Raw genomic sequence first — 72,089 nt, forward strand, 5'->3', positions numbered from 1 at the left:
GTGTGTTGTGTGCGTGTGCATTTGTTTTATCTGTGCGCGCGCATTTGTTTTGTGTGCTCTTGCGCATTTGTTTTGTGTGCGCGTGCGCATTTCTTTAATATGTGCGTGCGCGCATTTGTTTTATGTGTGCGTGCGCGCATTTGTTTTATGTGACGTGCGCGCATTTGTTTTATGTGTGCATGCGCGCATTTGCTTTATGTGTGCATGCGCGCATTTGTTTTATGTGTGCATGCGCGCATTTGTTTTATGTGTGCATGCGCGCATTTGTTTTATGTGTGCGTGCGCGCATTTGTTTCATGTGACATGCACACATAAAACACACGCACGCACGCACACATAAAACAAACGCGGACGCACACAAAACACACGCATGCACACACAGACATGCACTGACACACGCACACACACGGTGACATGCACACATAAAACACACACACGCACGCACACGCAGACACACACTGACACATGCGCACACACACCAATGACATGCACACAAACGCATAACTACACATCACAAACAAACCTATAAAACCCGCGTTTGTTTTATGTGTGCGTGCGTGCGTGTGTTTTATGTTTGCATGTCACCGTGTGTGTGTGCGTTTGTCAGTGCATGTCTGTGTATGCATGCGTGTGTTTTATGTGTGCGTGCGCGTTTGTTTTATGTGGGTGTGCGCATTTGTTTAATGTGTGCGTGCGTGTGTTGTGTGCGTGTGCATTTGTTTTATCTGTGCGCGCGCATTTGTTTTGTGTGCTCTTGCGCATTTGTTTTGTGTGCGCGTGCGCATTTCTTTAATATGTGCGTGCGCGCATTTGTTTTATGTGTGCGTGCGCGCATTTGTTTTATGTGACGTGCGCGCATTTGTTTTATGTGTGCATGCGCGCATTTGCTTTATGTGTGCATGCGCGCATTTGTTTTATGTGTGCATGCGCGCATTTGTTTTATGTGTGCATGCGCGCATTTGTTTTATGTGTGCGTGCGCGCATTTGTTTCATGTGACATGCACACATAAAACACACGCACGCACGCACACATAAAACAAACGCGGACGCACACAAAACACACGCATGCACACACAGACATGCACTGACACACGCACACACACGGTGACATGCACACATAAAACACACACACGCACGCACACGCAGACACACACTGACACATGCGCACACACACCAATGACATGCACACAAACGCATAACTACACATCACAAACAAACCTATAAAACCCGCGTTTGTTTTATGTGTGCGTGCGTGCGTGTGTTTTATGTTTGCATGTCACCGTGTGTGTGTGCGTTTGTCAGTGCATGTCTGTGTATGCATGCGTGTGTTTTATGTGTGCGTGCGCGTTTGTTTTATGTGGGTGTGCGCATTTGTTTAATGTGTGCGTGCGTGTGTTGTGTGCGTGTGCATTTGTTTTATCTGTGCGCGCGCATTTGTTTTGTGTGCTCTTGCGCATTTGTTTTGTGTGCGCGTGCGCATTTCTTTAATATGTGCGTGCGCGCATTTGTTTTATGTGTGCGTGCGCGCATTTGTTTTATGTGACGTGCGCGCATTTGTGTTATGTGTGCATGCGCGCATTTGCTTTATGTGTGCATGCGCGCATTTGTTTTATGTGTGCATGCGCGCATTTGTTTTATGTGTGCGTGCGCGCATTTGTTTCATGTGACATGCACACATAAAACACACGCACGCACGCACACATAAACCAAACGCGGACGCACACAAAACACACGCATGCACACACAGACATGCACTGACACACGCACACACACGGTGACATGCACACATAAAACACACACACGCACGCACACGCAGACACACACTGACACATGCGCACACACACCAATGACATGCACACAAACGCATAACTACACATCACAAACAGACTAAAATCCGCGTTTGTTTTATGTGTGCGTGCGTGCGTGTGTTTTATGTTTGCATGTCACCGTGTGTGTGTGCGTTTGTCAGTGCATGTCTGTGTATGCATGCGTGTGTTTTATGTGTGCGTGCGCGTTTGTTTAATGTGGGTGTGCGCATTTGTTTAATGTGTGCGTGCGTGTGTTGTGTGTTGACACGCGCAAGCATTGACGCACATTGACACACGCGCAAGCATTGACGCACATTGACACGCGCGCAAGCATTGACGCACATTGACACTCGCGCGCATATTGACGCACGCACACGCATTGACACGCACGGGCGCATTGACGCACATTGACACGCACGCGCGCATTGACGCACATTGACACGCGCGCAAGCATTGACGCACATTGACACGCGCGCAAGCATATTGACACACGCACACGCATTGACACGCACGCAAGCATTGACGCACATTGACACGCGCGCAAGCATTGACGCACATTGACACACGCGCGCGCATTGACACACATTGACACGCACATGACAATGGACGTGAGGTTCTGGTCTGCAGCCCACATCTGTGTATCGGATAGTCTGTCAAACATAAAAATGTAAACGGTTAGACTTTTATGATGCAATATACGAGGAACTAACTAAACATATACTGTACACACCTCCATGATGATTGCCTTTCTCAAGTGGCTTTGTATGTGCTGTTGGGTTTTGTCCATCTGTGCTGGTCTGAATTTGGTGACCTCACAAAAAGGGCAGTGAAAGAACAAGCAACACTGACGGCTGTGGAGTGAAGTACATCCTCAAACCTGGCTGATGTTTAACTGATCAGCCATTTATGAGATTAATGAAAGCTTTGACAGAAACTGTTTTCTATATCACAGACTAAGCTACACACACAGGCAAATGAAAACAGCCAGAAATATGTTATGTTCACTGAACACATCATTTATGAACACATTTTTCATGTTGTATAAAACTCAAACATTCTATTGAATGACTGAACAATCTACTTTAATATCCTCGTGTCCAATTAGTTCATATTCAACGTCTGCTATCTCTGGTCTGTTTATCTGGATTCTTGTCACGGGGGCAGCAGCTTCAGCAGAGAGGTCCATACTTTCTTCTCCCCAGTTACATCGTCCAGCTCTTTCTGGAGGACCCCCCTGTGTTTCCAGCCCAGTGGAGGAACATGCTTCTTCAGTGTGTTCTGGGTCTTCCCCGGGTTCTACCATCAGTGGAACATGTTCCACTTCATCGGACTTATTCTCAGATGAATAAATTGATCTAAGACAAGAAAAAAATAAGTCAGTTTAGATTAAAAAAAAAGCTCAAACTAATTGAAATTCTCACGGATGCTCCGTTGAATCCATACATTCATTCATTCCCACTGCCACCTCCTAATAAGAAATAATGATCGTTTCTCTGATGCACAAATACTGCAGTGCTGAAGATATTAAACCAAAATTGACATTCATTTTAATTGTACAAGTGATGACATTTGCAAAATTAATCAACATTACATTTAAACATTAAATCACTTTGATAAATGACTAAAAAACATTCTTACATACCTTCCTTCTTCTCTTGAACTCTTTTCCATCTGGTTAAGGAGAAAAATAATTCAAGGAAATGACTCCAGATAAACACAAATCAATATAATAATGTGATTTTTATGAATGCATTTGTTTTTTACCTCTTTTTCTTTTTTTATACCAATAAACTACAGAACATGTGATCAGTAGAACGATCACAGCAACAATAATTCCAGCCACTTCTCCTGGTGTCAAACCTTCTCGACATACAGAGTCAGAAGAAATAGTTCCTTCTCGTAGATATGTTGAACATCTACAAAGACAAGTGGAGACAGTTTAGAAGAAAACATCTGGAGCAAACATTTGTGAAGCTTCACTCACTGTTTGTGATCCTGACATGACGTGAACGTTCCATTTGAAAATGTTCCTTCACTGCAGGTTCCACACTCAGTGTCTGTGGAGGACGTTCCTGTGAAGAACATTGTGTGTGTCTTATAGTTTCTGCACTCTTGCATTTCACATGTTGGATGTGAAACTCGCCTGCTCTGATGATGAACTGTCCTGGTTCACATGTGGAGTGTTGCTGTGCTGCCACACATGTGTCCACTGAGCCGTCCACACAGAAAAAACCCTCCAGGTTCACACTTGGTGTTTGCTGTGAAGGTACAGGATCTGATCTCTCTCAGTCCTGTTAGTCAATAACAAATTCTACATCACATCTACATACTGACCAACTCATCATTCTAGTGAAGAACAAACTTTACCTTCAGTACAGACGAGACACTTGAAACCATGTTTCTCTCGGTTCAATTTGTCCATGTAAGTTCCATCATCACAGACAGTGCAGGACGGAGATGGAAATTCTGTGCAATGAACATTGACTCTGAATCCTGTGAGAGAAATAAATAAATGACACATTTGAGTGACGTTTTACATCAAGACTCCTGACAGTTACTCTTATAAGAAAAAAGGTCAACATTTAAAATAGGCAGAATACATTTGATAGAATCAACATACAAGTGTCATGCTTATGTTCTTTTGTTTTATTTTGAAGGTGGTTTTCCGTTTTCATGTGTCCTGTGTTTTGAGTGACAGACGCTGGCAGGTGCGCGGCTGGGGATGATGGAGTGGCGGGTTCTTCCCATTGATAAGGAGCGTCTCTACCCGGAAGAACTCGCCAGAGTATTGCGTTTCCAGACCAGGTTGGCTGTCCTTTCGATCTCGCTCCTCGCCTTTGAATCACAACTGGATAATCCTTTGGATACTCCTGACGTTGTCAGCACTTTTATTTACTCAAGTGAGTCCTTTTGTCTTTTTGTTTTAGTTGCTGTTGGGACCCCGATCTCCAGAAGTGCCCTGCCTTCGCCCCGAGTGCCTGTTTTGTTTTTTTGTTCCTATTACGGACCGCTCTGGATCTATATAAGGCTTTTTTTTCTGAATTTTTCCTCCGTGGATTATTTAGAAGATAGCTGGGAAGGGCGACAGGTCTTGATACCTTCACTTAAACTTAGCGTTACATTTACCGATGTCAATAAAATGAAAAGAGACTTTAATAAACCACAACATGTACCTGTGCTCCTTCCAGCTGGACACTCAACATCCTTATCCTTCAACAGTGGACACTGTGACGTCACTCCTTCAACATCCTTATCCTTGAGAGAAAAGATCATTTAATATCAGATGATTTTTGAGAATCTATCAGTGATAGTTTCGTAGATTCTTCCGCGTCTGACCGTTATAAACCTCCTTGTAGGTGGACAACGCATGCGCAAATGCGTGGTTGATTTCCAACCTCGTGTACTGTACTGACACTAATAGAATGTTTTTCCATCATATTTGTCCATCATGATGAGTGCCATGGATCATACATGAACACACATGTTTAATGATAAATATTTGTTACCAGAGAACAATTGTTTCAACTGTAATGAAGCATACATGTTTGATATTTACCAATTAGTGTTAAATATTAGCTATATTGATGTTTGAGATAAAATGGGGACCCTTGAAATAAAAAGAAAGACCCACACTGTTAAGTCTTTCTGTAGGTTTGTTTATTGGACATAATAAATCGTTTTAGCAACACTAGAGGGCAGCAGAGAGTACAAGTTGCTTTGCGTGCAGGTGGAGAGACAGGACGAGCTAATGAGATCACCTGTGCAGGTGAAGCTTCTGTCTACAGAGCATGACTACAGCCAAGGTAATGTTAAACTCTTCTGTTAAATTGTTCTCATTTGGAGAGAATATCTAAGGATTATGGACATAAACTTGCAGTGTGACTGCAGTTCACACTTTTAATGATGTCGTCGTTGTAAATCTAAAACGTCCCGAGAAAGTAGAATTCTAGTGTTTCTGATCCCATCATGCAGGGAATAGCAGGTTTGATATAAATGTACATGAATTGATTCATTAAAGATATTATTACATTTGTCTCTTTTAACATTAAGACTTCATCACAAAGTATCATTTCTGGAGATGATTTGACTTCAATGTTGACAACAGTTTATACTGAGTGGATCTAGTATAACACTGACAGACCCGGCTGCAGAAAAACATTTAAGGGGGGGCATTACATTTTTTCAGGGGGGCAAACTTTTCAACCTAAAAACGTATTGGCTTCAGGCTGAACAATGGCTCTGGGACGACTCGCACAGTGCAGAGAAATAATTCTCCCATTACTAAAAAGTGACGGTTGATCCCAAAATCTAAAAAAACAACTAACAACCAACAACAAAGTTTAGTGCTGTGTCCATGTATTAAACTAAAGCACCACAGCTTCACTTCTACTAAAACATAAGCACTGAAGTCAACCTGAACACTGGATTGAACATCAAATAAGTTTTCATCTCATTGAACAAAATCATGGTAGGTGTGATGTGTGATCTGTTTGATACTTGATGAAGCCCAGTTGCTGCACATTGGCGCACGCATTGACGCACATTCTTCTTCTGAGAGTTGTAACACAGCGTCTCTTAACTGTTGAGCATGGTCCCGTCGTCTCGCACCAACGTCCATCTCCTCACTTTCGCTCTTCACTTTCCCGTACATACCGGGGACGTTCGTTAGCAAAGTTCGTTGCTAATAACCGTTAGCTTCGCCTCAGGAGCAGGTCCGAAAAAGTCGCTTCTGACACCAATGTAACGTTTGGTCCTCCACACATGACCAGACGGTTGTCTTGCACAGATATTGTTTCTTTGTTCGCTGTACTCACAGAGAGGTTATTGTTTCGGCCACAACCAACGCCGCTCGTTCTTCACACCACTAGTTGAACGCGAAATCTCTCTAACAACAACTGCGCATGCGCACAGACTCACCTTCTTAAAGTGCCCGCAACATTAATGAACAGAACAAACAGGATCGTTACAATATATATACAGTATATACACACACACACACACACACACGTCTATACACATATACATATACACACACACGTCTATACACATACACACATATATATACACACACGTCTATACACATACACACATATACACACATATATATACACACACGTCTATACACATACACACATATACACACACACACGTCTATACACATACACACATATACACACATATATATACACACACACGTCTATACACATACACACATATATAAACACACACACGTATATATATATATACACACACACACACACGTCTATACACATACACACATATACACACACGTCTATACACATAGACACATATATATACACACACGTCTATACACACACATATATACACACACACGTCTATACACATACACACATATATATACACACACACGTCTATACACATACACACACATATATACACACACACGTCTATACACATACACACATATATGTACACACATATAAACACACGTCTATACGCATTGACACACCCGCACGCATTGACGCACATTGACACACACACACGTATTGACGCACATTGACGCACATTGACACACACGTATTGACGCACATTGACACGCGCGCACGCATTGACACGCACGGGTCACCCAGTATTATACAGAGCACCCCCCGACGTCGGATTCAAACGACCCGGGTTACATTTGACGCGTCGCCCATCTCTTCGTTGCCTTGGTAACGTGACGTGTCGCTGTTTCATTTGGCTACCGTAATTCTACAACTATGAAGCTCATTTGAAATGTTTAATGTCAACAGTGTGATTCTAATCCTGATTGTGCTTAACGACCTCAAACCACTTTAAGGAGGTACAGAGTGAATATAAATCGGTAAAAATGCTTAATTTTAATTTTTTGGAGCTTGGATTGTTTACGCATCGCGGAAGTCAAGAAGCTCTCGCGGATTAAAACATGCTTAAAAGGTCCTGTAAAAGTGACTATATTGTATATTTTTAGGTGTTTCAACTCCATAATGTTGACATTGTTTTATGAATGAGTAAAATAAAGTCTGTGCTATTTCGCTTGATCCTCTTTATAATCCGGTGCGCTTTTCTATGAAAATAGAAGCTTTCATTGAGATTGCGTTTATGGACATATGTTTTCTTTTTATTTAGCTGCGATTATGAGCGTCTACGTGACGTTTGTCAACATTAATCGCGAGTCTGCAGGGGTGACGTCACACATGCTAATCAACTGATCCTGCAGCGGTGACGTCACACCACAGGAATACAATGAGATATTGTGCTTGTTTGTTTAAAAGCGCCATGAATACAATAGTAGATGCGTGCTTGTATAAAGACCGAGTTAAGTTTAGTTTAAATTTAGCGTCAGCTAAAAAGTTTTCAAATTGCCGCATACGCAACTTCCGGATGATGACGTCACACTTGTTGACAAAGATCGATCGCATTTTATCCTCACGTTTGTGCATAACTTGACGGAATCAGGTGCGCGTCACTCGTCTATTGAGGTAAGATATCATTATTGCTTTAAGACTCAGAAATAATGTTTCATTGCGTGTAATGTAACTTTCTGTGGTGCGTTAACACGAGAGCTAGTTCGCTAAAACGTAGCTTTTTTAATTATAATGTAACTCACACACGTATTTTGTTTGTTATTTTGAAGGACGAAAATATATTTATATTCCAATAAAAAGTTTGCTATATTGGTGGGTCATGGTAGGCGATTTATTTTATTAATATTCAAGATTCTTAGCTACGGCACCTTCAACACATTCAACGCTTGTTAACCATACAACAGCACGAACGTTTAATCGGCGTGTTAAATAACAGATGCGGTGAACTCTGAGCCGCTGAAGCATCTGAACACCAAACGATAACAAAATATAAAGTGCAACTTACTTTCAAAACAAAGTGAAACAGTACAATATAAAATACTATCGAAAATATACACTTGAATAAAGTTATAAAACAATGCTTCAAGTTTCACACAAAAACTTAAATAGCTGCTTCGACACAACATTCATTTACACACAGCAATATAAACAATAATATAAACGTATTGTTTAGGCTCACCTAGGAGTGATAAGCGAGTGTATTCAGTAAAATTGCAGGAGCGTTGGCACACTTTACAGCTTAATGTGGACAAAACTGAAACTCTGGTGATTGCTCCTGATGATAAGATTCCATGGTTGAGTCAGTACTTGGGTGACTTAGGTCAGTCTGTCAAACTGAGCCTGAGAAACCTGGGTGTTGTATTTGATAAAGACATGTCTCTTGTTCAACACTGCAGAAAACTGACCAGAAACTGTTTCCTTCAACTGAGAAAAATCTCTAAACTTAGGAAAATGTTGTCACAACATGATCTGGAGCTTGTAATCCATGCGTTTGTTTCTTCTCGTCTGGACTATTGTAACGGTTTGTTTTCATGTCTTAACAAGAAGGAGCTGTCTCGTCTGCAGTTGATTCAGAACTCTGCAGCGAGAATTCTGACCCGCTCAAGTAGGAGAACTCACATTTCTCCGATCCTTAAAACTCTTCACTGGCTTCCAGTTTCTTTCAGGATCAACTTTAAAATTCTGGTTCTTACTTTCAGAGCTATTCATGGTCAGGCTCCTCCTTACATCACTGATCTGATCCAGCCTTACACCCCAGCTCGGTCTCTGAGGTCTGTGGATCAGAATCTACTGATGGTTCCACGCACACGGCTCAGGACCAGAGGAGAGAAATCTTTTCAGGCTGTTGCTCCTAAGCTTTGGAACAATCTTCCTCTCTCTTTGCGCTTGATGGAGTCTACTGACTCCTTTAAGAAACATCTTAAGACGTTTCTATTTGTTCAGGCTTTTCCTTGAATTTCTCGAACTTGTTGTTCTCGGTGTTGTCTTGATCTTTGAAGTATGTACTGTTTTGAGTATTGTTTTTGATTGTTAAAGCGCTTTGTGACCCTGGTCTCGAAAAGCGCTATATAAATAAATATTACTTACTTACTTACTTACTTACACGTGTCTCAGTCTCTGAGCCGCTGAAGCATCTGAACACCACGCGTCTCATCCGTGGAACGCAGGTAAAAAACAATGGCCGTCTTAAAGCGACAGTGTCTTGATGCGATACATGCATTGAAAAGTAATAAAACATAAAACACGAAAATAACAACTGGGTTTAATTATATACTTCCAGTGAAAATAATTGAAACATAAAACGACAAATAAACGGCTGGGTTACATTACTAAAAACTAAAGCCTGACAGAGGGGGAGTGGCGCGGGAATGAACTACCGTACTTACTGGCGCGCGCATGTACAGACAGCATATACATCTGTTGTTTTGAGCGAGCACCATAAACCGAATATACACAATAATCCATAGTGGTATTGGTTACAAGTGTCTACACGTGGTGTTCACTGCGCAGGTTAACTGTACCGCATTACAAGTAATAGAATGTAACTTAATGTTGGTGAACCACATAGCAATTCATCTACATTAGAAGTCTAAAAAGCGAATGGTAGTACAGTCACGGTGAATACAATTGTATAAATCGTTTAATTCATTTAAATATAAGTCAGCAGATGGAGAGACTTACCACAGTCTTTACCAATGGAAACATGGCGGTGGTCCATGAGGTCCAATTACTCTAGAAACTTCTGGATCATTTGAAATGGGCGGAGCATATTAAGATATTAACACTGAATATTGTTAAATTGACCCTTGACAGTGTTCATTCACTTTTTACACTGAATAAATAACACCTGGGTTTTAACTCTGGATATTGACAACAGCACTGCAGGGGGAGGAGCCACGTTTTACACCTGTTGTTGTTGTGTTACATCTGGAAGAGTTAAACCAGTCTATGAAATAGTTAAAATACATTAACACTTCCTTTTTGACACTTGGAAATTTACTGTGCACGAACGCACACATTAAACAAATGCGCACACCCACATAAAACAAACGCGCACGCACACATAAAACACACGCATGCGTACACGGACATGCACTGACAAACGCACACACACACGGTGACATGCACACATAAAACACACGCACGCACGCACACATAAAACAAACGCGGACGCACACATCAAAGAAACGCGCACGCACACCTAAAACACACGCATGCACACACAGACATGCACTGACACACGCCCACACACACGGTGACATGCACACATAAACACACGCACGCACGCACACATAAAACAAACGCGGACGCACACAAAACAAACGCGCACGCACACATTAAACACACGCATGCACACACAGACATGCACTGACACACGCACACACACACGGTGACATGCACACATAAAACACACACACGCACGCACACGCAGACACACACTGACACATGCGCACACACACCAGTGACATGCACACAAACGCATAACTACACATCACAAACAAACCTATATATATTTTTTTTAATCTGCGCTGTTGTGAAAGTGTGTTTCCCCTCTGGGGATGAATAAAGCTTTTCTATTCTATTCTATTCTAAAAAAAATCCGCGTTTGTTTTATGTGTTCGTGCGTGCGTGTGTTTTATGTTTGCATGTCACCGTGTGTGTGTGCGTTTGTCAGTGCATGTCTATGTATGCATGCGTGTGTTTTATGTGTGCGTGCGCGTTTGTTTTGTGTGCGTCCGCGTTTGTTTTATGTGTGCATGTCACCGTGTGTGTGTGCGTGTGTCAGTGCATGTCTGTGTGTGCATCCGTGTGTTTTGTGTGCGCGCGCGCATTTGTTTTATGTGTGCATGCGCGCATTTGTTTTATGTGTGCATGCGCGCATTTGTTTTATGTGTGCGTGCGCGCATTTGTTTCATGTGACATGCACACATAAAAACACACGCACGCACGCACACATAAAACAAACGCGGACGCACACAAAACACACGCATGCACACACAGACATGCACTGACACACGCACACACACGGTGACATGCACACATAAAACACACACACGCATGCACACACAGACATGCACTGACACACGCACACACACGGTGACATGCACACATAAAACACACACACGCACGCACACGCAGACACACACTGACACATGCGCACACACACCAATGACATGCACACAAACGCATAACTACACATCACAAACAAACCTATAAAACCCGCGTTTGTTTTATGTGTGCGTGCGTGCGTGTGTTTTATGTTTGCATGTCACCGTGTGTGTGTGCGTTTGTCAGTGCATGTCTGTGTATGCATGCGTGTGTTTTATGTGTGCGTGCGCGTTTGTTTTATGTGGGTGTGCGCATTTGTTTAATGTGTGCGTGCGTGTGTTGTGTGCGTGTGCATTTGTTTTATCTGTGCGCGCGCATTTGTTTTGTGTGCTCTTGCGCATTTGTTTTGTGTGCGCGTGCGCATTTCTTTAATATGTGCGTGCGCGCATTTGTTTTATGTGTGCGTGCGCGCATTTGTTTTATGTGACGTGCGCGCATTTGTGTTATGTGTGCATGCGCGCATTTGTGTTATGTGTGCATGCGCGCATTTGCTTTATGTGTGCATGCGCGCATTTGTTTTATGTGTGCATGCGCGCATTTGTTTTATGTGTGCGTGCGCGCATTTGTTTCATGTGACATGCACACATAAAACACACGCACGCACGCACACATAAAACAAACGCGGACGCACACAAAACACACGCATTATGTGTGCGTGCGTGCGTGTGTTTTATGTTTGCATGTCACCGTGTGTGTGTGCGTTTGTCAGTGCATGTCTGTGTATGCATGCGTGTGTTTTATGTGTGCGTGCGCGTTTGTTTAATGTGGGTGTGCGCATTTGTTTAATGTGTGCGTGCGTGTGTTGTGTGTTGACACGCGCAAGCATTGACGCACATTGTTTTGTGTGCGTCCGCGTTTGTTTTATGTGTGCATGTCACCGTGTGTGTGTGCGTGTGTCAGTGCATGTCTGTGTGTGCATCCGTGTGTTTTGTGTGCGCGCGCGCGCATTTGTTTTATGTGTGCATGCGCGCATTTGTTTTATGTGTGCATGCGCGCATTTGTTTTATGTGTGCGTGCGCGCATTTGTTTCATGTGACATGCACACATAAAACACACGCACGCACGCACACATAAAACAAACGCGGACGCACACAAAACACACGCATGCACACACAGAGATGCACTGACACACGCACACACACGGTGACATGCACACATAAAACACACACACGCATGCACACACAGACATGCACTGACACACGCACACACACGGTGACATGCACACATAAAACACAAACACGCACGCACACGCAGACACACACTGACACATGCGCACACACACCAATGACATGCACACAAACGCATAACTACAGATCACAAACAAACCTATAAAATCCGCGTTTGTTTTATGTGTGCGTGCGTGCGTGCGTGTGTTTTATGTTTGCATGTCACCGTGTGTGTGTGCGTTTGTCAGTGCATGTCTGTGTATGCATGCGTGTGTTTTATGTGTGCGTGCGCGTTTGTTTAATGTGGGTGTGCGCATTTGTTTAATGTGTGCGTGTGTGTGTTGTGTGCGTGTGCATTTGTTTTATCTGTGCGCGCGCATTTGTTTTGTGTGCTCTTGCGCATTTGTTTTGTGTGCGCGTGCGCATTTCTTTAATATGTGCGTGCGCGCATTTGTTTTATGTGTGCGTGCGCGCATTTGTTTTATGTGACGTGCGCGCATTTGTTTTATGTGTGCATGCGCGCATTTGCTTTATGTGTGCATGCGCGCATTTGTTTTATGTGTGCATGCGCGCATTTGTTTTATGTGTGCATGCGCGCATTTGTTTTATGTGTGCGTGCGCGCATTTGTTTCATGTGACATGCACACATAAAACACACGCACGCACGCACACATAAAACAAACGCGGACGCACACAAAACACACGCATGCACACACAGACATGCACTGACACACGCACACACACGGTGACATGCACACATAAAACACACACACGCACGCACACGCAGACACACACTGACACATGCGCACACACACCAATGACATGCACACAAACGCATAACTACACATCACAAACAAACCTATAAAACCCGCGTTTGTTTTATGTGTGCGTGCGTGCGTGTGTTTTATGTTTGCATGTCACCGTGTGTGTGTGCGTTTGTCAGTGCATGTCTGTGTATGCATGCGTGTGTTTTATGTGTGCGTGCGCGTTTGTTTAATGTGGGTGTGCGCATTTGTTTAATGTGTGCGTGCGTGTGTTGTGTGCGTGTGCATTTGTTTTATCTGTGCGCGCGCATTTGTTTTGTGTGCTCTTGCGCATTTGTTTTGTGTGCGCGTGCGCATTTCTTTAATATGTGCGTGCGCGCATTTGTTTTATGTGTGCGTGCGCGCATTTGTTTTATGTGACGTGCGCGCATTTGTTTTATGTGTGCATGCGCGCATTTGCTTTATGTGTGCATGCGCGCATTTGTTTTATGTGTGCATGCGCGCATTTGTTTTATGTGTGCGTGCGCGCATTTGTTTCATGTGTAATGCACACATAAAACACACGCACGCACGCACTCATAAAACAAACGCGGACGCACACAAAACACACGCATGCACACACAGACATGCACTGACACACTCACACACACGGTGACATGCACACATAAAACACACACACGCACGCACACGCAGACACACACTGACACATGCGCACACACACCAATGACATGCACACAAACGCATAACTACAGATCACAAACAAACCTATAAAATCCGCGTTTGTTTTATGTGTGCGTGCGTGCGTGTGTTTTATGTTTGCATGTCACCGTGTGTGTGTGCGTTTGTCAGTGCATGTCTGTGTATGCATGCGTGTGTTTTATGTGTGCGTGCGCGTTTGTTTAATGTGGGTGTGCGCATTTGTTTAATGTGTGCGTGCGTGTGTTGTGTGTTGACACGCGCAAGCATTGACGCACATTGACACACGCGCAAGCATTGACTCACATTGACACGCGCGCAAGCATTGACGCACATTGACACTCGCGCATATTGACGCACGCACACGCATTGACACGCACGGGCGCATTGACGCACATTGACACGCACGCGCGCATTGACGCACATTGACACGCGCGCAAGCATTGACGCACATTGACACGCGCGCAAGCATATTGACACACGCACACGCATTGACACGCACGCAAGCATTGACGCACATTGACACGCGCGCAAGCATTGACGCACATTGACACACGCGCGCATTGACACACATTGACACGCACATGACAATGGACGTGAGGTTCTGGTCTGCAGCCCACATCTGTGTATCGGATAGTCTGTCAAACATAAAAATGTAAACGGTTAGACTTTTATGATGCAATATACGAGGAACTAACTAAACATATACTGTACACACCTCCATGATGATTGCCTTTCTCAAGTGGCTTTGTATGTGCTGTTGGGTTTTGTCCATCTGTGCTGGTCTGAATTTGGTGACCTCACAAAAAGGGCAGTGAAAGAACAAGCAACACTGACGGCTGTGGAGTGAAGTACATCCTCAAACCTGGCTGATGTTTAACTGATCAGCCATTTATGAGATTAATGAAAGCTTTGACAGAAACTGTTTTCTATATCACAGACTAAGCTACACACACAGGCAAATGAAAACAGCCAGAAATATGTTATGTTCACTGAACACATCATTTATGAACACATTTTTCATGTTGTATAAAACTCAAACATTCTATTGAATGACTGAACAATCTACTTTAATATCCTCGTGTCCAATTAGTTCATATTCAACGTCTGCTATCTCTGGTCTGTTTATCTGGATTCTTGTCACGGGGGCAGCAGCTTCAGCAGAGAGGTCCATACTTTCTTCTCCCCAGTTACATCGTCCAGCTCTTTCTGGAGGACCCCCCTGTGTTTCCAGCCCAGTGGAGGAACATGCTTCTTCAGTGTGTTCTGGGTCTTCCCCGGGTTCTACCATCAGTGGAACATGTTCCACTTCATCGGACTTATTCTCAGATGAATAAATTGATCTAAGACAAGAAAAAAATAAGTCAGTTTAGATTAAAAAAAAAGCTCAAACTAATTGAAATTCTCACGGATGCTCCGTTGAATCCATACATTCATTCATTCCCACTGCCACCTCCTAATAAGAAATAATGATCGTTTCTCTGATGCACAAATACTGCAGTGCTGAAGATATTAAACCAAAATTGACATTCATTTTAATTGTACAAGTGATGACATTTGCAAAATTAATCAACATTACATTTAAACATTAAATCACTTTGATAAATGACTAAAAAACATTCTTACATACCTGCCTTCTTCTCTTGAACTCTTTTCCATCTGGTTAAGGAGAAAAATAATTCAAGGAAATGACTCCAGATAAACACAAATCAATATAATAATGTGATTTTTATGAATGCATTTGTTTTTTACCTCTTTTTCTTTTTTTATACCAATAAACTACAGAACATGTGATCAGTAGAACGATCACAGCAACAATAATTCCAGCCACTTCTCCTGGTGTCAAACCTTCTCGACATACAGAGTCAGAAGAAATAGTTCCTTCTCGTAGATATGTTGAACATCTACAAAGACAAGTGGAGACAGTTTAGAAGAAAACATCTGGAGCAAACATTTGTGAAGCTTCACTCACTGTTTGTGATCCTGACATGACGTGAACGTTCCATTTGAAAATGTTCCTTCACTGCAGGTTCCACACTCAGTGTCTGTGGAGGACGTTCCTGTGAAGAACATTGTGTGTGTCTTATAGTTTCTGCACTCTTGCATTTCACATGTTGGATGTGAAACTCGCCTGCTCTGATGATGAACTGTCCTGGTTCACATGTGGAGTGTTGCTGTGCTGCCACACATGTGTCCACTGAGCCGTCCACACAGAAAAAACCCTCCAGAGGTTCACACTTGGTGTTTGCTGTGAAGGTACAGGATCTGATCTCTCTCAGTCCTGTTAGTCAATAACAAATTCTACATCACATCTACATACTGACCAACTCATCATTCTAGTGAAGAACAAACTTTACCTTCAGTACAGACGAGACACTTGAAACCATGTTTCTCTCGGTTCAATTTGTCCATGTAAGTTCCATCATCACAGACAGTGCAGGACGGAGATGGAAATTCTGTGCAATGAACATTGACTCTGAATCCTGTGAGAGAAATAAATAAATGACACATTTGAGTGACGTTTTACATCAAGACTCCTGACAGTTACTCTTATAAGAAAAAAGGTCAACATTTAAAATAGGCAGAATACATTTGATAGAATCAACATACAAGTGTCATGCTTATGTTCTTTTGTTTTATTTTGAAGGTGGTTTTCCGTTTTCATGTGTCCTGTGTTTTGAGTGACAGACGCTGGCAGGTGCGCGGCTGGGGATGATGGAGTGGCGGGTTCTTCCCATTGATAAGGAGCGTCTCTACCCGGAAGAACTCGCCAGAGTATTGCGTTTCCAGACCAGGTTGGCTGTCCTTTCGATCTCGCTCCTCGCCTTTGAATCACAACTGGATAATCCTTTGGATACTCCTGACGTTGTCAGCACTTTTATTTACTCAAGTGAGTCCTTTTGTCTTTTTGTTTTAGTTGCTGTTGGGACCCCGATCTCCAGAAGTGCCCTGCCTTCGCCCCGAGTGCCTGTTTTGTTTTTTTGTTCCTATTACGGACCGCTCTGGATCTATATAAGACTTTTTTTTCTGAATTTTTCCTCCGTGGATTATTTAGAAGATAGCTGGGAAGGGCGACAGGTCTTGATACCTTCACTTAAACTTAGCGTTACATTTACCGATGTCAATAAAATGAAAAGAGACTTTAATAAACCACAACATGTACCTGTGCTCCTTCCAGCTGGACACTCAACATCCTTATCCTTCAACAGTGGACACTGTGACGTCACTCCTTCAACATCCTTATCCTTGAGAGAAAAGATCATTTAATATCAGATGATTTTTGAGAATCTATCAGTGATAGTTTCGTAGATTCTTCCGCGTCTGACCGTTATAAACCTCCTTGTAGGTGGACAACGCATGCGCAAATGCGTGGTTGATTTCCAACCTCGTGTACTGTACTGACACTAATAGAATGTTTTTCCATCATATTTGTCCATCATGATGAGTGCCATGGATCATACATGAACACACATGTTTAATGATAAATATTTGTTACCAGAGAACAATTGTTTCAACTGTAATGAAGCATACATGTTTGATATTTACCAATTAGTGTTAAATATTAGCTATATTGATGTTTGAGATAAAATGGGGACCCTTGAAATAAAAAGAAAGACCCACACTGTTAAGTCTTTCTGTAGGTTTGTTTATTGGACATAATAAATCGTTTTAGCAACACTAGAGGGCAGCAGAGAGTACAAGTTGCTTTGCGTGCAGGTGGAGAGACAGGACGAGCTAATGAGATCACCTGTGCAGGTGAAGCTTCTGTCTACAGAGCATGACTACAGCCAAGGTAATGTTAAACTCTTCTGTTAAATTGTTCTCATTTGGAGAGAATATCTAAGGATTATGGACATAAACTTGCAGTGTGACTGCAGTTCACACTTTTAATGATGTCGTCGTTGTAAATCTAAAACGTCCCGAGAAAGTAGAATTCTAGTGTTTCTGATCCCATCATGCAGGGAATAGCAGGTTTGATATAAATGTACATGAATTGATTCATTAAAGATCTTATTACATTTGTCTCTTTTAACATTAAGACTTCATCACAAAGTATCATTTCTGGAGATGATTTGACTTCAATGTTGACAACAGTTTATACTGAGTGGATCTAGTATAACACTGACAGACCCGGCTGCAGAAAAACATTTAAGGGGGGGCATTACATTTTTTCAGGGGGGCAAACTTTTCAACCTAAAAACGTATTGGCTTCAGGCTGAACAATGGCTCTGGGACGACTCGCACAGTGCAGAGAAATAATTCTCCCATTACTAAAAAGTGACGGTTGATCCCAAAATCTAAAAAAACAACTAACAACCAACAACAAAGTTTAGTGCTGTGTCCATGTATTCAACTAAAGCACCACAGCTTCACTTCTACTAAAACATAAGCACTGAAGTCAACCTGAACACTGGATTGAACATCAAATAAGTTTTCATCTCATTGAACAAAATCATGGTAGGTGTGATGTGTGATCTGTTTGATACTTGATGAAGCCCAGTTGCTGCACATTGGCGCACGCATTGACGCACATTCTTCTTCTGAGAGTTGTAACACAGCGTCTCTTAACTGTTGAGCATGGTCCCGTCGTCTCGCACCAACGTCCATCTCCTCACTTTCGCTCTTCACTTTCCCGTACATACCGGGGACGTTCGTTAGCAAAGTTCGTTGCTAATAACCGTTAGCTTCGCCTCAGGAGCAGGTCCGAAAAAGTCGCTTCTGACACCAATGTAACGTTTGGTCCTCCACACATGACCAGACGGTTGTCTTGCACAGATATTGTTTCTTTGTTCGCTGTACTCACAGAGAGGTTATTGTTTCGGCCACAACCAACGCCGCTCGTTCTTCACACCACTAGTTGAACGCGAAATCTCTCTAACAACAACTGCGCATGCGCACAGACTCACCTTCTTAAAGTGCCCGCAACATTAATGAACAGAACAAACAGGATCGTTACAATATATATACAGTATATACACACACACACACACACACACGTCTATACACATATACATATACACACACACGTCTATACACATACACACATATATATACACACACGTCTATACACATACACACATATACACACATATATATACACACACGTCTATACACATACACACATATACACACACACACGTCTATACACATACACACATATACACACATATATATACACACACACGTCTATACACATACACACATATATAAACACACACACGTATATATATATACACACACACACACACGTCTATACACATACACACATATACACACACGTCTATACACATACACACATATATATACACACACGTCTATACACACACATATATACACACACACGTCTATACACATACACACATATATATACACACACACGTCTATACACATACACACACATATATACACACACACGTCTATACACATACACACATATATGTACACACATATAAACACACGTCTATACGCATTGACACACCCGCACGCATTGACGCACATTGACACACACACACGTATTGACGCACATTGACGCACATTGACACACACGTATTGACGCACATTGACACGCGCGCACGCATTGACACGCACGGGTCACCCAGTATTATACAGAGCACCCCCCGACGTCGGATTCAAACGACCCGGGTTACATTTGACGCGTCGCCCATCTCTTCGTTGCCTTGGTAACGTGACGTGTCGCTGTTTCATTTGGCTACCGTAATTCTACAACTATGAAGCTCATTTGAAATGTTTAATGTCAACAGTGTGATTCTAATCCTGATTGTGCTTAACGACCTCAAACCACTTTAAGGAGGTACAGAGTGAATATAAATCGGTAAAAATGCTTAATTTTAATTTTTTGGAGCTTGGATTGTTTACGCATCGCGGAAGTCAAGAAGCTCTCGCGGATTAAAACATGCTTAAAAGGTCCTGTAAAAGTGACTATATTGTATATTTTTAGGTGTTTCAACTCCATAATGTTGACATTGTTTTATGAATGAGTAAAATAAAGTCTGTGCTATTTCGCTTGATCCTCTTTATAATCCGGTGCGCTTTTCTATGAAAATAGAAGCTTTCATTGAGATTGCGTTTATGGACATATGTTTTCTTTTTATTTAGCTGCGATTATGAGCGTCTACGTGACGTTTGTCAACATTAATCGCGAGTCTGCAGGGGTGACGTCACACATGCTAATCAACTGATCCTGCAGCGGTGACGTCACACCACAGGAATACAATGAGATATTGTGCTTGTTTGTTTAAAAGCGCCATGAATACAATAGTAGATGCGTGCTTGTATAAAGACCGAGTTAAGTTTAGTTTAAATTTAGCGTCAGCTAAAAAGTTTTCAAATTGCCGCATACGCAACTTCCGGATGATGACGTCACACTTGTTGACAAAGATCGATCGCATTTTATCCTCACGTTTGTGCATAACTTGACGGAATCAGGTGCGCGTCACTCGTCTATTGAGGTAAGATATCATTATTGCTTTAAGACTCAGAAATAATGTTTCATTGCGTGTAATGTAACTTTCTGTGGTGCGTTAACACGAGAGCTAGTTCGCTAAAACTTAGCTTTTTTAATTATAATGTAACTCACACACGTATTTTGTTTGTTATTTTGAAGGACGAAAATATATTTATATTCCAATAAAAAGTTTGCTATATTGGTGGGTCATGGTAGGCGATTTATTTTATTAATATTCAAGATTCTTAGCTACGGCACCTTCAACACATTCAACGCTTGTTAACCATACAACAGCACGAACGTTTAATCGGCGTGTTAAATAACAGATGCGGTGAACTCTGAGCCGCTGAAGCATCTGAACACCACGCGATAACAAAATATAAAGTGCAACTTACTTTCAAAACAAAGTGAAACAGTACAATATAAAATACTATCGAAAATATACACTTGAATAAAGTTATAAAACAATGCTTCAAGTTTCACACAAAAACTTAAATAGCTGCTTCGACACAACATTCATTTACACACAGCAATATAAACAATAATATAAACGTATTGTTTAGGCTCACCTAGGAGTGATAAGCGAGTGTATTCAGTAAAATTGCAGGAGCGTTGGCACACTTTACAGCTTAATGTGGACAAAACTGAAACTCTGGTGATTGCTCCTGATGATAAGATTCCATGGTTGAGTCAGTACTTGGGTGACTTAGGTCAGTCTGTCAAACTGAGCCTGAGAAACCTGGGTGTTGTATTTGATAAAGACATGTCTCTTGTTCAACACTGCAGAAAACTGACCAGAAACTGTTTCCTTCAACTGAGAAAAATCTCTAAACTTAGGAAAATGTTGTCACAACATGATCTGGAGCTTGTAATCCATGCGTTTGTTTCTTCTCGTCTGGACTATTGTAACGGTTTGTTTTCATGTCTTAACAAGAAGGAGCTGTCTCGTCTGCAGTTGATTCAGAACTCTGCAGCGAGAATTCTGACCCGCTCAAGTAGGAGAACTCACATTTCTCCGATCCTTAAAACTCTTCACTGGCTTCCAGTTTCTTTCAGGATCAACTTTAAAATTCTGGTTCTTACTTTCAGAGCTATTCATGGTCAGGCTCCTCCTTACATCACTGATCTGATCCAGCCTTACACCCCAGCTCGGTCTCTGAGGTCTGTGGATCAGAATCTACTGATGGTTCCACGCACACGGCTCAGGACCAGAGGAGAGAAATCTTTTCAGGCTGTTGCTCCTAAGCTTTGGAACAATCTTCCTCTCTCTTTGCGCTTGATGGAGTCTACTGACTCCTTTAAGAAACATCTTAAGACGTTTCTATTTGTTCAGGCTTTTCCTTGAATTTCTCGAACTTGTTGTTCTCGGTGTTGTCTTGATCTTTGAAGTATGTACTGTTTTGAGTATTGTTTTTGATTGTTAAAGCGCTTTGTGACCCTGGTCTCGAAAAGCGCTATATAAATAAATATTACTTACTTACTTACTTACTTACACGTGTCTCAGTCTCTGAGCCGCTGAAGCATCTGAACACCACGCGTCTCATCCGTGGAACGCAGGTAAAAAACAATGGCCGTCTTAAAGCGACAGTGTCTTGATGCGATACATGCATTGAAAAGTAATAAAACATAAAACACGAAAATAACAACTGGGTTTAATTATATACTTCCAGTGAAAATAATTGAAACATAAAACGACAAATAAACGGCTGGGTTACATTACTAAAAACTAAAGCCTGACAGAGGGGGAGTGGCGCGGGAATGAACTACCGTACTTACTGGCGCGCGCATGTACAGACAGCATATACATCTGTTGTTTTGAGCGAGCACCATAAACCGAATATACACAATAATCCATAGTGGTATTGGTTACAAGTGTCTACACGTGGTGTTCACTGCGCAGGTTAACTGTACCGCATTACAAGTAATAGAATGTAACTTAATGTTGGTGAACCACATAGCAATTCATCTACATTAGAAGTCTAAAAAGCGAATGGTAGTACAGTCACGGTGAATACAATTGTATAAATCGTTTAATTCATTTAAATATAAGTCAGCAGATGGAGAGACTTACCACAGTCTTTACCAATGGAAACATGGCGGTGGTCCATGAGGTCCAATTACTCTAGAAACTTCTGGATCATTTGAAATGGGCGGAGCATATTAAGATATTAACACTGAATATTGTTAAATTGACCCTTGACAGTGTTCATTCACTTTTTACACTGAATAAATAACACCTGGGTTTTAACTCTGGATATTGACAACAGCACTGCAGGGGGAGGAGCCACGTTTTACACCTGTTGTTGTTGTGTTACATCTGGAAGAGTTAAACCAGTCTATGAAATAGTTAAAATACATTAACACTTCCTTTTTGACACTTGGAAATTTACTGTGCACGAACGCACACATTAAACAAATGCGCACACCCACATAAAACAAACGCGCACGCACACATAAAAGACACGCATGCGTACACGGACATGCACTGACAAACGCACACACACACGGTGACATGCAAACATAAAACACACGCACGCACGCACACATAAAACAAACGCGGACGCACACATCAAAGAAACGCGCACGCACACCTAAAACACACGCATGCACACACAGACATGCACTGACACACGCCCACACACACGGTGACATGCACACATAAACACACGCACGCACGCACACATAATACAAACGCGGACGCACACAAAACAAACGCGCACGCACACATTAAACACACGCATGCACACACAGACATGCACTGACACACGCACACACACACGGTGACATGCACACATAAAACACACACACGCACGCACACGCAGACACACACTGACACATGCGCACACACACCAGTGACATGCACACAAACGCATAACTACACATCACAAACAAACCTATATATATTTTTTTTAATCTGCGCTGTTGTGAAAGTGTGTTTCCCCTCTGGGGATGAATAAAGCTTTTCTATTCTATTCTATTCTAAAAAAAATCCGCGTTTGTTTTATGTGTTCGTGCGTGCGTGTGTTTTATGTTTGCATGTCACCGTGTGTGTGTGCGTTTGTCAGTGCATGTCTATGTATGCATGCGTGTGTTTTATGTGTGCGTGCGCGTTTGTTTTGTGTGCGTCCGCGTTTGTTTTATGTGTGCATGTCACCGTGTGTGTGTGCGTGTGTCAGTGCATGTCTGTGTGTGCATCCGTGTGTTTTGTGTGCGCGCGCGCGCATTTGTTTTATGTGTGCATGCGCGCATTTGTTTTATGTGTGCATGCGCGCATTTGTTTTATGTGTGCGTGCGCGCATTTGTTTCATGTGACATGCACACATAAAACACACGCACGCACGCACACATAAAACAAACGCGGACGCACACAAAACACACGCATTATGTGTGCGTGCGTGCGTGTGTTTTATGTTTGCATGTCACCGTGTGTGTGTGCGTTTGTCAGTGCATGTCTGTGTATGCATGCGTGTGTTTTATGTGTGCGTGCGCGTTTGTTTAATGTGGGTGTGCGCATTTGTTTAATGTGTGCGTGCGTGTGTTGTGTGTTGACACGCGCAAGCATTGACGCACATTGTTTTGTGTGCGTCCGCGTTTGTTTTATGTGTGCATGTCACCGTGTGTGTGTGCGTGTGTCAGTGCATGTCTGTGTGTGCATCCGTGTGTTTTGTGTGCGCGCGCGCGCATTTGTTTTATGTGTGCATGCGCGCATTTGTTTTATGTGTGCATGCGCGCATTTGTTTTATGTGTGCGTGCGCGCATTTGTTTCATGTGACATGCACACATAAAACACACGCACGCACGCACACATAAAACAAACGCGGACGCACACAAAACACACGCATGCACACACAGACATGCACTGACACACGCACACACACAGTGACATGCACACATAAAACACACACGCATGCACACACAGACATGCACTGACACACGCACACACACGGTGACATGCACACATAAAACACACACACGCACGCACACGCAGACACACACTGACACATGCGCACACACACCAATGACATGCACACAAACGCATAACTACAGATCACAAACAAACCTATAAAATCCGCGTTTGTTTTATGTGTGCGTGCGTGCGTGTGTTTTATGTTTGCAAGTCACCGTGTGTGTGTGCGTTTGTCAGTGCATGTCTGTGTATGCATGCGTGTGTTTTATGTGTGCGTGCGCGTTTGTTTTATGTGGGTGTGCGCATTTGTTTAATGTGTGCGTGCGTGTGTTGTGTGCGTGTGCATTTGTTTTATCTGTGCGCGCGCATTTGTTTTGTGTGCTCTTGCGCATTTGTTTTGTGTGCGCGTGCGCATTTCTTTAATATGTGCGTGCGCGCATTTGTTTTATGTGTGCGTGCGCGCATTTGTTTTATGTGACGTGCGCGCATTTGTTTTATGTGTGCATGCGCGCATTTGCTTTATGTGTGCATGCGCGCATTTGTTTTATGTGTGCATGCGCGCATTTGTTTTATGTGTGCATGCGCGCATTTGTTTTATGTGTGCGTGCGCGCATTTGTTTCATGTGACATGCACACATAAAACACACGCACGCACGCACACATAAAACAAACGCGGACGCACACAAAACACACGCATGCACACACAGACATGCACTGACACACGCACACACACGGTGACATGCACACATAAAACACACACACGCACGCACACGCAGACACACACTGACACATGCGCACACACACCAATGACATGCACACAAACGCATAACTACACATCACAAACAAACCTATAAAACCCGCGTTTGTTTTATGTGTGCGTGCGTGCGTGTGTTTTATGTTTGCATGTCACCGTGTGTGTGTGCGTTTGTCAGTGCATGTCTGTGTATGCATGCGTGTGTTTTATGTGTGCGTGCGCGTTTGTTTTATGTGGGTGTGCGCATTTGTTTAATGTGTGCGTGCGTGTGTTGTGTGCGTGTGCATTTGTTTTATCTGTGCGCGCGCATTTGTTTTGTGTGCTCTTGCGCATTTGTTTTGTGTGCGCGTGCGCATTTCTTTAATATGTGCGTGCGCGCATTTGTTTTATGTGTGCGTGCGCGCATTTGTTTTATGTGACGTGCGCGCATTTGTTTTATGTGTGCATGCGCGCATTTGCTTTATGTGTGCATGCGCGCATTTGTTTTATGTGTGCATGCGCGCATTTGTTTTATGTGTGCATGCGCGCATTTGTTTTATGTGTGCGTGCGCGCATTTGTTTCATGTGACATGCACACATAAAACACACGCACGCACGCACACATAAAACAAACGCGGACGCACACAAAACACACGCATGCACACACAGACATGCACTGACACACGCACACACACGGTGACATGCACACATAAAACACACACACGCACGCACACGCAGACACACACTGACACATGCGCACACACACCAATGACATGCACACAAACGCATAACTACACATCACAAACAAACCTATAAAACCCGCGTTTGTTTTATGTGTGCGTGCGTGCGTGTGTTTTATGTTTGCATGTCACCGTGTGTGTGTGCGTTTGTCAGTGCATGTCTGTGTATGCATGCGTGTGTTTTATGTGTGCGTGCGCGTTTGTTTTATGTGGGTGTGCGCATTTGTTTAATGTGTGCGTGCGTGTGTTGTGTGCGTGTGCATTTGTTTTATCTGTGCGCGCGCATTTGTTTTGTGTGCTCTTGCGCATTTGTTTTGTGTGCGCGTGCGCATTTCTTTAATATGTGCGTGCGCGCATTTGTTTTATGTGTGCGTGCGCGCATTTGTTTTATGTGACGTGCGCGCATTTGTGTTATGTGTGCATGCGCGCATTTGCTTTATGTGTGCATGCGCGAATTTGTTTTATGTGTGCATGCGCGCATTTGTTTTATGTGTGCGTGCGCGCATTTGTTTCATGTGACATGCACACATAAAACACACGCACGCACGCACACATAAACCAAACGCGGACGCACACAAAACACACGCATGCACACACAGACATGCACTGACACACGCACACACACGGTGACATGCACACATAAAACACACACACGCACGCACACGCAGACACACACTGACACATGCGCACACACACCAATGACATGCACACAAACGCATAACTACACATCACAAACAGACTAAAATCCGCGTTTGTTTTATGTGTGCGTGCGTGCGTGTGTTTTATGTTTGCATGTCACCGTGTGTGTGTGCGTTTGTCAGTGCATGTCTGTGTATGCATGCGTGTGTTTTATGTGTGCGTGCGCGTTTGTTTAATGTGGGTGTGCGCATTTGTTTAATGTGTGCGTGCGTGTGTTGTGTGTTGACACGCGCAAGCATTGACGCACATTGACACACGCGCAAGCATTGACGCACATTGACACGCGCGCAAGCATTGACGCACATTGACACTCGCGCGCATATTGACGCACGCATACGCATTGACACGCACGGGCGCATTGACGCACATTGACACGCACGCGCGCATTGACGCACATTGACACGCGCGCAAGCATTGACGCACATTGACACGCGCGCAAGCATCTTGACACACGCACACGCATTGACACGCACGCAAGCATTGACGCACATTGACACGCGCGCAAGCATTGACGCACATTGACACACGCGCGCATTGACACACATTGACACGCACATGACAATGGACGTGAGGTTCTGGTCTGCAGCCCACATCTGTGTATCGGATAGTCTGTCAAACATAAAAATGTAAACGGTTAGACTTTTATGATGCAATATACGAGGAACTAACTAAACATATACTGTACACACCTCCATGATGATTGCCTTTCTCAAGTGGCTTTGTATGTGCTGTTGGGTTTTGTCCATCTGTGCTGGTCTGAATTTGGTGACCTCACAAAAAGGGCAGTGAAAGAACAAGCAACACTGACGGCTGTGGAGTGAAGTACATCCTCAAACCTGGCTGATGTTTAACTGATCAGCCATTTATGAGATTAATGAAAGCTTTGACAGAAACTGTTTTCTATATCACAGACTAAGCTACACACACAGGCAAATGAAAACAGCCAGAAATATGTTATGTTCACTGAACACATCATTTATGAACACATTTTTCATGTTGTATAAAACTCAAACATTCTATTGAATGACTGAACAATCTACTTTAATATCCTCGTGTCCAATTAGTTCATATTCAACGTCTGCTATCTCTGGTCTGTTTATCTGGATTCTTGTCACGGGGGCAGCAGCTTCAGCAGAGAGGTCCATACTTTCTTCTCCCCAGTTACATCGTCCAGCTCTTTCTGGAGGACCCCCCTGTGTTTCCAGCCCAGTGGAGGAACATGCTTCTTCAGTGTGTTCTGGGTCTTCCCCGGGTTCTACCATCAGTGGAACATGTTCCACTTCATCGGACTTATTCTCAGATGAATAAATTGATCTAAGACAAGAAAAAAATAAGTCAGTTTAGATTAAAAAAAAAGCTCAAACTAATTGAAATTCTCACGGATGCTCCGTTGAATCCATACATTCATTCATTCCCACTGCCACCTCCTAATAAGAAATAATGATCGTTTCTCTGATGCACAAATACTGCAGTGCTGAAGATATTAAACCAAAATTGACATTCATTTTAATTGTACAAGTGATGACATTTGCAAAATTAATCAACATTACATTTAAACATTAAATCACTTTGATAAATGACTAAAAAACATTCTTACATACCTTCCTTCTTCTCTTGAACTCTTTTCCATCTGGTTAAGGAGAAAAATAATTCAAGGAAATGACTCCAGATAAACACAAATCAATATAATAATGTGATTTTTATGAATGCATTTGTTTTTTACCTCTTTTTCTTTTTTTATACCAATAAACTACAGAACATGTGATCAGTAGAACGATCACAGCAACAATAATTCCAGCCACTTCTCCTGGTGTCAAACCTTCTCGACATACAGAGTCAGAAGAAATAGTTCCTTCTCGTAGATATGTTGAACATCTACAAAGACAAGTGGAGACAGTTTAGAAGAAAACATCTGGAGCAAACATTTGTGAAGCTTCACTCACTGTTTGTGATCCTGACATGACGTGAACGTTCCATTTGAAAATGTTCCTTCACTGCAGGTTCCACACTCAGTGTCTGTGGAGGACGTTCCTGTGAAGAACATTGTGTGTGTCTTATAGTTTCTGCACTCTTGCATTTCACATGTTGGATGTGAAACTCGCCTGCTCTGATGATGAACTGTCCTGGTTCACATGTGGAGTGTTGCTGTGCTGCCACACATGTGTCCACTGAGCCGTCCACACAGAAAAAACCCTCCAGAGGTTCACACTTGGTGTTTGCTGTGAAGGTACAGGATCTGATCTCTCTCAGTCCTGTTAGTCAATAACAAATTCTACATCACATCTACATACTGACCAACTCATCATTCTAGTGAAGAACAAACTTTACCTTCAGTACAGACGAGACACTTGAAACCATGTTTCTCTCGGTTCAATTTGTCCATGTAAGTTCCATCATCACAGACAGTGCAGGACGGAGATGGAAATTCTGTGCAATGAACATTGACTCTGAATCCTGTGAGAGAAATAAATAAATGACACATTTGAGTGACGTTTTACATCAAGACTCCTGACAGTTACTCTTATAAGAAAAAAGGTCAACATTTAAAATAGGCAGAATACATTTGATAGAATCAACATACAAGTGTCATGCTTATGTTCTTTTGTTTTATTTTGAAGGTGGTTTTCCGTTTTCATGTGTCCTGTGTTTTGAGTGACAGACGCTGGCAGGTGCGCGGCTGGGGATGATGGAGTGGCGGGTTCTTCCCATTGATAAGGAGCGTCTCTACCCGGAAGAACTCGCCAGAGTATTGCGTTTCCAGACCAGGTTGGCTGTCCTTTCGATCTCGCTCCTCGCCTTTGAATCACAACTGGATAATCCTTTGGATACTCCTGACGTTGTCAGCACTTTTATTTACTCAAGTGAGTCCTTTTGTCTTTTTGTTTTAGTTGCTGTTGGGACCCCGATCTCCAGAAGTGCCCTGCCTTCGCCCAGAGTGCCTGTTTTGTTTTTTTGTTCCTATTACGGACCGCTCTGGATCTATATAAGACTTTTTTTTCTGAATTTTTCCTCCGTGGATTATTTAGAAGATAGCTGGGAAGGGCGACAGGTCTTGATACCTTCACTTAAACTTAGCGTTACATTTACCGATGTCAATAAAATGAAAAGAGACTTTAATAAACCACAACATGTACCTGTGCTCCTTCCAGCTGGACACTCAACATCCTTATCCTTCAACAGTGGACACTGTGACGTCACTCCTTCAACATCCTTATCCTTGAGAGAAAAGATCATTTAATATCAGATGATTTTTGAGAATCTATCAGTGATAGTTTCGTAGATTCTTCCGCGTCTGACCGTTATAAACCTCCTTGTAGGTGGACAACGCATGCGCAAATGCGTGGTTGATTTCCAACCTCGTGTACTGTACTGACACTAATAGAATGTTTTTCCATCATATTTGTCCATCATGATGAGTGCCATGGATCATACATGAACACACATGTTTAATGATAAATATTTGTTACCAGAGAACAATTGTTTCAACTGTAATGAAGCATACATGTTTGATATTTACCAATTAGTGTTAAATATTAGCTATATTGATGTTTGAGATAAAATGGGGACCCTTGAAATAAAAAGAAAGACCCACACTGTTAAGTCTTTCTGTAGGTTTGTTTATTGGACATAATAAATCGTTTTAGCAACACTAGAGGGCAGCAGAGAGTACAAGTTGCTTTGCGTGCAGGTGGAGAGACAGGACGAGCTAATGAGATCACCTGTGCAGGTGAAGCTTCTGTCTACAGAGCATGACTACAGCCAAGGTAATGTTAAACTCTTCTGTTAAATTGTTCTCATTTGGAGAGAATATCTAAGGATTATGGACATAAACTTGCAGTGTGACTGCAGTTCACACTTTTAATGATGTCGTCGTTGTAAATCTAAAACGTCCCGAGAAAGTAGAATTCTAGTGTTTCTGATCCCATCATGCAGGGAATAGCAGGTTTGATATAAATGTACATGAATTGATTCATTAAAGATATTATTACATTTGTCTCTTTTAACATTAAGACTTCATCACAAAGTATCATTTCTGGAGATGATTTGACTTCAATGTTGACAACAGTTTATACTGAGTGGATCTAGTATAACACTGACAGACCCGGCTGCAGAAAAACATTTAAGGGGGGGCATTACATTTTTTCAGGGGGGCAAACTTTTCAACCTAAAAACGTATTGGCTTCAGGCTGAACAATGGCTCTGGGACGACTCGCACAGTGCAGAGAAATAATTCTCCCATTACTAAAAAGTGACGGTTGATCCCAAAATCTAAAAAAACAACTAACAACCAACAACAAAGTTTAGTGCTGTGTCCATGTATTCAACTAAAGCACCACAGCTTCACTTCTACTAAAACATAAGCACTGAAGTCAACCTGAACACTGGATTGAACATCAAATAAGTTTTCATCTCATTGAACAAAATCATGGTAGGTGTGATGTGTGATCTGTTTGATACTTGATGAAGCCCAGTTGCTGCACATTGGCGCACGCATTGACGCACATTCTTCTTCTGAGAGTTGTAACACAGCGTCTCTTAACTGTTGAGCATGGTCCCGTCGTCTCGCACCAACGTCCATCTCCTCACTTTCGCTCTTCACTTTCCCGTACATACCGGGGACGTTCGTTAGCAAAGTTCGTTGCTAATAACCGTTAGCTTCGCCTCAGGAGCAGGTCCGAAAAAGTCGCTTCTGACACCAATGTAACGTTTGGTCCTCCACACATGACCAGACGGTTGTCTTGCACAGATATTGTTTCTTTGTTCGCTGTACTCACAGAGAGGTTATTGTTTCGGCCACAACCAACGCCGCTCGTTCTTCACACCACTAGTTGAACGCGAAATCTCTCTAACAACAACTGCGCATGCGCACAGACTCACCTTCTTAAAGTGCCCGCAACATTAATGAACAGAACAAACAGGATCGTTACAATATATATACAGTATATACACACACACACACACACACACGTCTATACACATATACATATACACACACACGTCTATACACATACACACATATATATACACACACGTCTATACACATACACACATATACACACATATATATACACACACGTCTATACACATACACACATATACACACACACACGTCTATACACATACACACATATACACACATATATATACACACACACGTCTATACACATACACACATATATAAACACACACACGTATATATATATACACACACACACACACGTCTATACACATACACACATATACACACACGTCTATACACATAGACACATATATATACACACACGTCTATACACACACATATATACACACACACGTCTATACACATACACACATATATATACACACACACGTCTATACACATACACACACATATATACACACACACGTCTATACACATACACACATATATGTACACACATATAAACACACGTCTATACGCATTGACACACCCGCACGCATTGACGCACATTGACACACACACACGTATTGACGCACATTGACACACACGTATTGACGCACATTGACACGCGCGCACGCATTGACACGCACGGGTCACCCAGTATTATACAGAGCACCCCCCGACGTCGGATTCAAACGACCCGGGTTACATTTGACGCGTCGCCCATCTCTTCGTTGCCTTGGTAACGTGACGTGTCGCTGTTTCATTTGGCTACCGTAATTCTACAACTATGAAGCTCATTTGAAATGTTTAATGTCAACAGTGTGATTCTAATCCTGATTGTGCTTAACGACCTCAAACCACTTTAAGGAGGTACAGAGTGAATATAAATCGGTAAAAATGCTTAATTTTAATTTTTTGGAGCTTGGATTGTTTACGCATCGCGGAAGTCAAGAAGCTCTCGCGGATTAAAACATGCTTAAAAGGTCCTGTAAAAGTGACTATATTGTATATTTTTAGGTGTTTCAACTCCATAATGTTGACATTGTTTTATGAATGAGTAAAATAAAGTCTGTGCTATTTCGCTTGATCCTCTTTATAATCCGGTGCGCTTTTCTATGAAAATAGAAGCTTTCATTGAGATTGCGTTTATGGACATATGTTTTCTTTTTATTTAGCTGCGATTATGAGCGTCTACGTGACGTTTGTCAACATTAATCGCGAGTCTGCAGGGGTGACGTCACACATGCTAATCAACTGATCCTGCAGCGGTGACGTCACACCACAGGAATACAATGAGATATTGTGCTTGTTTGTTTAAAAGCGCCATGAATACAATAGTAGATGCGTGCTTGTATAAAGACCGAGTTAAGTTTAGTTTAAATTTAGCGTCAGCTAAAAAGTTTTCAAATTGCCGCATACGCAACTTCCGGATGATGACGTCACACTTGTTGACAAAGATCGATCGCATTTTATCCTCACGTTTGTGCATAACTTGACGGAATCAGGTGCGCGTCACTCGTCTATTGAGGTAAGATATCATTATTGCTTTAAGACTCAGAAATAATGTTTCATTGCGTGTAATGTAACTTTCTGTGGTGCGTTAACACGAGAGCTAGTTCGCTAAAACGTAGCTTTTTTAATTATAATGTAACTCACACACGTATTTTGTTTGTTATTTTGAAGGACGAAAATATATTTATATTCCAATAAAAAGTTTGCTATATTGGTGGGTCATGGTAGGCGATTTATTTTATTAATATTCAAGATTCTTAGCTACGGCACCTTCAACACATTCAACGCTTGTTAACCATACAACAGCACGAACGTTTAATCGGCGTGTTAAATAACAGATGCGGTGAACTCTGAGCCGCTGAAGCATCTGAACACCAAACGATAACAAAATATAAAGTGCAACTTACTTTCAAAACAAAGTGAAACAGTACAATATAAAATACTATCGAAAATATACACTTGAATAAAGTTATAAAACAATGCTTCAAGTTTCACACAAAAACTTAAATAGCTGCTTCGACACAACATTCATTTACACACAGCAATATAAACAATAATATAAACGTATTGTTTAGGCTCACCTAGGAGTGATAAGCGAGTGTATTCAGTAAAATTGCAGGAGCGTTGGCACACTTTACAGCTTAATGTGGACAAAACTGAAACTCTGGTGATTGCTCCTGATGATAAGATTCCATGGTTGAGTCAGTACTTGGGTGACTTAGGTCAGTCTGTCAAACTGAGCCTGAGAAACCTGGGTGTTGTATTTGATAAAGACATGTCTCTTGTTCAACACTGCAGAAAACTGACCAGAAACTGTTTCCTTCAACTGAGAAAAATCTCTAAACTTAGGAAAATGTTGTCACAACATGATCTGGATCTTATAATCCATGCGTTTGTTTCTTCTCGTCTGGACTATTGTAACGGTTTGTTTTCATGTCTTAACAAGAAGGAGCTGTCTCGTCTGCAGTTGATTCAGAACTCTGCAGCGAGAATTCTGACCCGCTCAAGTAGGAGAACTCACATTTCTCCGATCCTTAAAACTCTTCACTGGCTTCCAGTTTCTTTCAGGATCAACTTTAAAATTCTGGTTCTTACTTTCAGAGCTATTCATGGTCAGGCTCCTCCTTACATCACTGATCTGATCCAGCCTTACACCCCAGCTCGGTCTCTGAGGTCTGTGGATCAGAATCTACTGATGGTTCCACGCACACGGCTCAGGACCAGAGGAGAGAAATCTTTTCAGGCTGTTGCTCCTAAGCTTTGGAACAATCTTCCTCTCTCTTTGCGCTTGATGGAGTCTACTGACTCCTTTAAGAAACATCTTAAGACGTTTCTATTTGTTCAGGCTTTTCCTTGAATTTCTCGAACTTGTTGTTCTCGGTGTTGTCTTGATCTTTGAAGTATGTACTGTTTTGAGTATTGTTTTTGATTGTTAAAGCGCTTTGTGACCCTGGTCTCAAAAAGCGCTATATAAATAAATATTACTTACTTACTTACTTACTTACACGTGTCTCAGTCTCTGAGCCGCTGAAGCATCTGAACACCACGCGTCTCATCCGTGGAACGCAGGTAAAAAACAATGGCCGTCTTAAAGCGACAGTGTCTTGATGCGATACATGCATTGAAAAGTAATAAAACATAAAACACGAAAATAACAACTGGGTTTAATTATATACTTCCAGTGAAAATAATTGAAACATAAAACGACAAATAAACGGCTGGGTTACATTACTAAAAACTAAAGCCTGACAGAGGGGGAGTGGCGCGGGAATGAACTACCGTACTTACTGGCGCGCGCATGTACAGACAGCATATACATCTGTTGTTTTGAGCGAGCACCATAAACCGAATATACACAATAATCCATAGTGGTATTGGTTACAAGTGTCTACACGTGGTGTTCACTGCGCAGGTTAACTGTACCGCATTACAAGTAATAGAATGTAACTTAATGTTGGTGAACCACATAGCAATTCATCTACATTAGAAGTCTAAAAAGCGAATGGTAGTACAGTCACGGTGAATACAATTGTATAAATCGTTTAATTCATTTAAATATAAGTCAGCAGATGGAGAGACTTACCACAGTCTTTACCAATGGAAACATGGCGGTGGTCCATGAGGTCCAATTACTCTAGAAACTTCTGGATCATTTGAAATGGGCGGAGCATATTAAGATATTAACACTGAATATTGTTAAATTGACCCTTGACAGTGTTCATTCACTTTTTACACTGAATAAATAACACCTGGGTTTTAACTCTGGATATTGACAACAGCACTGCAGGGGGAGGAGCCACGTTTTACACCTGTTGTTGTTGTGTTACATCTGGAAGAGTTAAACCAGTCTATGAAATAGTTAAAATACATTAACACTTCCTTTTTGACACTTGGAAATTTACTGTGCACGAACGCACACATTAAACAAATGCGCACACCCACATAAAACAAACGCGCACGCACACATAAAACACACGCATGCGTACACGGACATGCACTGACAAACGCACACACACACGGTGACATGCACACATAAAACACACGCACGCACGCACACATAAAACAAACGCGGACGCACACATCAAAGAAACGCGCACGCACACCTAAAACACACGCATGCACACACAGACATGCACTGACACACGCCCACACACACGGTGACATGCACACATAAACACACGCACGCACGCACACATAAAACAAACGCGGACGCACACAAAACAAACGCGCACGCACACATTAAACACACGCATGCACACACAGACATGCACTGACACACGCACACACACACGGTGACATGCACACATAAAACACACACACGCACGCACACGCAGACACACACTGACACATGCGCACACACACCAGTGACATGCACACAAACGCATAACTACACATCACAAACAAACCTATATATATTTTTTTTAATCTGCGCTGTTGTGAAAGTGTGTTTCCCCTCTGGGGATGAATAAAGCTTTTCTATTCTAAAAAAAATCCGCGTTTGTTTTATGTGTTCGTGCGTGCGTGTGTTTTATGTTTGCATGTCACCGTGTGTGTGTGCGTTTGTCAGTGCATGTCTATGTATGCATGCGTGTGTTTTATGTGTGCGTGCGCGTTTGTTTTGTGTGCGTCCGCGTTTGTTTTATGTGTGCATGTCACCGTGTGTGTGTGCGTGTGTCAGTGCATGTCTGTGTGTGCATCCGTGTGTTTTGTGTGCGCGCGCGCATTTGTTTTATGTGTGCATGCGCGCATTTGTTTTATGTGTGCATGCGCGCATTTGTTTTATGTGTGCGTGCGCGCATTTGTTTCATGTGACATGCACACATAAAAACACACGCACGCACGCACACATAAAACAAACGCGGACGCACACAAAACACACGCATGCACACACAGACATGCACTGACACACGCACACACACGGTGACATGCACACATAAAACACACACACGCATGCACACACAGACATGCACTGACACACGCACACACACGGTGACATGCACACATAAAACACACACACGCACGCACACGCAGACACACACTGACACATGCGCACACACACCAATGACATGCACACAAACGCATAACTACACATCACAAACAAACCTATAAAACCCGCGTTTGTTTTATGTGTGCGTGCGTGCGTGTGTTTTATGTTTGCATGTCACCGTGTGTGTGTGCGTTTGTCAGTGCATGTCTGTGTATGCATGCGTGTGTTTTATGTGTGCGTGCGCGTTTGTTTAATGTGGGTGTGCGCATTTGTTTAATGTGTGCGTGCGTGTGTTGTGTGCGTGTGCATTTGTTTTATCTGTGCGCGCGCATTTGTTTTGTGTGCTCTTGCGCATTTGTTTTGTGTGCGCGTGCGCATTTCTTTAATATGTGCGTGCGCGCATTTGTTTTATGTGTGCGTGCGCGCATTTGTTTTATGTGACGTGCGCGCATTTGTGTTATGTGTGCATGCGCGCATTTGTGTTATGTGTGCATGCGCGCATTTGCTTTATGTGTGCATGCGCGCATTTGTTTTATGTGTGCATGCGCGCATTTGTTTTATGTGTGCGTGCGCGCATTTGTTTCATGTGACATGCACACATAAAACACACGCACGCACGCACACATAAAACAAACGCGGACGCACACAAAACACACGCATTATGTGTGCGTGCGTGCGTGTGTTTTATGTTTGCATGTCACCGTGTGTGTGTGCGTTTGTCAGTGCATGTCTGTGTATGCATGCGTGTGTTTTATGTGTGCGTGCGCGTTTGTTTAATGTGGGTGTGCGCATTTGTTTAATGTGTGCGTGCGTGTGTTGTGTGTTGACACGCGCAAGCATTGACGCACATTGTTTTGTGTGCGTCCGCGTTTGTTTTATGTGTGCATGTCACCGTGTGTGTGTGCGTGTGTCAGTGCATGTCTGTGTGTGCATCCGTGTGTTTTGTGTGCGCGCGCGCGCATTTGTTTTATGTGTGCATGCGCGCATTTGTTTTATGTGTGCATGCGCGCATTTGTTTTATGTGTGCGTGCGCGCATTTGTTTCATGTGACATGCACACATAAAACACACGCACGCACGCACACATAAAACAAACGCGGACGCACACAAAACACACGCATGCACACACAGAGATGCACTGACACACGCACACACACGGTGACATGCACACATAAAACACACACACGCATGCACACACAGACATGCACTGACACACGCACACACACGGTGACATGCACACATAAAACACACACACGCACGCACACGCAGACACACACTGACACATGCGCACACACACCAATGACATGCACACAAACGCATAACTACACATCACAAACAAACCTATAAAATCCGCGTTTGTTTTATGTGTGCGTGCGTGCGTGCGTGTGTTTTATGTTTGCATGTCACCGTGTGTGTGTGCGTTTGTCAGTGCATGTCTGTGTATGCATGCGTGTGTTTTATGTGTGCGTGCGCGTTTGTTTAATGTGGGTGTGCGCATTTGTTTAATGTGTGCGTGTGTGTGTTGTGTGCGTGTGCATTTGTTTTATCTGTGCGCGCGCATTTGTTTTGTGTGCTCTTGCGCATTTGTTTTGTGTGCGCGTGCGCATTTCTTTAATATGTGCGTGCGCGCATTTGTTTTATGTGTGCGTGCGCGCATTTGTTTTATGTGACGTGCGCGCATTTGTTTTATGTGTGCATGCGCGCATTTGCTTTATGTGTGCATGCGCGCATTTGTTTTATGTGTGCATGCGCGCATTTGTTTTATGTGTGCATGCGCGCATTTGTTTTATGTGTGCGTGCGCGCATTTGTTTCATGTGACATGCACACATAAAACACACGCACGCACGCACACATAAAACAAACGCGGACGCACACAAACCACACGCATGCACACACAGACATGCACTGACACACGCACACACACGGTGACATGCACACATAAAACACACACACGCACGCACACGCAGACACACACTGACACATGCGCACACACACCAATGACATGCACACAAACGCATAACTACACATCACAAACAAACCTATAAAACCCGCGTTTGTTTTATGTGTGCGTGCGTGCGTGTGTTTTATGTTTGCATGTCACCGTGTGTGTGTGCGTTTGTCAGTGCATGTCTGTGTATGCATGCGTGTGTTTTATGTGTGCGTGCGCGTTTGTTTTATGTGGGTGTGCGCATTTGTTTAATGTGTGCGTGCGTGTGTTGTGTGCGTGTGCATTTGTTTTATCTGTGCGCGCGCATTTGTTTTGTGTGCTCTTGCGCATTTGTTTTGTGTGCGCGTGCGCATTTCTTTAATATGTGCGTGCGCGCATTTGTTTTATGTGTGCGTGCGCGCATTTGTTTTATGTGACGTGCGCGCATTTGTGTTATGTGTGCATGCGCGCATTTGCTTTATGTGTGCATGCGCGCATTTGTTTTATGTGTGCATGCGCGCATTTGTTTTATGTGTGCGTGCGCGCATTTGTTTCATGTGACATGCACACATAAAACACACGCACGCACGCACACATAAAACAAACGCGGACGCACACAAAACACACGCATTATGTGTGCGTGCGTGCGTGTGTTTTATGTTTGCATGTCACCGTGTGTGTGTGCGTTTGTCAGTGCATGTCTGTGTATGCATGCGTGTGTTTTATGTGTGCGTGCGCGTTTGTTTAATGTGGGTGTGCGCATTTGTTTAATGTGTGCGTGCGTGTGTTGTGTGTTGACACGCGCAAGCATTGACGCACATTGTTTTGTGTGCGTCCGCGTTTGTTTTATGTGTGCATGTCACCGTGTGTGTGTGCGTGTGTCAGTGCATGTCTGTGTGTGCATCCGTGTGTTTTGTGTGCGCGCGCGCGCATTTGTTTTATGTGTGCATGCGCGCATTTGTTTTATGTGTGCATGCGCGCATTTGTTTTATGTGTGCGTGCGCGCATTTGTTTCATGTGACATGCACACATAAAACACACGCACGCACGCACACATAAAACAAACGCGGACGCACACAAAACACACGCATGCACACACAGACATGCACTGACACACGCACACACACAGTGACATGCACACATAAAACACACACGCATGCACACACAGACATGCACTGACACACGCACACACACGGTGACATGCACACATAAAACACACACACGCACGCACACGCAGACACACACTGAAACATGCGCACACACACCAATGACATGCACACAAACGCATAACTACAGATCACAAACAAACCTATAAAATCCGCGTTTGTTTTATGTGTGCGTGCGTGCGTGTGTTTTATGTTTGCATGTCACCGTGTGTGTGTGCGTTTGTCAGTGCATGTCTGTGTATGCATGCGTGTGTTTTATGTGTGCGTGCGCGTTTGTTTTATGTGGGTGTGCGCATTTGTTTAATGTGTGCGTGCGTGTGTTGTGTGCGTGTGCATTTGTTTTATCTGTGCGCGCGCATTTGTTTTGTGTGCTCTTGCGCATTTGTTTTGTGTGCGCGTGCGCATTTCTTTAATATGTGCGTGCGCGCATTTGTTTTATGTGTGCATGCGCGCATTTGTTTTATGTGACGTGCGCGCATTTGTTTTATGTGTGCATGCGCGCATTTGCTTTATGTGTGCATGCGCGCATTTGTTTTATGTGTGCATGCGCGCATTTGTTTTATGTGTGCGTGCGCGCATTTGTTTCATGTGACATGCACACATAAAACACACGCACGCACGCACTCATAAAACAAACGCGGACGCACACAAAACACACGCATGCACACACAGACATGCACTGACACACTCACACACACGGTGACATGCACACATAAAACACACACACGCACGCACACGCAGACACACACTGACACATGCGCACACACACCAATGACATGCACACAAACGCATAACTACAGATCACAAACAAACCTATAAAATCCGCGTTTGTTTTATGTGTGCGTGCGTGCGTGTGTTTTATGTTTGCATGTCACCGTGTGTGTGTGCGTTTGTCAGTGCATGTCTGTGTATGCATGCGTGTGTTTTATGTGTGCGTGCGCGTTTGTTTAATGTGGGTGTGCGCATTTGTTTAATGTGTGCGTGCGTGTGTTGTGTGTTGACACGCGCAAGCATTGACGCACATTGACACACGCGCAAGCATTGACTCACATTGACACGCGCGCAAGCATTGACGCACATTGACACTCGCGCATATTGACGCACGCACACGCATTGACACGCACGGGCGCATTGACGCACATTGACACGCACGCGCGCATTGACGCACATTGACACGCGCGCAAGCATTGACGCACATTGACACGCGCGCAAGCATATTGACACACGCACACGCATTGACACGCACGCAAGCATTGACGCACATTGACACGCGCGCAAGCATTGACGCACATTGACACACGCGCGCATTGACACACATTGACACGCACATGACAATGGACGTGAGGTTCTGGTCTGCAGCCCACATCTGTGTATCGGATAGTCTGTCAAACATAAAAATGTAAACGGTTAGACTTTTATGATGCAATATACGAGGAACTAACTAAACATATACTGTACACACCTCCATGATGATTGCCTTTCTCAAGTGGCTTTGTATGTGCTGTTGGGTTTTGTCCATCTGTGCTGGTCTGAATTTGGTGACCTCACAAAAAGGGCAGTGAAAGAACAAGCAACACTGACGGCTGTGGAGTGAAGTACATCCTCAAACCTGGCTGATGTTTAACTGATCAGCCATTTATGAGATTAATGAAAGCTTTGACAGAAACTGTTTTCTATATCACAGACTAAGCTACACACACAGGCAAATGAAAACAGCCAGAAATATGTTATGTTCACTGAACACATCATTTATGAACACATTTTTCATGTTGTATAAAACTCAAACATTCTATTGAATGACTGAACAATCTACTTTAATATCCTCGTGTCCAATTAGTTCATATTCAACGTCTGCTATCTCTGGTCTGTTTATCTGGATTCTTGTCACGGGGGCAGCAGCTTCAGCAGAGAGGTCCATACTTTCTTCTCCCCAGTCACATCGTCCAGCTCTTTCTGGAGGACCCCCCTGTGTTTCCAGCCCAGTGGAGGAACATGCTTCTTCAGTGTGTTCTGGGTCTTCCCCGGGTTCTACCATCAGTGGAACATGTTCCACTTCATCGGACTTATTCTCAGATGAATAAATTGATCTAAGACAAGAAAAAAATAAGTCAGTTTAGATTAAAAAAAAAGCTCAAACTAATTGAAATTCTCACGGATGCTCCGTTGAATCCATACATTCATTCATTCCCACTGCCACCTCCTAATAAGAAATAATGATCGTTTCTCTGATGCACAAATACTGCAGTGCTGAAGATATTAAACCAAAATTGACATTCATTTTAATTGTACAAGTGATGACATTTGCAAAATTAATCAACATTACATTTAAACATTAAATCACTTTGATAAATGACTAAAAAACATTCTTACATACCTTCCTTCTTCTCTTGAACTCTTTTCCATCTGGTTAAGGAGAAAAATAATTCAAGGAAATGACTCCAGATAAACACAAATCAATATAATAATGTGATTTTTATGAATGCATTTGTTTTTTACCTCTTTTTCTTTTTTTATACCAATAAACTACAGAACATGTGATCAGTAGAACGATCACAGCAACAATAATTCCAGCCACTTCTCCTGGTGTCAAACCTTCTCGACATACAGAGTCAGAAGAAATAGTTCCTTCTCGTAGATATGTTGAACATCTACAAAGACAAGTGGAGACAGTTTAGAAGAAAACATCTGGAGCAAACATTTGTGAAGCTTCACTCACTGTTTGTGATCCTGACATGACGTGAACGTTCCATTTGAAAATGTTCCTTCACTGCAGGTTCCACACTCAGTGTCTGTGGAGGACGTTCCTGTGAAGAACATTGTGTGTGTCTTATAGTTTCTGCACTCTTGCATTTCACATGTTGGATGTGAAACTCGCCTGCTCTGATGATGAACTGTCCTGGTTCACATGTGGAGTGTTGCTGTGCTGCCACACATGTGTCCACTGAGCCGTCCACACAGAAAAAACCCTCCAGAGGTTCACACTTGGTGTTTGCTGTGAAGGTACAGGATCTGATCTCTCTCAGTCCTGTTAGTCAATAACAAATTCTACATCACATCTACATACTGACCAACTCATCATTCTAGTGAAGAACAAACTTTACCTTCAGTACAGACGAGACACTTGAAACCATGTTTCTCTCGGTTCAATTTGTCCATGTAAGTTCCATCATCACAGACAGTGCAGGACGGAGATGGAAATTCTGTGCAATGAACATTGACTCTGAATCCTGTGAGAGAAATAAATAAATGACACATTTGAGTGACGTTTTACATCAAGACTCCTGACAGTTACTCTTATAAGAAAAAAGGTCAACATTTAAAATAGGCAGAATACATTTGATAGAATCAACATACAAGTGTCATGCTTATGTTCTTTTGTTTTATTTTGAAGGTGGTTTTCCGTTTTCATGTGTCCTGTGTTTTGAGTGACAGACGCTGGCAGGTGCGCGGCTGGGGATGATGGAGTGGCGGGTTCTTCCCATTGATAAGGAGCGTCTCTACCCGGAAGAACTCGCCAGAGTATTGCGTTTCCAGACCAGGTTGGCTGTCCTTTCGATCTCGCTCCTCGCCTTTGAATCACAACTGGATAATCCTTTGGATACTCCTGACGTTGTCAGCACTTTTATTTACTCAAGTGAGTCCTTTTGTCTTTTTGTTTTAGTTGCTGTTGGGACCCCGATCTCCAGAAGTGCCCTGCCTTCGCCCCGAGTGCCTGTTTTGTTTTTTTGTTCCTATTACGGACCGCTCTGGATCTATATAAGACTTTTTTTTCTGAATTTTTCCTCCGTGGATTATTTAGAAGATAGCTGGGAAGGGCGACAGGTCTTGATACCTTCACTTAAACTTAGCGTTACATTTACCGATGTCAATAAAATGAAAAGAGACTTTAATAAACCACAACATGTACCTGTGCTCCTTCCAGCTGGACACTCAACATCCTTATCCTTCAACAGTGGACACTGTGACGTCACTCCTTCAACATCCTTATCCTTGAGAGAAAAGATCATTTAATATCAGATGATTTTTGAGAATCTATCAGTGATAGTTTCGTAGATTCTTCCGCGTCTGACCGTTATAAACCTCCTTGTAGGTGGACAACGCATGCGCAAATGCGTGGTTGATTTCCAACCTCGTGTACTGTACTGACACTAATAGAATGTTTTTCCATCATATTTGTCCATCATGATGAGTGCCATGGATCATACATGAACACACATGTTTAATGATAAATATTTGTTACCAGAGAACAATTGTTTCAACTGTAATGAAGCATACATGTTTGATATTTACCAATTAGTGTTAAATATTAGCTATATTGATGTTTGAGATAAAATGGGGACCCTTGAAATAAAAAGAAAGACCCACACTGTTAAGTCTTTCTGTAGGTTTGTTTATTGGACATAATAAATCGTTTTAGCAACACTAGAGGGCAGCAGAGAGTACAAGTTGCTTTGCGTGCAGGTGGAGAGACAGGACGAGCTAATGAGATCACCTGTGCAGGTGAAGCTTCTGTCTACAGAGCATGACTACAGCCAAGGTAATGTTAAACTCTTCTGTTAAATTGTTCTCATTTGGAGAGAATATCTAAGGATTATGGACATAAACTTGCAGTGTGACTGCAGTTCACACTTTTAATGATGTCGTCGTTGTAAATCTAAAACGTCCCGAGAAAGTAGAATTCTAGTGTTTCTGATCCCATCATGCAGGGAATAGCAGGTTTGATATAAATGTACATGAATTGATTCATTAAAGATCTTATTACATTTGTCTCTTTTAACATTAAGACTTCATCACAAAGTATCATTTCTGGAGATGATTTGACTTCAATGTTGACAACAGTTTATACTGAGTGGATCTAGTATAACACTGACAGACCCGGCTGCAGAAAAACATTTAAGGGGGGGCATTACATTTTTTCAGGGGGGCAAACTTTTCAACCTAAAAACGTATTGGCTTCAGGCTGAACAATGGCTCTGGGACGACTCGCACAGTGCAGAGAAATAATTCTCCCATTACTAAAAAGTGACGGTTGATCCCAAAATCTAAAAAAACAACTAACAACCAACAACAAAGTTTAGTGCTGTGTCCATGTATTCAACTAAAGCACCACAGCTTCACTTCTACTAAAACATAAGCACTGAAGTCAACCTGAACACTGGATTGAACATCAAATAAGTTTTCATCTCATTGAACAAAATCATGGTAGGTGTGATGTGTGATCTGTTTGATACTTGATGAAGCCCAGTTGCTGCACATTGGCGCACGCATTGACGCACATTCTTCTTCTGAGAGTTGTAACACAGCGTCTCTTAACTGTTGAGCATGGTCCCGTCGTCTCGCACCAACGTCCATCTCCTCACTTTCGCTCTTCACTTTCCCGTACATACCGGGGACGTTCGTTAGCAAAGTTCGTTGCTAATAACCGTTAGCTTCGCCTCAGGAGCAGGTCCGAAAAAGTCGCTTCTGACACCAATGTAACGTTTGGTCCTCCACACATGACCAGACGGTTGTCTTGCACAGATATTGTTTCTTTGTTCGCTGTACTCACAGAGAGGTTATTGTTTCGGCCACAACCAACGCCGCTCGTTCTTCACACCACTAGTTGAACGCGAAATCTCTCTAACAACAACTGCGCATGCGCACAGACTCACCTTCTTAAAGTGCCCGCAACATTAATGAACAGAACAAACAGGATCGTTACAATATATATACAGTATATACACACACACACACACACACACGTCTATACACATATACATATACACACACACGTCTATACACATACACACATATATATACACACACGTCTATACACATACACACATATACACACATATATATACACACACGTCTATACACATACACACATATACACACACACACGTCTATACACATACACACATATACACACATATATATACACACACACGTCTATACACATACACACATATATAAACACACACACGTATATATATATATACACACACACACACACGTCTATACACATACACACATATACACACACGTCTATACACATAGACACATATATATACACACACGTCTATACACACACATATATACACACACACGTCTATACACATACACACATATATATACACACACACGTCTATACACATACACACACATATATACACACACACGTCTATACACATACACACATATATGTACACACATATAAACACACGTCTATACGCATTGACACACCCGCACGCATTGACGCACATTGACACACACACGTATTGACGCACATTGACGCACATTGACACACACGTATTGACGCACATTGACACGCGCGCACGCATTGACACGCACGGGTCACCCAGTATTATACAGAGCACCCCCCGACGTCGGATTCAAACGACCCGGGTTACATTTGACGCGTCGCCCATCTCTTCGTTGCCTTGGTAACGTGACGTGTCGCTGTTTCATTTGGCTACCGTAATTCTACAACTATGAAGCTCATTTGAAATGTTTAATGTCAACAGTGTGATTCTAATCCTGATTGTGCTTAACGACCTCAAACCACTTTAAGGAGGTACAGAGTGAATATAAATCGGTAAAAATGCTTAATTTTAATTTTTTGGAGCTTGGATTGTTTACGCATCGCGGAAGTCAAGAAGCTCTCGCGGATTAAAACATGCTTAAAAGGTCCTGTAAAAGTGACTATATTGTATATTTTTAGGTGTTTCAACTCCATAATGTTGACATTGTTTTATGAATGAGTAAAATAAAGTCTGTGCTATTTCGCTTGATCCTCTTTATAATCCGGTGCGCTTTTCTATGAAAATAGAAGCTTTCATTGAGATTGCGTTTATGGACATATGTTTTCTTTTTATTTAGCTGCGATTATGAGCGTCTACGTGACGTTTGTCAACATTAATCGCGAGTCTGCAGGGGTGACGTCACACATGCTAATCAACTGATCCTGCAGCGGTGACGTCACACCACAGGAATACAATGAGATATTGTGCTTGTTTGTTTAAAAGCGCCATGAATACAATAGTAGATGCGTGCTTGTATAAAGACCGAGTTAAGTTTAGTTTAAATTTAGCGTCAGCTAAAAAGTTTTCAAATTGCCGCATACGCAACTTCCGGATGATGACGTCACACTTGTTGACAAAGATCGATCGCATTTTATCCTCACGTTTGTGCATAACTTGACGGAATCAGGTGCGCGTCACTCGTCTATTGAGGTAAGATATCATTATTGCTTTAAGACTCAGAAATAATGTTTCATTGCGTGTAATGTAACTTTCTGTGGTGCGTTAACACGAGAGCTAGTTCGCTAAAACGTAGCTTTTTTAATTATAATGTAACTCACACACGTATTTTGTTTGTTATTTTGAAGGACGAAAATATATTTATATTCCAATAAAAAGTTTGCTATATTGGTGGGTCATGGTAGGCGATTTATTTTATTAATATTCAAGATTCTTAGCTACGGCACCTTCAACACATTCAACGCTTGTTAACCATACAACAGCACGAACGTTTAATCGGCGTGTTAAATAACAGATGCGGTGAACTCTGAGCCGCTGAAGCATCTGAACACCACGCGATAACAAAATATAAAGTGCAACTTACTTTCAAAACAAAGTGAAACAGTACAATATAAAATACTATCGAAAATATACACTTGAATAAAGTTATAAAACAATGCTTCAAGTTTCACACAAAAACTTAAATAGCTGCTTCGACACAACATTCATTTACACACAGCAATATAAACAATAATATAAACGTATTGTTTAGGCTCACCTAGGAGTGATAAGCGAGTGTATTCAGTAAAATTGCAGGAGCGTTGGCACACTTTACAGCTTAATGTGGACAAAACTGAAACTCTGGTGATTGCTCCTGATGATAAGATTCCATGGTTGAGTCAGTACTTGGGTGACTTAGGTCAGTCTGTCAAACTGAGCCTGAGAAACCTGGGTGTTGTATTTGATAAAGACATGTCTCTTGTTCAACACTGCAGAAAACTGACCAGAAAGTGTTTCCTTCAACTGAGAAAAATCTCTAAACTTAGGAAAATGTTGTCACAACATGATCTGGAGCTTGTAATCCATGCGTTTGTTTCTTCTCGTCTGGACTATTGTAACGGTTTGTTTTCATGTCTTAACAAGAAGGAGCTGTCTCGTCTGCAGTTGATTCAGAACTCTGCAGCGAGAATTCTGACCCGCTCAAGTAGGAGAACTCACATTTCTCCGATCCTTAAAACTCTTCACTGGCTTCCAGTTTCTTTCAGGATCAACTTTAAAATTCTGGTTCTTACTTTCAGAGCTATTCATGGTCAGGCTCCTCCTTACATCACTGATCTGATCCAGCCTTACACCCCAGCTCGGTCTCTGAGGTCTGTGGATCAGAATCTACTGATGGTTCCACGCACACGGCTCAGGACCAGAGGAGAGAAATCTTTTCAGGCTGTTGCTCCTAAGCTTTGGAACAATCTTCCTCTCTCTTTGCGCTTGATGGAGTCTACTGACTCCTTTAAGAAACATCTTAAGACGTTTCTATTTGTTCAGGCTTTTCCTTGAATTTCTGGAACTTGTTGTTCTCGGTGTTGTCTTGATCTTTGAAGTATGTACTGTTTTGAGTATTGTTTTTGATTGTTAAAGCGCTTTGTGACCCTGGTCTCGAAAAGCGCTATATAAATAAATATTACTTACTTACTTACTTACTTACACGTGTCTCAGTCTCTGAGCCGCTGAAGCATCTGAACACCACGCGTCTCATCCGTGGAACGCAGGTAAAAAACAATGGCCGTCTTAAAGCGACAGTGTCTTGATGCGATACATGCATTGAAAAGTAATAAAACATAAAACACGAAAATAACAACTGGGTTTAATTATATACTTCCAGTGAAAATAATTGAAACATAAAACGACAAATAAACGGCTGGGTTACATTACTAAAAACTAAAGCCTGACAGAGGGGGAGTGGCGCGGGAATGAACTACCGTACTTACTGGCGCGCGCATGTACAGACAGCATATACATCTGTTGTTTTGAGCGAGCACCATAAACCGAATATACACAATAATCCATAGTGGTATTGGTTACAAGTGTCTACACGTGGTGTTCACTGCGCAGGTTAACTGTACCGCATTACAAGTAATAGAATGTAACTTAATGTTGGTGAACCACATAGCAATTCATCTACATTAGAAGTCTAAAAAGCGAATGGTAGTACAGTCACGGTGAATACAATTGTATAAATCGTTTAATTCATTTAAATATAAGTCAGCAGATGGAGAGACTTACCACAGTCTTTACCAATGGAAACATGGCGGTGGTCCATGAGGTCCAATTACTCTAGAAACTTCTGGATCATTTGAAATGGGCGGAGCATATTAAGATATTAACACTGAATATTGTTAAATTGACCCTTGACAGTGTTCATTCACTTTTTACACTGAATAAATAACACCTGGGTTTTAACTCTGGATATTGACAACAGCACTGCAGGGGGAGGAGCCACGTTTTACACCTGTTGTTGTTGTGTTACATCTGGAAGAGTTAAACCAGTCTATGAAATAGTTAAAATACATTAACACTTCCTTTTTGACACTTGGAAATTTACTGTGCACGAACGCACACATTAAACAAATGCGCACACCCACATAAAACAAACGCGCACGCACACATAAAACACACGCATGCGTACACGGACATGCACTGACAAACGCACACACACACGGTGACATGCACACATAAAACACACGCACGCACGCACACATAAAACAAACGCGGACGCACACATCAAAGAAACGCGCACGCACACCTAAAACACACGCATGCACACACAGACATGCACTGACACACGCCCACACACACGGTGACATGCACACATAAACACACGCACGCACGCACACATAAAACAAACGCGGACGCACACAAAACAAACGCGCACGCACACATTAAACACACGCATGCACACACAGACATGCACTGACACACGCACACACACACGGTGACATGCACACATAAAACACACACACGCACGCACACGCAGACACACACTGACACATGCGCACACACACCAGTGACATGCACACAAACGCATAACTACACATCACAAACAAACCTATAAAATCCGCGTTTGTTTAATGTGTTCGTGCGTGCGTGTGTTTTATGTTTGCATGTCACCGTGTGTGTGTGCGTTTGTCAGTGCATGTCTATGTATGCATGCGTGTGTTTTATGTGTGCGTGCGCGTTTGTTTTGTGTGCGTCCGCGTTTGTTTTATGTGTGCATGTCACCGTGTGTGTGTGCGTGTGTCAGTGCATATCTGTGTGTGCATGCGTGTGTTTTAGGTGTGCGTGCGCGTTTCTTTGATGTGTGCGTCCGCGTTTGTTTTATGTGTGCGTGCATGTGTTTTATGTGTGCATGTCACATGAAACAAATGCGCGCACGCACACATAAAACAAACGCGCACGCACACATAAAAAAATGCGCGCGCGCACACATAAACAAATGCGCGCGCGCACACATAAAACAAATGCGCGCGCGCGCACAAAACACACGGATGCATACACAGACATGCACTGACACACGCACACACACATGGTGACATGCACACATAAAACACACACACGCACGCACACGCAGACACACACTGACACATGCGCACACACACCAGTGACATGCACACAAACGCATAACTACACATCACAAACAAACCTATAAAATAAATAAAACAAACAAACCTATTTTGTTTTGTCAGTGCATGTCTGTGTATGCATGCGTGTGTTTTATGTGTGCCTGCGCGTTTGTTTATGTGGGTGTGCGCATTTGTTTAATGTGTGCGTGCGTGTGTTGTGTGCGTGTGCATTTGTTTTACGTGTGCATTTGTTTTATGTGTGCAAGCGCATTTGTTTTATGTGTGCTCGTGCGCATTTGTGGGACCGCCCATGAAATACTGCTGGCCCCCCATCTTCCCTCATGACATGGGGGAGTGTGCGTGTGTCAGTGCATGTCTGTGTATGCATCCGTGTGTTTTGTGTGCGCGCGCGCGCATTTGTTTTATGTGTGCATGTGCGCATTTGTTTTATGTGTGCATGCGCGCATTTGTTTTATGTGTGCGTGCGCGCATTTGTTTCATGTGACATGCACACATAAAACACACGCACGCACGCACACATAAAACAAACGCGGACGCACACAAAACACACGCATGCACACACAGACATGCACTGACACACGCACACACACGGTGACATGCACACATAAAACACACACACGCATGCACACACAGACATGCACTGACACACGCACACACACGGTGACATGCACACATAAAACACACACACGCACGCACACGCAGACACACACTGACACATGCGCACACACACCAATGACATGCACACAAACGCATAACTACAGATCACAAACAAACCTATAAAATCCGCGTTTGTTTTATGTGTGCGTGCGTGCGTGTGTTTTATGTTTGCATGTCACCGTGTGTGTGTGCGTTTGTCAGTGCATGTCTGTGTATGCATGCGTGTGTTTTATGTGTGCGTGCGCGTTTGTTTTATGTGGGTGTGCGCATTTGTTTAATGTGTGCGTGCGTGTGTTGTGTGCGTGTGCATTTGTTTTATCTGTGCGCGCGCATTTGTTTTGTGTGCTCTTGCGCATTTGTTTTGTGTGCGCGTGCGCATTTCTTTAATATGTGCGTGCGCGCATTTGTTTTATGTGTGCGTGCGTGCGCGCATTTGTTTTATGTGACGTGCGCGCATTTGTTTTATGTGTGCATGCGCGCATTTGCTTTATGTGTGCATGCGCGCATTTGTTTTATGTGTGCATGCGCGCATTTGTTTTATGTGTGCGTGCGCGCATTTGTTTCATGTGACATGCACACATAAAACACACGCACGCACGCACACATAAAACAAACGCGGACGCACACAAAACACACGCATTATGTGTGCGTGCGTGCGTGTGTTTTATGTTTGCATGTCACCGTGTGTGTGTGCGTTTGTCAGTGCATGTCTGTGTATGCATGCGTGTGTTTTATGTGTGCGTGCGCGTTTGTTTAATGTGGGTGTGCGCATTTGTTTAATGTGTGCGTGCGTGTGTTGTGTGTTGACACGCGCAAGCATTGACGCACATTGTTTTGTGTGCGTCCGCGTTTGTTTTATGTGTGCATGTCACCGTGTGTGTGTGCGTGTGTCAGTGCATGTCTGTGTGTGCATCCGTGTGTTTTGTGTGCGCGCGCGCGCATTTGTTTTATGTGTGCATGCGCGCATTTGTTTTATGTGTGCATGCGCGCATTTGTTTTATGTGTGCGTGCGCGCATTTGTTTCATGTGACATGCACACATAAAACACACGCACGCACGCACACATAAAACAAACGCGGACGCACACAAAACACACGCATGCACACACAGACATGCACTGACACACGCACACACACGGTGACATGCACACATAAAACACACACACGCATGCACACACAGACATGCACTGACACACGCACACACACGGTGACATGCACACATAAAACACACACACGCACGCACACGCAGACACACACTGACACATGCGCACACACACCAATGACATGCACACAAACGCATAACTACAGATCACAAACAAACCTATAAAATCCGCGTTTGTTTTATGTGTGCGTGCGTGCGTGTGTTTTATGTTTGCATGTCACCGTGTGTGTGTGCGTTTGTCAGTGCATGTCTGTGTATGCATGCGTGTGTTTTATGTGTGCGTGCGCGTTTGTTTAATGTGGGTGTGCGCATTTGTTTAATGTGTGCGTGCGTGTGTTGTGTGCGTGTGCATTTGTTTTATCTGTGCGCGCGCATTTGTTTTGTGTGCTCTTGCGCATTTGTTTTGTGTGCGCGTGCGCATTTCTTTAATATGTGCGTGCGCGCATTTGTTTTATGTGTGCGTGCGCGCATTTGTTTTATGTGACGTGCGCGCATTTGTTTTATGTGTGCATGCGCGCATTTGCTTTATGTGTGCATGCGCGCATTTGTTTTATGTGTGCATGCGCGCATTTGTTTTATGTGTGCGTGCGCGCATTTGTTTCATGTGACATGCACACATAAAACACACGCACGCACGCACACATAAAACAAACGCGGACGCACACAAAACACACGCATGCACACACAGACATGCACTGACACACGCACACACACGGTGACATGCACACATAAAACACACACACGCACGCACACGCAGACACACACTGACACATGCGCACACACACCAATGACATGCACACAAACGCATAACTACACATCACAAACAAACCTATAAAATCCGCGTTTGTTTTATGTGTGCGTGCGTGCGTGTGTTTTATGTTTGCATGTCACCGTGTGTGTGTGCGTTTGTCAGTGCATGTCTGTGTATGCATGCGTGTGTTTTATGTGTGCGTGCGCGTTTGTTTTATGTGGGTGTGCGCATTTGTTTAATGTGTGCGTGCGTGTGTTGTGTGCGTGTGCATTTGTTTTATCTGTGCGCGCGCATTTGTTTTGTGTGCTCTTGCGCATTTGTTTTGTGTGCGCGTGCGCATTTCTTTAATATGTGCGTGCGCGCATTTGTTTTATGTGTGCGTGCGCGCATTTGTTTTATGTGACGTGCGCGCATTTGTTTTATGTGTGCGTGCGTGTGTTGTGTGTTGACACGCGCAAGCATTGACGCACATTGACACACGCGCAAGCATTGACGCACATTGACACGCGCGCAAGCATTGACGCACATTGACACTCGCGCGCATATTGACGCACGCACACGCATTGACACGCACGGGCGCATTGACGCACATTGACACGCACGCGCGCATTGACGCACATTGACACGCGCGCAAGCATTGACGCACATTGACACGCGCGCAAGCATATTGACACACGCACACGCATTGACACGCACGCAAGCATTGACGCACATTGACACGCGCGCAAGCATTGACGCACATTGACACACGCGCGCATTGACACACATTGACACGCACATGACAATGGACGTGAGGTTCTGGTCTGCAGCCCACATCTGTGTATCGGATAGTCTGTCAAACATAAAAATGTAAACGGTTAGACTTTTATGATGCAATATACGAGGAACTAACTAAACATATACTGTACACACCTCCATGATGATTGCCTTTCTCAAGTGGCTTTGTATGTGCTGTTGGGTTTTGTCCATCTGTGCTGGTCTGAATTTGGTGACCTCACAAAAAGGGCAGTGAAAGAACAAGCAACACTGACGGCTGTGGAGTGAAGTACATCCTCAAACCTGGCTGATGTTTAACTGATCAGCCATTTATGAGATTAATGAAAGCTTTGACAGAAACTGTTTTCTATATCACAGACTAAGCTACACACACAGGCAAATGAAAACAGCCAGAAATATGTTATGTTCACTGAACACATCATTTATGAACACATTTTTCATGTTGTATAAAACTCAAACATTCTATTGAATGACTGAACAATCGACTTTAATATCCTCGTGTCCAATTAGTTCATATTCAACGTCTGCTATCTCTGGTCTGTTTATCTGGATTCTTGTCACGGGGGCAGCAGCTTCAGCAGAGAGGTCCATACTTTCTTCTCCCCAGTTACATCGTCCAGCTCTTTCTGGAGGACCCCCCTGTGTTTCCAGCCCAGTGGAGGAACATGCTTCTTCAGTGTGTTCTGGGTCTTCCCCGGGTTCTACCATCAGTGGAACATGTTCCACTTCATCGGACTTATTCTCAGATGAATAAATTGATCTAAGACAAGAAAAAAATAAGTCAGTTTAGATTAAAAAAAAAGCTCAAACTAATTGAAATTCTCACGGATGCTCCGTTGAATCCATACATTCATTCATTCCCACTGCCACCTCCTAATAAGAAATAATGATCGTTTCTCTGATGCACAAATACTGCAGTGCTGAAGATATTAAACCAAAATTGACATTCATTTTAATTGTACAAGTGATGACATTTGCAAAATTAATCAACATTACATTTAAACATTAAATCACTTTGATAAATGACTAAAAAACATTCTTACATACCTTCCTTCTTCTCTTGAACTCTTTTCCATCTGGTTAAGGAGAAAAATAATTCAAGGAAATGACTCCAGATAAACACAAATCAATATAATAATGTGATTTTTATGAATGCATTTGTTTTTTACCTCTTTTTCTTTTTTTATACCAATAAACTACAGAACATGTGATCAGTAGAACGATCACAGCAACAATAATTCCAGCCACTTCTCCTGGTGTCAAACCTTCTCGACATACAGAGTCAGAAGAAATAGTTCCTTCTCGTAGATATGTTGAACATCTACAAAGACAAGTGGAGACAGTTTAGAAGAAAACATCTGGAGCAAACATTTGTGAAGCTTCACTCACTGTTTGTGATCCTGACATGACGTGAACGTTCCATTTGAAAATGTTCCTTCACTGCAGGTTCCACACTCAGTGTCTGTGGAGGACGTTCCTGTGAAGAACATTGTGTGTGTCTTATAGTTTCTGCACTCTTGCATTTCACATGTTGGATGTGAAACTCGCCTGCTCTGATGATGAACTGTCCTGGTTCACATGTGGAGTGTTGCTGTGCTGCCACACATGTGTCCACTGAGCCGTCCACACAGAAAAAACCCTCCAGAGGTTCACACTTGGTGTTTGCTGTGAAGGTACAGGATCTGATCTCTCTCAGTCCTGTTAGTCAATAACAAATTCTACATCACATCTACATACTGACCAACTCATCATTCTAGTGAAGAACAAACTTTACCTTCAGTACAGACGAGACACTTGAAACCATGTTTCTCTCGGTTCAATTTGTCCATGTAAGTTCCATCATCACAGACAGTGCAGGACGGAGATGGAAATTCTGTGCAATGAACATTGACTCTGAATCCTGTGAGAGAAATAAATAAATGACACATTTGAGTGACGTTTTACATCAAGACTCCTGACAGTTACTCTTATAAGAAAAAAGGTCAACATTTAAAATAGGCAGAATACATTTGATAGAATCAACATACAAGTGTCATGCTTATGTTCTTTTGTTTTATTTTGAAGGTGGTTTTCCGTTTTCATGTGTCCTGTGTTTTGAGTGACAGACGCTGGCAGGTGCGCGGCTGGGGATGATGGAGTGGCGGGTTCTTCCCATTGATAAGGAGCGTCTCTACCCGGAAGAACTCGCCAGAGTATTGCGTTTCCAGACCAGGTTGGCTGTCCTTTCGATCTCGCTCCTCGCCTTTGAATCACAACTGGATAATCCTTTGGATACTCCTGACGTTGTCAGCACTTTTATTTACTCAAGTGAGTCCTTTTGTCTTTTTGTTTTAGTTGCTGTTGGGACCCCGATCTCCAGAAGTGCCCTGCCTTCGCCCCGAGTGCCTGTTTTGTTTTTTTGTTCCTATTACGGACCGCTCTGGATCTATATAAGACTTTTTTTTCTGAATTTTTCCTCCGTGGATTATTTAGAAGATAGCTGGGAAGGGCGACAGGTCTTGATACCTTCACTTAAACTTAGCGTTACATTTACCGATGTCAATAAAATGAAAAGAGACTTTAATAAACCACAACATGTACCTGTGCTCCTTCCAGCTGGACACTCAACATCCTTATCCTTCAACAGTGGACACTGTGACGTCACTCCTTCAACATCCTTATCCTTGAGAGAAAAGATCATTTAATATCAGATGATTTTTGAGAATCTATCAGTGATAGTTTCGTAGATTCTTCCGCGTCTGACCGTTATAAACCTCCTTGTAGGTGGACAACGCATGCGCAAATGTGTGGTTGATTTCCAACCTCGTGTACTGTACTGACACTAATAGAATGTTTTTCCATCATATTTGTCCATCATGATGAGTGCCATGGATCATACATGAACACACATGTTTAATGATAAATATTTGTTACCAGAGAACAATTGTTTCAACTGTAATGAAGCATACATGTTTGATATTTACCAATTAGTGTTAAATATTAGCTATATTGATGTTTGAGATAAAATGGGGACCCTTGAAATAAAAAGAAAGACCCACACTGTTAAGTCTTTCTGTAGGTTTGTTTATTGGACATAATAAATCGTTTTAGCAACACTAGAGGGCAGCAGAGAGTACAAGTTGCTTTGCGTGCAGGTGGAGAGACAGGACGAGCTAATGAGATCACCTGTGCAGGTGAAGCTTCTGTCTACAGAGCATGACTACAGCCAAGGTAATGTTAAACTCTTCTGTTAAATTGTTCTCATTTGGAGAGAATATCTAAGGATTATGGACATAAACTTGCAGTGTGACTGCAGTTCACACTTTTAATGATGTCGTCGTTGTAAATCTAAAACGTCCCGAGAAAGTAGAATTCTAGTGTTTCTGATCCCATCATGCAGGGAATAGCAGGTTTGATATAAATGTACATGAATTGATTCATTAAAGATATTATTACATTTGTCTCTTTTAACATTAAGACTTCATCACAAAGTATCATTTCTGGAGATGATTTGACTTCAATGTTGACAACAGTTTATACTGAGTGGATCTAGTATAACACTGACAGACCCGGCTGCAGAAAAACATTTAAGGGGGGGCATTACATTTTTTCAGGGGGGCAAACTTTTCAACCTAAAAACGTATTGGCTTCAGGCTGAACAATGGCTCTGGGACGACTCGCACAGTGCAGAGAAATAATTCTCCCATTACTAAAAAGTGACGGTTGATCCCAAAATCTAAAAAAACAACTAACAACCAACAACAAAGTTTAGTGCTGTGTCCATGTATTAAACTAAAGCACCACAGCTTCACTTCTACTAAAACATAAGCACTGAAGTCAACCTGAACACTGGATTGAACATCAAATAAGTTTTCATCTCATTGAACAAAATCATGGTAGGTGTGATGTGTGATCTGTTTGATACTTGATGAAGCCCAGTTGCTGCACATTGGCGCACGCATTGACGCACATTCTTCTTCTGAGAGTTGTAACACAGCGTCTCTTAACTGTTGAGCATGGTCCCGTCGTCTCGCACCAACGTCCATCTCCTCACTTTCGCTCTTCACTTTCCCGTACATACCGGGGACGTTCGTTAGCAAAGTTCGTTGCTAATAACCGTTAGCTTCGCCTCAGGAGCAGGTCCGAAAAAGTCGCTTCTGACACCAATGTAACGTTTGGTCCTCCACACATGACCAGACGGTTGTCTTGCACAGATATTGTTTCTTTGTTCGCTGTACTCACAGAGAGGTTATTGTTTCGGCCACAACCAACGCCGCTCGTTCTTCACACCACTAGTTGAACGCGAAATCTCTCTAACAACAACTGCGCATGCGCACAGACTCACCTTCTTAAAGTGCCCGCAACATTAATGAACAGAACAAACAGGATCGTTACAATATATATACAGTATATACACACACACACACACACACACACACGTCTATACACATACACACATATACATATACACACACACGTCTATACACATACACACATATATATACACACACGTCTATACACATACACACATATACACACATATATATACACACACGTCTATACACATACACACATATACACACACACACGTCTATACACATACACACATATACACACATATATATACACACACGTCTATACACATACACACATATATAAACACACACACGTATATATATATACACACACACACACACACACACGTCTATACACAAACACTCATATACACACACGTCTATACACATACACACATATATATACACACACGTCTATACACACACATATATACACACACACACGTCTATACACATACACACATATATATACACACACACGTCTATACACATACACACACATATATACACACACACGTCTATACACATACACACATATATGTACACACATATAAACACACGTCTATACGCATTGACACACCCGCACGCATTGACGCACATTGACACACACACACACGTATTGACGCACATTGACGCACATTGACACACACGTATTGACGCACATTGACACGCGCGCACGCATTGACACGCACGGGTCACCCAGTATTATACAGAGCACCCCCCGACGTCGGATTCAAACGACCCGGGTTACATTTGACGCGTCGCCCATCTCTTCGTTGCCTTGGTAACGTGACGTGTCGCTGTTTCATTTGGCTACCGTAATTCTACAACTATGAAGCTCATTTGAAATGTTTAATGTCAACAGTGTGATTCTAATCCTGATTGTGCTTAACGACCTCAAACCACTTTAAGGAGGTACAGAGTGAATATAAATCGGTAAAAATGCTTAATTTTAATTTTTTGGAGCTTGGATTGTTTACGCATCGCGGAAGTCAAGAAGCTCTCGCGGATTAAAACATGCTTAAAAGGTCCTGTAAAAGTGACTATATTGTATATTTTTAGGTGTTTCAACTCCATAATGTTGACATTGTTTTATGAATGAGTAAAATAAAGTCTGTGCTATTTCGCTTGATCCTCTTTATAATCCGGTGCGCTTTTCTATGAAAATAGAAGCTTTCATTGAGATTGCGTTTATGGACATATGTTTTCTTTTTATTTAGCTGCGATTATGAGCGTCTACGTGACGTTTGTCAACATTAATCGCGAGTCTGCAGGGGTGACGTCACACATGCTAATCAACTGATCCTGCAGCGGTGACGTCACACCACAGGAATACAATGAGATATTGTGCTTGTTTGTTTAAAAGCGCCATGAATACAATAGTAGATGCGTGCTTGTATAAAGACCGAGTTAAGTTTAGTTTAAATTTAGCGTCAGCTAAAAAGTTTTCAAATTGCCGCATACGCAACTTCCGGATGATGACGTCACACTTGTTGACAAAGATCGATCGCATTTTATCCTCACGTTTGTGCATAACTTGACGGAATCAGGTGCGCGTCACTCGTCTATTGAGGTAAGATATCATTATTGCTTTAAGACTCAGAAATAATGTTTCATTGCGTGTAATGTAACTTTCTGTGGTGCGTTAACACGAGAGCTAGTTCGCTAAAACGTAGCTTTTTTAATTATAATGTAACTCACACACGTATTTTGTTTGTTATTTTGAAGGACGAAAATATATTTATATTCCAATAAAAAGTTTGCTATATTGGTGGGTCATGGTAGGCGATTTATTTTATTAATATTCAAGATTCTTAGCTACGGCACCTTCAACACATTCAACGCTTGTTAACCATACAACAGCACGAACGTTTAATCGGCGTGTTAAATAACAGATGCGGTGAACTCTGAGCCGCTGAAGCATCTGAACACCAAACGATAACAAAATATAAAGTGCAACTTACTTTCAAAACAAAGTGAAACAGTACAATATAAAATACTATCGAAAATATACACTTGAATAAAGTTATAAAACAATGCTTCAAGTTTCACACAAAAACTTAAATAGCTGCTTCGACACAACATTCATTTACACACAGCAATATAAACAATAATATAAACGTATTGTTTAGGCTCACCTAGGAGTGATAAGCGAGTGTATTCAGTAAAATTGCAGGAGCGTTGGCACACTTTACAGCTTAATGTGGACAAAACTGAAACTCTGGTGATTGCTCCTGATGATAAGATTCCATGGTTGAGTCAGTACTTGGGTGACTTAGGTCAGTCTGTCAAACTGAGCCTGAGAAACCTGGGTGTTGTATTTGATAAAGACATGTCTCTTGTTCAACACTGCAGAAAACTGACCAGAAACTGTTTCCTTCAACTGAGAAAAATCTCTAAACTTAGGAAAATGTTGTCACAACATGATCTGGAGCTTGTAATCCATGCGTTTGTTTCTTCTCGTCTGGACTATTGTAACGGTTTGTTTTCATGTCTTAACAAGAAGGAGCTGTCTCGTCTGCAGTTGATTCAGAACTCTGCAGCGAGAATTCTGACCCGCTCAAGTAGGAGAACTCACATTTCTCCGATCCTTAAAACTCTTCACTGGCTTCCAGTTTCTTTCAGGATCAACTTTAAAATTCTGGTTCTTACTTTCAGAGCTATTCATGGTCAGGCTCCTCCTTACATCACTGATCTGATCCAGCCTTACACCCCAGCTCGGTCTCTGAGGTCTGTGGATCAGAATCTACTGATGGTTCCACGCACACGGCTCAGGACCAGAGGAGAGAAATCTTTTCAGGCTGTTGCTCCTAAGCTTTGGAACAATCTTCCTCTCTCTTTGCGCTTGATGGAGTCTACTGACTCCTTTAAGAAACATCTTAAGACGTTTCTATTTGTTCAGGCTTTTCCTTGAATTTCTCGAACTTGTTGTTCTCGGTGTTGTCTTGATCTTTGAAGTATGTACTGTTTTGAGTATTGTTTTTGATTGTTAAAGCGCTTTGTGACCCTGGTCTCGAAAAGCGCTATATAAATAAATATTACTTACTTACTTACTTACTTACACGTGTCTCAGTCTCTGAGCCGCTGAAGCATCTGAACACCACGCGTCTCATCCGTGGAACGCAGGTAAAAAACAATGGCCGTCTTAAAGCGACAGTGTCTTGATGCGATACATGCATTGAAAAGTAATAAAACATAAAACACGAAAATAACAACTGGGTTTAATTATATACTTCCAGTGAAAATAATTGAAACATAAAACGACAAATAAACGGCTGGGTTACATTACTAAAAACTAAAGCCTGACAGAGGGGGAGTGGCGCGGGAATGAACTACCGTACTTACTGGCGCGCGCATGTACAGACAGCATATACATCTGTTGTTTTGAGCGAGCACCATAAACCGAATATACACAATAATCCATAGTGGTATTGGTTACAAGTGTCTACACGTGGTGTTCACTGCGCAGGTTAACTGTACCGCATTACAAGTAATAGAATGTAACTTAATGTTGGTGAACCACATAGCAATTCATCTACATTAGAAGTCTAAAAAGCGAATGGTAGTACAGTCACGGTGAATACAATTGTATAAATCGTTTAATTCATTTAAATATAAGTCAGCAGATGGAGAGACTTACCACAGTCTTTACCAATGGAAACATGGCGGTGGTCCATGAGGTCCAATTACTCTAGAAACTTCTGGATCATTTGAAATGGGCGGAGCATATTAAGATATTAACACTGAATATTGTTAAATTGACCCTTGACAGTGTTCATTCACTTTTTACACTGAATAAATAACACCTGGGTTTTAACTCTGGATATTGACAACAGCACTGCAGGGGGAGGAGCCACGTTTTACACCTGTTGTTGTTGTGTTACATCTGGAAGAGTTAAACCAGTCTATGAAATAGTTAAAATACATTAACACTTCCTTTTTGACACTTGGAAATTTACTGTGCACGAACGCACACATTAAACAAATGCGCACACCCACATAAAACAAACGCGCACGCACACATAAAACACACGCGGACGCACACATCAAAGAAACGCGCACGCACACCTAAAAAACACGCATGCACACACAGACATGCACTGACACACGCCCACACACACGGTGACATGCACACATAAACACACGCACGCACGCACACATAAAACAAACGCGGACGCACACAAAACAAACGCGCACGCACACATTAAACACACGCATGCACACACAGACATGCACTGACACACGCATACACACACGGTGACATGCACACATAAAACACACACACGCACGCACACGCAGACACACACTGACACATGCGCACACACACCAGTGACATGCACACAAACGCATAACTACACATCACAAACAAACCTATATATATTTTTTTTAATCTGCGCTGTTGTGAAAGTGTGTTTCCCCTCTGGGGATGAATAAAGCTTTTCTATTCTATTCTATTCTAAAAAAAATCCGCGTTTGTTTTATGTGTTCGTGCGTGCGTGTGTTTTATGTTTGCATGTCACCGTGTGTGTGTGCGTTTGTCAGTGCATGTCTTTGTATGCATGCGTGTGTTTTATGTGTGCGTGCGCGTTTGTTTTGTGTGCGTCCGCGTTTGTTTTATGTGTGCATGTCACCGTGTGTGTGTGCGTGTGTCAGTGCATGTCTGTGTGTGCATCCGTGTGTTTTGTGTGCGCGCGCGCGCATTTGTTTTATGTGTGCATGCGCGCATTTGTTTTATGTGTGCATGCGCGCATTTGTTTTATGTGTGCGTGCGCGCATTTGTTTCATGTGACATGCACACATAAAACACACGCACGCACGCACACATAAAACAAACGCGGACGCACACAAAACACACGCATGCACACACAGACATGCACTGACACACGCACACACACGGTGACATGCACACATAAAACACACACACGCATGCACACACAGACATGCACTGACACACGCACACACACGGTGACATGCACACATAAAACACACACACGCACGCACACGCAGACACACACTGACACATGCGCACACACACCAATGACATGCAAACAAACGCATAACTACAGATCACAAACAAACCTATAAAATCCGCGTTTGTTTTATGTGTGCGTGCGTGCGTGTGTTTTATGTTTGCATGTCACCGTGTGTGTGTGCGTTTGTCAGTGCATGTCTGTGTATGCATGCGTGTGTTTTATGTGTGCGTGCGCGTTTGTTTTATGTGGGTGTGCGCATTTGTTTAATGTGTGCGTGCGTGTGTTGTGTGCGTGTGCATTTGTTTTATCTGTGCGCGCGCATTTGTTTTGTGTGCTCTTGCGCATTTGTTTTGTGTGCGCGTGCGCATTTCTTTAATATGTGCGTGCGCGCATTTGTTTTATGTGTGCGTGCGCGCATTTGTTTTATGTGACGTGCGCGCATTTGTTTTATGTGTGCATGCGCGCATTTGCTTTATGTGTGCATGCGCGCATTTGTTTTATGTGTGCATGCGCGCATTTGTTTTATGTGTGCATGCGCGCATTTGTTTTATGTGTGCGTGCGCGCATTTGTTTCATGTGACATGCACACATAAAACACACGCACGCACGCACACATAAAACAAACGCGGACGCACACAAAACACACGCATGCACACACAGACATGCACTGACACACGCACACACACGGTGACATGCACACATAAAACACACACACGCACGCACACGCAGACACACACTGACACATGCGCACACACACCAATGACATGCACACAAACGCATAACTACACATCACAAACAAACCTATAAAACCCGCGTTTGTTTTATGTGTGCGTGCGTGCGTGTGTTTTATGTTTGCATGTCACCGTGTGTGTGTGCGTTTGTCAGTGCATGTCTGTGTATGCATGCGTGTGTTTTATGTGTGCGTGCGCGTTTGTTTTATGTGGGTGTGCGCATTTGTTTAATGTGTGCGTGCGTGTGTTGTGTGCGTGTGCATTTGTTTTATCTGTGCGCGCGCATTTGTTTTGTGTGCTCTTGCGCATTTGTTTTGTGTGCGCGTGCGCATTTCTTTAATATGTGCGTGCGCGCATTTGTTTTATGTGTGCGTGCGCGCATTTGTTTTATGTGACGTGCGCGCATTTGTTTTATGTGTGCATGCGCGCATTTGCTTTATGTGTGCATGCGCGCATTTGTTTTATGTGTGCATGCGCGCATTTGTTTTATGTGTGCGTGCGCGCATTTGTTTCATGTGACATGCACACATAAAACACACGCACGCACGCACACATAAAACAAACGCGGACGCACACAAAACACACGCATTATGTGTGCGTGCGTGCGTGTGTTTTATGTTTGCATGTCACCGTGTGTGTGTGCGTTTGTCAGTGCATGTCTGTGTATGCATGCGTGTGTTTTATGTGTGCGTGCGCGTTTGTTTAATGTGGGTGTGCGCATTTGTTTAATGTGTGCGTGCGTGTGTTGTGTGTTGACACGCGCAAGCATTGACGCACATTGTTTTGTGTGCGTCCGCGTTTGTTTTATGTGTGCATGTCACCGTGTGTGTGTGCGTGTGTCAGTGCATGTCTGTGTGTGCATCCGTGTGTTTTGTGTGCGCGCGCGCGCATTTGTTTTATGTGTGCATGCGCGCATTTGTTTTATGTGTGCATGCGCGCATTTGTTTAATGTGTGCGTGCGCGCATTTGTGTCATGTGACATGCACACATAAAACACACGCACGCACGCACACATAAAACAAACGCGGACGCACACAAAACACACGCATGCACACACAGACATGCACTGACACACGCACACACACGGTGACATGCACACATAAAACACACACACGCATGCACACACAGACATGCACTGACACACGCACACACACGGTGACATGCACACATAAAACACACACACGCACGCACACGCAGACACACACTGACACATGCGCACACACACCAATGACATGCACACAAACGCATAACTACAGATCACAAACAAACCTATAAAATCCGCGTTTGTTTTATGTGTGCGTGCGTGCGTGTGTTTTATGTTTGCATGTCACCGTGTGTGTGTGCGTTTGTCAGTGCATGTCTGTGTATGCATGCGTGTGTTTTATGTGTGCGTGCGCGTTTGTTTTATGTGGGTGTGCGCATTTGTTTAATGTGTGCGTGCGTGTGTTGTGTGCGTGTGCATTTGTTTTATCTGTGCGCGCGCATTTGTTTTGTGTGCTCTTGCGCATTTGTTTTGTGTGCGCGTGCGCATTTCTTTAATATGTGCGTGCGCGCATTTGTTTTATGTGACGTGCGCGCATTTGTTTTATGTGTGCATGCGCGCATTTGCTTTATGTGTGCATGCGCGCATTTGTTTTATGTGTGCATGCGCGCATTTGTTTTATGTGTGCATGCGCGCATTTGTTTTATGTGTGCATGCGCGCATTTGTTTTATGTGTGCGTGCGCGCATTTGTTTCATGTGACATGCACACATAAAACACACGCACGCACGCACACATAAAACAAACGCGGACGCACACAAAACACACGCATGCACACACAGACATGCACTGACACACGCACACACACGGTGACATGCACACATAAAACACACACACGCACGCACACGCAGACACACACTGACACATGCGCACACACACCAATGACATGCACACAAACGCATAACTACACATCACAAACAAACCTATAAAACCCGCGTTTGTTTTATGTGTGCGTGCGTGCGTGTATTTTATGTTTGCATGTCACCGTGTGTGTGTGCGTTTGTCAGTGCATGTCTGTGTATGCATGCGTGTGTTTTATGTGTGCGTGCGCGTTTGTTTAATGTGGGTGTGCGCATTTGTTTAATGTGTGCGTGCGTGTGTTGTGTGCGTGTGCATTTGTTTTATCTGTGCGCGCGCATTTGTTTTGTGTGCTCTTGCGCATTTGTTTTGTGTGCGCGTGCGCATTTCTTTAATATGTGCGTGCGCGCATTTGTTTTATGTGTGCGTGCGCGCATTTGTTTTATGTGACGTGCGCGCATTTGTTTTATGTGTGCATGCGCGCATTTGCTTTATGTGTGCATGCGCGCATTTGTTTTATGTGTGCATGCGCGCATTTGTTTTATGTGTGCGTGCGCGCATTTGTTTCATGTGACATGCACACATAAAACACACGCACGCACGCACACATAAAACAAACGCGGACGCACACAAAACACACGTATGCACACACAGACATGCACTGACACACGCACACACACGGTGACATGCACACATAAAACACACACACGCACGCACACGCAGACACACACTGACACATGCGCACACACACCAATGACATGCACACAAACGCATAACTACACATCACAAACAAACCTATAAAATCCGCGTTTGTTTTATGTGTGCGTGCGTGCGTGTGTTTTATGTTTGCATGTCACCGTGTGTGTGTGCGTTTGTCAGTGCATGTCTGTGTATGCATGCGTGTGTTTTATGTGTGCGTGCGCGTTTGTTTAATGTGGGTGTGCGCATTTGTTTAATGTGTGCGTGCGTGTGTTGTGTGTTGACACGCGCAAGCATTGACGCACATTGACACACGCGCAAGCATTGACGCACAGTGACACGCGCGCAAGCATTGACGCACATTGACACTCGCGCGCATATTGACGCACGCACACGCATTGACACGCACGGGCGCATTGACGCACATTGACACGCACGCGGGCATTGACGCACATTGACACGCGCGCAAGCATTGACGCACATTGACACGCGCGCAAGCATATTGACACACGCACACGCATTGACACGCACGCAAGCATTGACGCACATTGACACGCGCGCAAGCATTGACGCACATTGACACACGCGCGCATTGACACACATTGACACGCACATGACAATGGACGTGAGGTTCTGGTCTGCAGCCCACATCTGTGTATCGGATAGTCTGTCAAACATAAAAATGTAAACGGTTAGACTTTTATGATGCAATATACGAGGAACTAACTAAACATATACTGTACACACCTCCATGATGATTGCCTTTCTCAAGTGGCTTTGTATGTGCTGTTGGGTTTTGTCCATCTGTGCTGGTCTGAATTTGGTGACCTCACAAAAAGGGCAGTGAAAGAACAAGCAACACTGACGGCTGTGGAGTGAAGTACATCCTCAAACCTGGCTGATGTTTAACTGATCAGCCATTTATGAGATTAATGAAAGCTTTGACAGAAACTGTTTTCTATATCACAGACTAAGCTACACACACAGGCAAATGAAAACAGCCAGAAATATGTTATGTTCACTGAACACATCATTTATGAACACATTTTTCATGTTGTATAAAACTCAAACATTCTATTGAATGACTGAACAATCTACTTTAATATCCTCGTGTCCAATTAGTTCATATTCAACGTCTGCTATCTCTGGTCTGTTTATCTGGATTCTTGTCACGGGGGCAGCAGCTTCAGCAGAGAGGTCCATACTTTCTTCTCCCCAGTTACATCGTCCAGCTCTTTCTGGAGGACCCCCCTGTGTTTCCAGCCCAGTGGAGGAACATGCTTCTTCAGTGTGTTCTGGGTCTTCCCCGGGTTCTACCATCAGTGGAACATGTTCCACTTCATCGGACTTATTCTCAGATGAATAAATTGATCTAAGACAAGAAAAAAATAAGTCAGTTTAGATTAAAAAAAAAAGCTCAAACTAATTGAAATTCTCACGGATGCTCCGTTGAATCCATACATTCATTCATTCCCACTGCCACCTCCTAATAAGAAATAATGATCGTTTCTCTGATGCACAAATACTGCAGTGCTGAAGATATTAAACCAAAATTGACATTCATTTTAATTGTACAAGTGATGACATTTGCAAAATTAATCAACATTACATTTAAACATTAAATCACTTTGATAAATGACTAAAAAACATTCTTACATACCTTCCTTCTTCTCTTGAACTCTTTTCCATCTGGTTAAGGAGAAAAATAATTCAAGGAAATGACTCCAGATAAACACAAATCAATATAATAATGTGATTTTTATGAATGCATTTGTTTTTTACCTCTTTTTCTTTTTTTATACCAATAAACTACAGAACATGTGATCAGTAGAACGATCACAGCAACAATAATTCCAGCCACTTCTCCTGGTGTCAAACCTTCTCGACATACAGAGTCAGAAGAAATAGTTCCTTCTCGTAGATATGTTGAACATCTACAAAGACAAGTGGAGACAGTTTAGAAGAAAACATCTGGAGCAAACATTTGTGAAGCTTCACTCACTGTTTGTGATCCTGACATGACGTGAACGTTCCATTTGAAAATGTTCCTTCACTGCAGGTTCCACACTCAGTGTCTGTGGAGGACGTTCCTGTGAAGAACATTGTGTGTGTCTTATAGTTTCTGCACTCTTGCATTTCACATGTTGGATGTGAAACTCGCCTGCTCTGATGATGAACTGTCCTGGTTCACATGTGGAGTGTTGCTGTGCTGCCACACATGTGTCCACTGAGCCGTCCACACACAAAAAAAACCCTCCAGAGGTTCACACTTGGTGTTTGCTGTGAAGGTACAGGATCTGATCTCTCTCAGTCCTGTTAGTCAATAACAAATTCTACATCACATCTACATACTGACCAACTCATCATTCTAGTGAAGAACAAACTTTACCTTCAGTACAGACGAGACACTTGAAACCATGTTTCTCTCGGTTCAATTTGTCCATGTAAGTTCCATCATCACAGACAGTGCAGGACGGAGATGGAAATTCTGTGCAATGAACATTGACTCTGAATCCTGTGAGAGAAATAAATAAATGACACATTTGAGTGACGTTTTACATCAAGACTCCTGACAGTTACTCTTATAAGAAAAAAGGTCAACATTTAAAATAGGCAGAATACATTTGATAGAATCAACATACAAGTGTCATGCTTATGTTCTTTTGTTTTATTTTGAAGGTGGTTTTCCGTTTTCATGTGTCCTGTGTTTTGAGTGACAGACGCTGGCAGGTGCGCGGCTGGGGATGATGGAGTGGCGGGTTCTTCCCATTGATAAGGAGCGTCTCTACCCGGAAGAACTCGCCAGAGTATTGCGTTTCCAGACCAGGTTGGCTGTCCTTTCGATCTTGCTCCTCGCCTTTGAATCACAACTGGATAATCCTTTGGATACTCCTGACGTTGTCAGCACTTTTATTTACTCAAGTGAGTCCTTTTGTCTTTTTGTTTTAGTTGCTGTTGGGACCCCGATCTCCAGAAGTGCCCTGCCTTCGCCCCGAGTGCCTGTTTTGTTTTTTTGTTCCTATTACGGACCGCTCTGGATCTATATAAGACTTTTTTTTCTGAATTTTTCCTCCGTGGATTATTTAGAAGATAGCTGGGAAGGGCGACAGGTCTTGATACCTTCACTTAAACTTAGCGTTACATTTACCGATGTCAATAAAATGAAAAGAGACTTTAATAAACCACAACATGTACCTGTGCTCCTTCCAGCTGGACACTCAACATCCTTATCCTTCAACAGTGGACACTGTGACGTCACTCCTTCAACATCCTTATCCTTGAGAGAAAAGATCATTTAATATCAGATGATTTTTGAGAATCTATCAGTGATAGTTTCGTAGATTCTTCCGCGTCTGACCGTTATAAACCTCCTTGTAGGTGGACAACGCATGCGCAAATGCGTGGTTGATTTCCAACCTCGTGTACTGTACTGACACTAATAGAATGTTTTTCCATCATATTTGTCCATCATGATGAGTGCCATGGATCATACATGAACACACATGTTTAATGATAAATATTTGTTACCAGAGAACAATTGTTTCAACTGTAATGAAGCATACATGTTTGATATTTACCAATTAGTGTTAAATATTAGCTATATTGATGTTTGACATAAAATGGGGACCCTTGAAATAAAAAGAAAGACCCACACTGTTAAGTCTTTCTGTAGGTTTGTTTATTGGACATAATAAATCGTTTTAGCAACACTAGAGGGCAGCAGAGAGTACAAGTTGCTTTGCGTGCAGGTGGAGAGACAGGACGAGCTAATGAGATCACCTGTGCAGGTGAAGCTTCTGTCTACAGAGCATGACTACAGCCAAGGTAATGTTAAACTCTTCTGTTAAATTGTTCTCATTTGGAGAGAATATCTAAGGATTATGGACATAAACTTGCAGTGTGACTGCAGTTCACACTTTTAATGATGTCGTCGTTGTAAATCTAAAACGTCCCGAGAAAGTAGAATTCTAGTGTTTCTGATCCCATCATGCAGGGAATAGCAGGTTTGATATAAATGTACATGAATTGATTCATTAAAGATATTATTACATTTGTCTCTTTTAACATTAAGACTTCATCACAAAGTATCATTTCTGGAGATGATTTGACTTCAATGTTGACAACAGTTTATACTGAGTGGATCTAGTATAACACTGACAGACCCGGCTGCAGAAAAACATTTAAGGGGGGGCATTACATTTTTTCAGGGGGGCAAACTTTTCAACCTAAAAACGTATTGGCTTCAGGCTGAACAATGGCTCTGGGACGACTCGCACAGTGCAGAGAAATAATTCTCCCATTACTAAAAAGTGACGGTTGATCCCAAAATCTAAAAAAACAACTAACAACCAACAACAAAGTTTAGTGCTGTGTCCATGTATTAAACTAAAGCACCACAGCTTCACTTCTACTAAAACATAAGCACTGAAGTCAACCTGAACACTGGATTGAACATCAAATAAGTTTTCATCTCATTGAACAAAATCATGGTAGGTGTGATGTGTGATCTGTTTGATACTTGATGAAGCCCAGTTGCTGCACATTGGCGCACGCATTGACGCACATTCTTCTTCTGAGAGTTGTAACACAGCGTCTCTTAACTGTTGAGCATGGTCCCGTCGTCTCGCACCAACGTCCATCTCCTCACTTTCGCTCTTCACTTTCCCGTACATACCGGGGACGTTCGTTAGCAAAGTTCGTTGCTAATAACCGTTAGCTTCGCCTCAGGAGCAGGTCCGAAAAAGTCGCTTCTGACACCAATGTAACGTTTGGTCCTCCACACATGACCAGACGGTTGTCTTGCACAGATATTGTTTCTTTGTTCGCTGTACTCACAGAGAGGTTATTGTTTCGGCCACAACCAACGCCGCTCGTTCTTCACACCACTAGTTGAACGCGAAATCTCTCTAACAACAACTGCGCATGCGCACAGACTCACCTTCTTAAAGTGCCCGCAACATTAATGAACAGAACAAACAGGATCGTTACAATATATATACAGTATATACACACACACACACACACACACGTCTATACACATACACACATATACATATACACACACACGTCTATACACATACACACATATATATACACACACGTCTATACACATACACACATATACACACATATATATACACACACGTCTATACACATACACATATACACACACACACGTCTATACACATACACACATATACACACATATATATACACACACACGTCTATACACATACACACATATATAAACACACACACGTATATATATATACACACACACACACACACACACACACACGTCTATACACATACACACATATACACACACGTCTATACACATACACACATATATATACACACACGTTTATACACACACATATATACACACACACACGTCTATACACATACACACATATATATACACACACACGTCTATACACATACACACACATATATACACACACACGTCTATACACATACACACATATATATACACACACACGTCTATACACATACACACACATATATACACACACACGTCTATACACATACACACATATATGTACACACATATAA

Source organism: Callionymus lyra, unplaced genomic scaffold (genome assembly GCF_982586985.1).
Source record: "Callionymus lyra unplaced genomic scaffold, fCalLyr1.hap1.1 HAP1_SCAFFOLD_25, whole genome shotgun sequence".
Lineage (NCBI taxonomy): Eukaryota > Metazoa > Chordata > Actinopteri > Syngnathiformes > Callionymidae > Callionymus > Callionymus lyra.